Here is a 70,559-nt window from a genome sequence, read left to right as displayed (position 1 = left end):
TGACAAGTTTTTTGAATTTTTTTGCTGATAAAATAAAAATAAAAGAGAGAACGAAGAGAAAATAAAGGGGGGATTTTTAGTTTTTGGGCAGCACGGGGGCACCGCACCGGTACTGTGTAAGAAGTGGAGATTATATAGTGTGGGAAAGTTGGTGGGAACGACAACTGTCTAAACCATTTCCTTTTTTGACTGATGAGATTCTAGCCGTAGATTCTTTATCCTTTGTTGGTTCCCATTCTGATTTAGTTTCCTCGTAATTGCAAAAGGGATTTTTATGTTTTGCTCCGTATTGTTTTATCGGTTCTAACTTCTATCTGTATTTATGTCAATTTAGTAAATCCATAAAAAGAAAAACGCATTTTTTATCACTTAAATCATTTTTTTTTTTTGCGTAAATGCAAATAAAAAGGATTTTTTGGTGTATAAAAATTAAATGTATTTTTTATAAATATCATCCTAATTTGTGTCCAACATTTTCCTAAATTAATTATCAGTCTTTTTCAATAATAATATAAATAAAATCTCAACCATGCAAAATAAATATTTTCTTTTGGCTAGAAATAAAAATCAAATAGTTTTCATTTTTTTAATTGATAGATATTAATTTGCAAATTTTAATCAAATTAGGAAAATGAAGAGCATATCCTAAAAGTGTTACATATTAAATTGAATTCTTCGTATTGACACGTTGTATATTGATTCTTATAAATTTTCTACCCCAAAAAAGAGAATTGCTAAACTAAGTGTAGCATTTATTAAATTAACGTTAGCCTTCGCATCTAACTATTTTATTCTAAGGCAGATGCATGTATGATGTATTATTTTTGTTCAAGAATTAAACTTATTTTCTAAGAAACAAGATAAAGACAAAACAACTTTAGATAATTAATTTATAAAAAGATTTCAACTTAAAATAGATTATTTTTTTTTTGTTTTAAACTGTTAATTCTAATAAAATTACATAATATATAAAATTTCTGCATGTTAAATTTAAATATTAATAAAATGATTTTTTAATATATAAAAAAATAGGGTTTTAAAATCTGATGGGCCAAATCAGTCTTAGAACAAATATGTTAAGATAACGAAAGAGTTAATTCGATCTGATATGACTTATCTCACGTCTTTTTCTATCTCAATTAAAATTTATGAATTTATTAAACTTTTACGGATAAATTTTTTAAATTTATAAATTATTTATTAATAAAAAATTTAAATTTAAACGCTTATATATTCAACATTCGTCGCAAGCCACTTTTATTGTACCTCGTCAACAACTCATGTTACGTCTATTCTTAATAGGCAGCCACTTGAAAACTTTACATATTCGAACTAGAATCGCAGGTCTAAATCAGCGTTAAGTCGGTTTCCTTCGCTTATTACTAAGTGTCTATTTGGATTTTATGATTTTATAATTCTTTTTATGTGATATAATTAAATTTATTATATTATTAATTAAATTTTAATTTTAATTTTAATAAAATTTATTTAATATAAATTTTTCATTAATTTTTTTAAAATTATAATTATAATAATTTTTATTATTGGTTTCAATTTCCGCAAGGATTACCCACGAAACAAGTCTATCACTCCTTTTTTTTTTTTTTTTGCCCCTTTTCGAACCCCCCCAAAGTCCCCTTTTCTCTATCCCTTTCATTTCCTCACCAAAAATATCGGAACACTGAGCAAAGGCTGTCGCCGCATAACGAAAAAGAGCCGATAAAAAATGGACGCGGTTCTCCATACGGAATCCCTATCTCTCACACGCCTACGCGCCACTTCCACCTCGACTGCTTCCATTCTTCACATCCCTTGCCAGCTCATCTTTTGCCCCGTCCAACGCCTCCTCTTTCCCTTATCCACCGTCACCGCTGGCTCTGGTTCTCGCAGGTCATCCGCTTCCATTGTCGCCGCTAGTGGCACTCTCACCGCCAATTCTGTTTCGGTTTGTTGCCTTATCCAGTCGCTTTCAAATCTATCGCGTTTCCTTATTAGTATACTTTTTTTTTTCATGAGAAATCTGTAGTTAGTTTCACTTCTTAGAATTAGCAAGCAATTATTATTTTTATTTTTTGTATATTTCTTGTTAATGTTTGGATGCCTACGTTTGTCAACTTAGCTGAAATTAGTACTAATTTTAAAACTGCTTTGGACGCAAAACATCTTAAGGAAGAGTTCTTTTTTATATGAATGGAATTTTGCAGTTTAATTCATTTTTATCTGAAATTTTGGCTTATTTAGGTTTCGAAATCTCTACTTTCTTTGATTTACTGTAATAAGTTGTAAGTTTTTAGGTGGATTAAACGATGCAAAGACAGTAATTAAGCTCCACGAGTATTGCTTTCATTTGTTTTATTTTAATTCTTGATTGTAATATGCATACACACACACACATACAAACGTTTGTGTGTGTGTTTGTGTCATCTCAAATAATTTAGTGCTAAATCAAATGCTTCAGGTAAATACAATTAGATCAAACCTTTTTTATTCTGTCTGTATAATTATTACTAAACCGTTTTTAATCATAAAATACTTGATTCAGAAGGAAAAAGACTGTAGCTTTGGCAACTTGGGAAGATGGTTTATATGATTTTCGAACTTTACTATTATTCTCTGCATGAACATTTTTTCTTTATTTTGTGTGTATGCAGCCAAGAGGTGGAGTATATATAGTTGGGGATTTTATGACGAGAAAAGAGGATTTGCATGTGGTAAAGCCTACAACAACTGTTGATGAAGGTATTTGTTATTCATAGTCTATATCTTATAATATGTTGTATCTTTTAATATTTTTAAATTCTAATGTATTGATCTTTTGCCAACACCTACAGCACTAGAAACTCTTGTTGAACACAGAATTACTGGTTTTCCTGTGATTGATGATGATTGGAAATTGGTATGTTATCTTACCTTTAATTTTGGTCTGGAGATTTTAACTATTCATTAGCCTCCTAATTGCATTCTTTTGGTAGTTTTTAATATCAAATGTCTAAACTCTTGATACTATCATGATATCTTGACATTTCCAAATAAGTGGAATTTTAGCATTTGCATTCTCCCACTGGGCCCATGGCCTAAAAGTGAGTGTTGGATTGGATATTTGATCTTGTCAATGAAGGGTAGAATGCAATCCTTCAAGACTGTAATTATAGTCCTGATTCATTAGGTTTAAGCATATATCTTAGTCAAACAGTGGCCAATAGAGACTGTAAGCATACACATATATGCTCCTTCCTTTCTCATTCCTTAAGACTTTAAGGCTAGCATATGGTGAGTGAAGGACAAATGGTTCTGCCCATATGATGACTTTCTGGGCTTGTTCGCATCTTCTTTATCTATCAACTCATTGTTACTTCCACATTCCAATGTCATAATGTCTCTAGTGTCAACATTTATATGCCTTCTTTTTCCAAAGTTCGCCATCATGCTTTCATTTGCAGTCAATTTCGTTTTTTTTTTAGTTTGTAAATCTGCCTTATCTTTTTGACCTAGTAAGTTATTAACTGTTACTTTTGGAATAATTGGAACATGTTCTTTGCTGCTGCAGGTTGGAGTTGTTTCTGATTATGACTTGCTAGCATTGGACTCCATATCTGGTAAATTAAAGTTATCTAATAATTGTGGCCAAAAATTATCTAATGCATTTAACAGTGTCATTCATCTTTCTTTTAGTTGTTATCTAATAAAAATTTTTTTTATCTATTTTATCAACTATTTGTACACACAATATAATTATGTACAATTCTATTAGAAATAGACTAAAATTTTGTTTATCTGGTATGAGCAAAAACTGCAGTCTAAGTTGGGCATTTAATTTTTATTACTTCCCTTTTCTTGTGGTTTTTAGGATTTTTTTTGTTGTTAGTATAATGTGAACCAGTTTGTATTAAGCTGAGATGCAAGTTTTTCTATGGCAATTCCACACCAAGAATGCCGTCACTTCTTTATTCTTGCTAGGCTAATAGGAAGTAGTAGGCATTGATTGTTATCAAACCAATTTCTTTAATATGACAAAGTAGAACTCTGTGTTTTCGTGGAAATGCGGCATGAGCCTGGGATATGTTCATGTAATGATAGTCGTTTCTTACATCATTTGAATTGTTCTTTCAACCAGGGCGGCGGACTGAGAATGACATGTTTCCTGAAGTTGATAGCACTTGGAAAGTACGTGAAAACTCTCTCTTCTTATGATAGATGCATCTTTTTAGCAGAAATCAACTTTCTACATAGTTTTATATTATTCATTTTCAAAACTCTTTTCTTCCATTACATCATTATACATAGAGATAAATATTAGCATCTTGAATCTCGTTAAATGGAAATGAAGTTGTGAAATTGCTTTCATTAATTTAAAAAAAAAAATGGTAAATAACATCTTTTTTAAGGTTTGGAAAGTATATTGCCATAATAAGGTCTATTGTTATGGTCTAAATCACTGAGAGAGTTGATCTTTGTTGCAACTATTCCAGTAAAATGGGTGGTAAAACTATTTTGTCCTTGAAAATGGCTGTGGTTAGCCATTGCTTTAATCAAACAATTTACCTGCCCTGCATCAGTTGGTTTATATTGAGGAAATGCTAACCACCTTGGGAATTCGTTGGTTGGTTCATGTTTCTTTTTCCTTTTGTACCAATTGTTCTAGAAGAAGTTTTCTTTCTCCTCCTTTAGATCATCATTAAGTTTTCTCCTTTTAAAATTATTCAACTTAGCCAATTTTCCCCTATCTCTTTTCAATTTCAGAGATGTTATATTGCTGCACATGGGCATTTCTAAATCTGCTTGTTTTATGTATTAGTTTTCTAATGCTAGTGATGGTAATTTGAGAAATGAATACAATTTTTTTTTTTTTTGCAAAAGAAAATATTTTGACAGAATTTTATATAACAAGAAAAAGTGTGCCTTCATATTGAAAGATGAGTTGAAATTTAGTCAAATGCTTTTTGTGTTTTTACTGGTACATAGCCATGTGCTGGAGCAAAACAGATCCTTTCCATTTTGACAATATTTACGGATACAAACTAGATTGTAAACCTTTAAGGTTGCATGACTTGATTGTTTCTATTTCAGTTTAGTGCATCTGGCTCCAGGAAAACTCATTTGTATTTATCATTAATGTTTTTACATGTTCAACTGAATGGTTCTCAATTTTGCAGACTTTCAACGAGGTACAGAAGTTACTCAATAAAACCAATGGGCAGGTGATCGGTGATTTAATGACACCAGCTCCATTAGTTGTACGTGAAACAACCAACCTTGAGGATGTTGCTAGGTCTGTTGGACTTATTTTGCTTTTTGTTGTTATATTTTGTTTTGACACCATCCTCTGCTTCCCTAATATATGCTTCTGTTTTTTTCACTGCTTACATTCTCATCTTTTTCATTTTTTTGATACGGTAGGAAAGTATTTAGATTCAAAGCTAAGATTTTCATCCTAACACTTGAACCAAGCCCAACAAACTGGTCACTTATGTACATTGTAAGATAGGTTCAAGGAAATTATGTTGTAATTCGTTTTATCAAAATTTTCAGATTATTGCTAGAGACAAAATATCGTCGACTTCCGGTTGTTGATGCCGAGGGTAAGCTGGTAAGTGAAAAATACATAAAATTTTCCCTCTGAACCCTTTGTTTGTTATGTTTTATTCTGGTGTTTGCTAAGCTCTATTCCTTGTTGAAGGTCGGTATCATCACAAGAGGAAATGTTGTAAGAGCTGCCCTAAAAATAAAGCGTGATAGCCAAGGAAAAGCATAACTCAGAGAGTATGATTCAAAGAATTGGAGGCGTTTCAAAATGGCAATGCATGAATGAAATTTTTTTCTGCTAGCCTGTCTCCATTTATAAGAGAAAATTTTGGAGAAAGGCGATTTCATGCTCAATATGTTTAATTTTGTCCTGCGTTTGTATAATATATCTATCATTTACATTATTAACATTATTATTATACAACTATTTTACCAGGATTAACACATTGGGAGGACAGTAATTAAGCAGAAATTCTTGTTGATGCCTTTAATCTGTTATCACACCTGCACGATGAAATATCATGGTATCTGTTCATAGCTTGTAGATTTTGACATGAAATACTGTTGTTAGACTCGCAGCCTTTGGAACAGAGAATCCGCGGCTGATGCTGTCGTCTTTGTTACACGGGCTGGTCTTAACTTCATTCTTCTTCACGTGCTTCTTTTTTCTTTTTTTTGGTGGTTTTTAACTACCCATCCAACAACAGCTCTTATTTCTTATTTTGATTTTTCATGAATTTAAAAAGAAAAAAAAATAAAAAGAGAGAAAATTTAGAGGAGAATACGGGGAAGCAAAGGTGTGAATATGTATGAAAAAACCAACCGGTCTTTATTTGGATTTTTGTTGTACAACTTTTGTTGACGAAAATATCTCTCCCCTCTCCGAGTTTAATAGACGGCTAACAGGACAAATAGCTACATCAAAAGAGGCCAAAGGGGCATTAAATATTCTGAATTTGCTGTTAAACAAACAATTTTCTTCCGTTGATTGTGGGGACTCTCAAGAGTTGTGTCGTGTCCTCTATTAGACAAGAAATGTTGGGGCGTGCAAGTTGTTAACTAAATACCAAGAAGAAAACAAGTAACCAAAATAAAAAACAAAAAAAAAAACCCTTTCATCAAATTGGTGTTTTTGCATTGTTGAGGAGCGGCGATTTGACATGTTTCGAAAAAAACCTTCCCCCCACAATCAAGTTGGACCAGACATCATCATCCCAATTCTAGGAGGACGGCAATCCCAACTAGTTTTTTTTTTTTTTTTTTGTCATTGCTTCTTCTGTCCCACATCCAGAATGGAGAACCAGAAAATACCTAACTCAAAATCTTATCACTTTAGTAGTTATAGCTTTAGTGGTTAGCATGGCCAATTTGCACCAACTGCTGGGATGTGTAGGCCACTGCCTGTTCCCCTCTTCCCCCCACTTCCATCTCTTCTCTGTGGAGAGTGAACTTTAAAAGCAAAATCCCTCCAACTTGCGCTTCTGTTCCATCCACTCCATCCCCAGGCCCAACCCCAACAAAAATGCAAAGCCTTGTTAAAACTGCAAACCCCAATTTATCACACAAACAATTAAAAAAAAAATGCCAGAGAAAAGAGGAAAAAGGGTAGTAAGAAGATAGAAATTAGTACCAAATATACATTTACCCTTTTCTTTACACTGGCCAAAATTGTGTTACCATCGTCAATCCCAAATATTAAAAACAAAAAAGTAGCTAAATCGAAAAACCAAAGATTTTTCATTACAACTAGTACTTAATACAAAGGCTTCACCATTCTTCAGCCGTCACTTGGACTCACCTCCACTATGGCGCATGTTAGCTACTGCCCATGGTGCTTGTCAGCAACCAGCCCCCCTTCCCCTCTCTTTCTCTGCATCTCTTTCTCTGCATAGCCGCCAAAAGAGACAGGCCAAAAATAACGACTTTGTAATCATAATAATTGGAGGGTCATGATTAAATCAACGCCTTTTTCTTTTTCATGTTCCCTTTCTATTTCCTTTCCCATTCACCATCTGAATCCTCCGGGTCGGGCATCTTGTTCAAGTCAACCCGCTGTAAAAACCCGCCAGTCCTCGGCTTCAACTCATCGCCATAACTATGATTATAATTCTGATTAAGACTATAATTATGACCACGATGATGATGATGAGCTGCCTCTAGGGCATCTACTCTAGCACCAACTTCAATAGCTCTTTTCCTTATAGAAGCCGCCGATAAATCGCCACCGCCGCCAACTTTCTCTCCCGCCAAAAGTTCAGGAAAATTCAACCTAGCCGACGGTCCACGTAGGTAAAAAACCGCCGTGTCATAAGCTCGAGCCGCCGCAACAGGGGTTGAATAAGACCCTAACCAAATCCTCGATCGTTTATTCGGTTCCCTTATCTCAGCCACCCATTTCCCCCACTTTCTCATCCTTATCCCTTTGTAAGGCCTTTCCGCAGACTTCCTCGAACTCTCCCTTGAAGCAACAACTCCTGTTCCACTTTCCATAGCTTCCAATTTATTCGAGAAATTCTATGTTTCTCAGCTTTGGGTTTGTCTTGTTTTCTTTGGGGAGGGTTGTGTGGTTTTTACTAGGACAGGGGAAGAACTCGGGAACTAGGAAAGCAAAGGGTTGAGTTTTAGAGATGGCATGTCAGTTTGGTTGTGTCATGTGTTTAGGGTTATACGTTGAAATGTTTTTCCCAGACACCAACAAAGGTATATGTTCAGAACTGAGAAAGAAAGGAAGAAACATAAGGGAAAAAAATGAAAAAGAGAAAATCCAAATTCACCGACACAAATCTGTGTGAAGTAAGGGATTTGTTGTATTGTTAGTATTACATTTTTCCCCTTATATATGTTATAATTGGGAAAATTCTGGGCTTAGTCAAGCAGATGCTTCAATCTTGGCATCTTTGGGGCTGTTTGGGCTTCTTTGGTATATTTAAAAAATAAATAAATATTTTCATAAATGGGTTCTTTTAAGAGCATATATAAATTAATTGGCTTTTTTTTAATTGGAGAAGAACATGTAGTTATATAAATATTTAATTTGTTTTTATTTTTTTAAAAAATACAAAAATAATATAAAGAAATTTTGTCTTAATTATATAGAGGATAAATTAAATGTTTTTAAAGGAATAAGAATATGAAAAGTTGAGACACCAATTTATAATTTTCTTAGAAAGAATTATATTTATATATAAATATACTAAACTCTTAAAAATTGTTTCATTTGGTTATAATTATGAGGAATTTCATTACAATACTTAAAAGTGAAAATATATTTTAAATTAATGAGATTAAACGGGTGTCATTAATAATTCAAATTTTAATTAAAATTATTCATCTATGTTTTAAGAAATTAATTTTTGTAAAATTAATTTTTTATTTTTTTTATTTTCATAAAGATCTGATTTTTTTTGGAATAAAAAAAATATATGTCATTACAGTGGTTGCTTAACTAAATTCAAACTTTGAATAGTTTAATCATTGATTAAAGGAGAAAATAAAAGTAATTAGGCAAATAATTACGTATTTGGCAGACAGTGAGGGGGAGTTGTCGTTTTGTGGGCAAGTAAAGTGGAATTCAAAGGTTAAGAAAAAGACATGGCTTTTTGTTTTCCCAATCTTTTTTAATTAATTTAATTTTATGATGATGATTCTATCTTGGTTTGTTTTGTCATTGTATTTTTATTTTATATAATTATTATTATTTTTAATTTGTGAACAAAGCGGTAGGTCGGTGATCGGTGGTCGGTGGCTAGATACCGTTAGGAATTGACTTTCCCACCACGCAACAACGATATGAGCTGATGGTCATTTATGTCCTTGTCAAATTTTGTTTTCCAATGATAAATTTGAGGATAATATTGGAAAATTGTTATATAACTTTACGGCCCATCAACTAAAAAGAATAGGGCTAACCCCCCGCCCCCTCGTTTATAATAATATTAATAATGAACGGCCTAATTATTAATGCATTAACTCTTTTATTTTTGGGATTGTTTTTTTTTTTTATAAATAAGGCTATACTAAAAAACAAAAAAAATTAAGTGTTGAGATTTAAATTTATTTTTTATATTTTGAATATTAATTCATTAATGTATTGGTATACCATAGATTTCATAGAAAATATCAAATAATGTTGATAATTATATGAATTTTATTGTAACAAGTCTTGTGTGATATAAAACTTTTCTAGGCTTTATCCTTTAAAATATATATATTATATACTATAAATGAAACTTTGATTATTAATTAATTAATTTATGCTATTTCAGGAAGTAAAATTTGTGCATTTTAAAAATTGAACCTCTTATGCCAGCCATGATATAAATTTGATTATTACAAATTAATAGAAATTATTTTCTTTATATTGACTTCAAATTAGCATATATGATATATGATAAAGCTAAACCAATTGAATAGATGAATAATATTGAATGTTCTTACCATGGAACTTAATCCGTAAATACTATATTTTAATTTTAATTTAATTAATTTTAAAATTTTTAAAATTTTATATTTAATTTAAATTAATAGTTTATAATCAATTAATTTTAAATTAAAAGCTGAAACATTTTTGATTGGATGATTTAAGGCAAGAATTATTATGCTTATCAAGCAAGAGGCCAAACAAAAATTGTTGTGGTTGTCCTTGATGGGATTTAAGCCCACATGAAAGCCATCTCCTGGTTTTGCAATTGCCAAAGCAAATTGTTTGTATTTCCTATAGCATATTAATCTATTTTACATTGTTAGTGGTAATTAAAGATTGCAAATTTCATGGAAAGGAACGGCTCCAATTTCTTGTTTTCATTCTTTGATTACCAATGAGATAAGACAGACAGGCTGTACCAAGAGAATGGTTTAACAAAAACGTTAAACATTTTGGGACTGATTTTTTTTTTTTTTTTTGTACCTCCCCAAATCGCCATTTGTCCGATTGTAATATGGTGCTGTGCTACCCTATGCTTCTTTGCTTAGGGTTCAATTGAAATGGACAAAGGCTATTCCCATGTAGATTTCATTTCTTTAATGGGATTGTTCTCTGCTGGATATTAGCTGTTCAGTAGTTGGCACTTGGCACATTTATATTTTTTATTTACATTATCTTACCAAATTAATAATAATAATAATACTTACTTTGAATTTGTAAAAAAAAAAATTAACCAACTTACTATTAACTCAAATTACATATATGCTATTATTTAAATTTACTAGTGGCATAATGTTTTTTTGAACGAGTTAATTATAGATGATTGATGTTAAAAATATATTAATAATTTCAAAAAAAATGTGTAACAAATTATTTTGAATGCAGCTCTATTCCCAAGAATTCGTGTGAAAAAAATTCTAGACATATGTTAAACCATTTTCTTGAATTCAACTTCTAATTTTCACATGATTATTAATCATTTAAAATTACATATGGGTTAGAATAAGTTTATGAAGACCTATAAATTCGTGATTCTTTACATGTGATAATTAATTTCTTAAGTAGAAACCCAATTTTGTCAACTTTATCAAGCAAAGCCAGTGATTAACCTCTATTATTAGCATAATAAAAAACATGATATTGGCAGATTGCGACGTAAATTTTTGACAATCTGCTTGACCGACCAAAGGTCTTTTCTTTACCTTATTACTGATATGTAATTTTTAACTGTTACTTAATATGAACTTATTACGTGATTGATTGTTATCTTCTTTATTGCAAAGCGGTAGAAAAATATTCAACATTTTACTATTATTTAAAAAAAGAAATTTAATTTTTAATAATCAATCACGGTTCTAAAAAATATATAAAGATACAAGATTTAAAATTTTAATAATTATTATATATAAATTTAATAAAATAAAAAAATATTATATATTTTTGTATTAATATAAATTATAATATGTAATTTTTATATAAAATACGATATAAATATATAAATTTTAATATTTTATATGATATAAATATACGAATCATTTAATTTAAAAAAATATTTAACTTTTCACTATTAATTTAAAAAAGACATCTAATCTTCAATAGTCGTATAATTTGTTGATAAAATATTTAATTTTTAGTTTTAATAATTAAAAATCAAATTCAGATAATTTTAAATACAAAAAAAAATCTAATTCAAAAGTAATTAGATATTTATAAATTTAGCATGTACCCCAAAACAGTAAACTCTTAGTTTCAATTGCTCAAAATTAATGAAATTATTATCCATATAATTTTTTAAGAGGAGGATTCAAGTTACACAATGTAAAATTTTTTTTTTAAATTACATTTTTTTTAATTATTAATTTTAATAAATCTAAAAAATTAGATTAAATCATTATTTATTTATTTCTCTTATCTTTTTTATTTATTAAAATTAATGATTCACAAATATATAAATTTTTTTTAATTTTACACAATATAAATTAATCATTTCTCATCATTTTAATAATCAATTTGATATTTAATTGTTTAGCAAATAATTTGACTCTTACCCAAAAAAAAAAAAAAAAGTCCGTACAAATGTGTGAACTGAAATAATAAAGTTATGGTAACGCGTTCCAACTCCCAAACCCAAAGATATGACATGCAATAAATAACCTGACAAAATTTAGTGAAGCACAGAACCAAGGCCTATGACTTTTTGAGAGGCTAATTGACTTATGAATTTTCTCCTACGAAATCCTCCTAAGAATGGCCATGGCCATCAGACAACAGTGATGCAAGACATTGGAAAATTTTTCATCGGGTTAATGGTATCTGGTCATGTCACTGCAAAAACTAGTCAACAGAAACGAGTGCAAAATGAAATAGATATTTATTTTTATATTAAGTTTGAAAAAGAATTTACATAATAAACAATACATGGACCTCCAATTATTGAACTTTAAAAAAAAGTCTAAATTTAGGTGAAGGAACGTATTTGGAAAATTGCTTAGGTTTCCAGTTGTTGACAACAGAGGCTGTATTTGTTTCAAACCATCAGAAAGTTCGTACTTCGTTTCTTACCAATACTTTTCACATATATTACACTTGTCAGGCAAGGCCTTAAAGGAAAGAAAAATTATGGATGGGCACCTACTTTTTTTACACACAAAAGTTAATGGGTACTTATGGGAAAAGTATAGATTGAAAAAGAAGATTCATTCATCTAAATAATATTCAACCACCGATTTTGATTTTGTTTATCCTTTTGACAAATGTGAACAATGGATATGATTTTTGAGAAAGTAACGACAGCTACATTGAAAAATATCTGCAGTTCGCTGACAAAAGTTTATGCAAATAGTTAAAATTTAAAATCTAGATACAAAGTATCAAGTTTAAATTTGTACATTCTTTGTTAATAAATAATCTATAAATTTTAAAAAATTTTAAAAAATTCTTAAATTCCCTTATAGATAAATGATTTACCCTGATGTTGGAGATGAAATAACTTGTCTACTCTTAAATTTTTCTTAACAAAAAAAGTATTACAATTTTTTTTTTTTATATTTGAGAATAAAATCTTAAATTTTAATTATTAAAATTAAAAATTTTAATATTTTACTAAGTGATTATAAAGCTATCGAAAATTTTAATAACTAGTTTTTTTTTTTTTTAATGAAACTTTAGAAGGCACTTCAACAAAAAATATAGAGTTGTCCTTTTTATTTGGATAAATGAATTTTTATTAATCCAAAAGAATCAGAATGATCTGCTACAAGGATACAAAGTGCAGCTAAAAGGAGCACAACATTACAACCCAACAAAGTTCAACCGAAATATAGGGTTTCAATTAAAAAAGAAAGCAAAAGTTTCTTGAACTTTGGTAATTATGTAATATGAACAATAATAATCAAACTTAAAGTGTACAAGTAATTGAATTTCAGCTAAAACTCTTCTTAAACTTGCAATACTTACATTTTACTACTATTACCAAGAAGATTTTAGGGTTTCAGGGGGTGACAGTTCCCCCCACTGCCCCCATTTTGTAAAATCTGTCTCTGCTTCCATGTCCCTTACCTTCGTTTCCTTCGCATCCCCATCCGCGATTTTGCATATCTGGATTGCTCATTAAGCGAAATCTCAAAGGACAATAGAAAAAATGCAACGAAAAGTATAAAGATGATGATATCAAAGGATACTCCAACCGCATGCCGTCCCCCGCTGGTGATGAATATAGAATTGTCCCTTGCAGAGAGTTTATTGCACCAGTTGAACAGGCAGTATCCTGCACACATGGTTACATATATTAAGGTTGTAAGCGTTGAGAACAGGAGACCTAGCTTATTTTAGTTTTTCAACAATCAAAAGAATAAATATTTAAAAATCCACAGCTCTCATTTGCAATGCAAAGAGAAGTGAAGATAATTTGCCCAAGCAAGTTATGTAAATCCCCAAAAAATGAGTTTTAATGCATTCAAATGCTATAAAGAAAGAAAGAAAGATATGGTATAACAAATAGCAACAAAAACTGCAATATAAATCTGCCTCCAATCACCTAATTTATCAAGACTTTAAATTGAAAGATGTCTCACTTCTTTACAACAGAAAAAAAAAAAAAAAAAGTTTTTTCCCACATACTACATGGATTATTCCACTATTAAACTCTTACGTAAGACCATATCCTCAAGGATGTCTCTTTTTTAAACCATAAATTAGATTAAGTATTTCTTACTGTCGCTGCTGATATAACCGAGGTACCTGCCAAAGCATATCACCTTTGCTCAAGGAAGTTTGAGGTTATAGATTTGATTCTTAGCATGAAGGAGGAGAGAGTAAAGCCAGAAAGGTATAAAGAGAATCACCTCTCATTTCAGAATCAGCTAATGGATTAAGAAAAAAAATTGGAAACACCTAGGCGGATGACATTAAATGAATAAACTTGGATTCCAACTCTCACTCATTAATTTAACTCAGAGAGAAAATATTCTACTTGCATAAATGAATGAATTTGAATCCCTTTCTTTCCCTTCTCCCAACCTTTAGCGGTTTCTCTAATGAACCCGTATGACTACACACCAATATGGTTACCATTCACCAACATTTGAGCACCTCGCAGAGAGAGAGAGATGAAAAAGGGGGGAGAGGAGAAGAACAAAGAAACAGAATAGGAAACGGCATAGAAAAAAGAGAGAAGTTACATACCTGGAAATCAACAAATGCAACAGGAGCTCCATATGTACTCTGTATCTTCAACTTCAGAAAGCCAGGGCATCTGACAGAAGCAATGAAGTGACAGAAAGTTACACAGCAAGAGCAAATTCTACATGGAGAATAACCTCCTTTTTACCTTGAAAAAACTTGAATTAGTTCTTCCTCTGTACAGCTTGCCCCTAGATTAGCCACAAAAAGTGTTGGACATGGGGTAGCACTCTGCAAACATGAGAGACTGAAGAATTATTTTGCTATTGTATGTGAAAACCCATTCTAACAATAAAACTTGAAGGCCATCTAGTCAGTACTTAAAGAAAAATAAAGGTTATTGGTAAAGCTATAGTACTTTATTACAAATTTTGTTATGTTTCATTAATGAGATTCAGTACACGGAAAAAGGCAACGACACTTGGTTTCTTTCTCTTCAAGATTTAGTTACAGTATTAATAGACTCAACGATTTCTATTGCAGCTATGATATATTAGTCTGGGTTTATCCTTTTACCATAGGGATTCATTCAGGAGCCACTTGAGCTGCCAACAGAAAGAAAATGTGGCTATACCAAACTATTTAACGTTACCATGAATGTGTCAACTATATTTGCACCTAAATGAAGGATCTATATTATTTCCTTTGTGGGATGCTTAATGTCAAACAAAAAATTGACATTGCAACCACAAAAATCTATAGAACATGTTTCCTATGATATCAAAAAACAAAAAAAAAAAATAATAATAATAAAGGGAAAAGATACATGGCAACTCACTGATATACTATTATACACTAATTCCAGCAAAAAGACAGAAGCATTTGTACCGATTTCATAGCTGTCGACTCAGCATTGGCATCGGCATTTGCAGAACTGAACAATTGTGAAACAAAATATCAACAATTAGATGGGTTCCAAAGAATCACAGGAGTAGAAATCTCAAAAGGAAATACTATACTCCAATATTGGGAACAGGGCATGTTGTAACTATTTCAACAAAGCCCTTGACCTTTCATTTAAAGCAAACTATTACATACTAATTCATATAGAAGCAATCACTTCCAAGTAATAAAGATGTGCTCAAGTAGTGCAGATGACCTTTGTGCAGGTGGATAACCAATCATGTTGTAAGCAGAATTACCCATTCCAGACATGTGAATGCTTCCAAAACCTGCTAGTGTCCAAGCGTGTAAAACATGTGCAATGTGAGTTTTAGAAGAATGTGTCCTCCATGTGAGTAACTAATTTATTCTCCAAGTGTAACATCTTATGAGCACCAGACGAGTAACTTAACCATATCGGCAAGCAATGAACATGAAGCTAAAAGAATGATGGGCACAAAAAGAAGCCCATGTAATATTCTAGGTGAGTGTCTTACCGGGATCAGTCGTAGGCTTCGACAATGATCCCCTAGATTTCTTATTGGATCCAGTCCATTCATCATCTATTTGCCATAACCAAACCAAGTATACATTGTAAATGTTCAAATTACTTCAAAGTTCAAATATAGAAATGACCATACAGCTGAAAATTAAAAAAAAAAAAAAAAAAGAAACAAAACAATGACTAACCTGTTCTTGGGCGCTTTGATCGGGAATTGGATTTCGCAAAATCAATGAACAAAGTTGATCCTTTCTCAAGATCAAAAACCATTCCCTGTAAAACAAGGGGCTCTCAACTGATAATTTACAGTCCTTTTTTTTTTTTTTTGAAAAACAATTTCCAATGCCAATTTCACAGTCATAATTAAATTCAATTATTCTAAAACAAATTATTATAAGAATTCAGCTTAACAAAGTTACTAGTTTGGAATACAATTTCCAAATATAATAAAAGCATAAAAGCTCTTACATTAAGCGCCTGCATCGCCGCGATAGCAGACTGTTGGTCGGAGAAGACAGCGAAAGCAAACGGCTGTAACAACCCCAAACAAACAAATGTCAACAATCAAAAAATAAATAAAAAATTCTTATAATTTATTTAAGAAGAAATTACCTGAAAATTTTGGGAGGTGTTGGGGTTTCGGAGATGAGATGATTCATAACCGGGAAATTCTCGGAAAAGATTATAAATCTCGCGGGGCTTAATGTCTTCGGGAAGGCCGGCAACGAAGAGGGTCCGAACGGAGTCATGGGAAGAACAGGCAGCCAGGTAAGGAACGGAATAAGAGGGGAAAGGGGGTGGTGGTTGCGGTGGTTGTTGTTGGGAGATGTAGGAATGGTGGTAAGGCTGTGGCGCAGCAGCACCAGGTGGAGGAGGTGGAAGCGGGGCAAGTGCAGGAGGTGGAGGAGGAGGAGGGGTTTGGTAGTAGGGGTAGTGAGGGGGGAGAAGGCCTGAGGGTGGAGGGTAGTAGGCAGCCATATCGTCCATAGCCAGGAATTTTGAAGCTTTTCTTTTTTTTTTTGGTCGGAAGGCAGAGAGAGAAGTAGTCGGTCTGTCGGTGTAATTCTCTGGGTTTTGATGAAAATCTAGTCCTAATCCAATCTAAAGCTAACTTAGAATGCTACATTTTACATCAACGTCCGTTAAAATGAAAGAAGAAAAAATTGCCCAATTTTGTCATCATAAATAAATATGAATATCAATAATTTTCATTCATATTAAATCTTTTTTTTTCTATCATAGATTTCCTTTGTTTTTTGCTACACCAGTAAATTAATAAGAATTTTAAAGTGTTAAACACACACAATCATCTCTAACTACAAGGAAAATTTTATATGAATTTTTATAAGTAAAGTTCGTAAAATATTTTATTAAAAATGAGTAAACAAAAATTAAAATTGATAAATTAAAAAAATTTTATCATAGAAATTAAACATATAAAATTTTAATAAATTTTGATATATTTATTAAATAAATATTTTTAATAAAAATATTAACATAATTTTTATCGTTGAATAAATATCGATTAAATTTGAATTATAAATTATATTTTTAATTATTTTTTTACATAATTAATCTTTAAATGAATTCTATCAATATATCGATTCAAATTTTTTTATCAAAATTTTTATTTACTTATTTTTAATAAATTTTTTTATGTATTTTACCTACATAATTTCGTGTAAATTTTATCCCTAACTAATACCCCCCCCCCACTTATCTCTTTCTGACGAGGATTTGTCATGCAGCATAAATATTTTTGAAAAATTGTTTATTTATATTAAATATATGTACCAAAAAATATAAATTTTGTTTGATGAGAACTCAACTTCTCTATTTGTTTTATAATATGCTTATATAAAATTATTCAAAATAAATTTAAATAAAGTATCATATAAATTTTGATATTTATAAATAATAATGAAATCAATATTTTTGATAAAACTATAATTTTATTTCAAAACTGTGCTATTGTTGTCAAAAGTAATTGACAACTCGAAAAGAAAAACAATTTTTTAATATCATGAATATTAACATACATTAATACACATTTTATTGTATAAATTGTAATATTTATTATTAATAATTAATTCATATTTTATTATGTTTAATAAATTATTTTATTTTTAAAATTATATTTTAAATAATAATTGTATTTTACAACTTACATTGTTATCGTTAAAAGATTTTGACAACATAAAAATTTATATACATTTTTGCACAACAGGAATATTAATATATCAAATTATACAATAAAATAAAAATATTTTAAAAATAAAATATTAAAATGTATATCTATTACGCTTGAAAAAACATTTATATTATATAATTTACTAATTACTTTTAATATATTAAATTTTCATAGTTAACAAAATATGATTATATTTGTACAAAAAGATTTAAGTAAACCTAAACAGAAAATTCTAAAAGTCAATACTTTAGAATAATTATATTTATAAAAAGACTTAAATAATTATAAACAAATTTCAGAATAATTATATTTACAAAAAGACTAAATTAATTATAAACAAACTTCGGAATTAAACTGCTTTATTGACAAATGCAAAAGAAGATATACTAGCACTCATTCCCTTTGAGAGGTAATCCCATTCTGATTTCTGATGTCAACAACAGGGTTGTAAATTACAATCTCAATCATCAATTATTCTGAAGACTTTGTATCTTTCATTTTTCTTCTTTGAATCTTTTACATTGGCTTTTCTTTTCTTTTCTTGGCAAAATCCAATCAATTGACAAATTCTTATCCAAACCATAACACAACTAGTATATTATTGATATTTGTCTTTGGTCCATGGTGGAGACCTAAAACCAACACAAAATCTGTGTATGGAAGCAACTTTCACTTTCAAGCTACAAAGTCTACTAGCGTATATAATAAACAAACATATATCCAAATCTCATGAGTTCAAATGCTGTTTCATAATCATACACAGTTTACACAAAAAGGTAACTGATAATTACCAAATACCAAAGGCATTTTCTCCAGTAAAACCAAAGTCTAGCTAGCGTTATACACGAGGTAGCCAGCTGACATGTTTACCAGCAAAAATCTAGTATTTAATAACACTAGATCAGAGCTGGGTACTGCTTCGCTTGCTGGCGAACCCTTCTCTTATATTCATTAGCATCCTGCACAAAAAAACAAAGGTATATGTGACTAACTGATTATGATTACTTTAATCAATCACCTCATTAAGGTGGGATACAGAATACCATGCCTGAAAACTTTACTACCTTTAGCAACCATCTTAAACAGATCAAAATTTAATGAACTAAATACATTTAGAACCGATATCAGGAATGTTTTAATCATTCAGTTTGTAATCAACATAGCAGTTATTAGTGTATGTCAATTATCCAGTCTCGGCATAATCAACTTAAGAAACATACCTGTATGAAGAGGTGATACCCTTCAGTTTGTGCAGGATCAGCAGGATTTGGTTCATCCAGCAAATCCTGGATTCCCACGAGAATCTGCTTAACAGTTATGGCAGGTCTCCAACCCTATTAACAACATAAGAATGGCACGAAACCTCAAGGCTGGACAGATGGTACCACACTCATCCAAACAAGTAAACCACATCAAGAGGAGAAGAAGATACTTACACTATCCTCATTTAGGATTGAAAGGCAGACAGTACCAGATGGGTAAACATTTGGGTGGAAAAAACCTTGTGGAAATTTACACTTTGGAGGCTTGCTCGGATAATCTTCACTGAAGTGGAGTGTAAGTGGAAAGTAACCACCCTCCCAATCAGTCTGTAACATAGATGACACAAAGAGTTAAGCCCATCCAATTTTCAAAAGAAACACAGCTACGATTGTATCAAGCATGCACACATTCTTTCACTATTCCTTTCTCTGTATTCTATATTGACACAATACTCTTATGAGACTCTTTAATCAAATATTTGACTTCCTAAAAAAGTTTATAATTAAAAAAATAACGAAGCATTTTGACATCATTAATAAATGCTCCGGATGGATTGCAAACATCCAGACATCACACCTTCAAAAATTGTCCATGTATTTAAACAACAAAATGCCACTTGGAAATAGCAGTGCCCATAGACAGAATGAATTATGCAAAAATAATATCAAGGTGAATAACATAAAAGCTGCAAGGTCTATCAGACTAGAAAATTTAATATACCAAGGTGAATAAGCAAACCAACAACTGAAGCAATTTCAGAGACGCAAATATCATTGCAAGATCAAAATCAATACCACAAAGCTGTCACTCTTCAAGTAACATAACAACCACCAATGCTGCAAAGCAAACCTAAAACTTGCAACCCAAACTTGTTAGCTCTCAATCTGCAACATATAAATAGCCAGAAAACCTCAAGACTTGTATTTCTATAAGAGGCTGTTTGAAGTGCCATGCTAACTTATTGAAATTGCCGATGCCATAAGAAGCAGGCAGTCTGCTACTTGATCCCAAAATCTTTCTCCTAGTCATATCTAGAACCACATGCTTTAGATAGTGACTCATTTTCCAAGGTTAAAAGACAATAAAAACATTTTTAGCTGTAAACAGGAGATGAAGAATTTCATGAAAATGAACCATTATCATAAAAATCCTGGTCAACAATGAAATTATATCTACATTAACATGGAATAACATTGATGAATGAGACCTAATTTTAACGAACACCTCACACCAAGTTAATTACTGAACAATTAACAAAGGACAAGAGCTTTGAACAGGACAAGAGCTTTGAACAATATTGGTGAACTGCCAAATAAGAACAGCCAAAAAGTGAGACAAAATGGACTCTCATGACAGGTGATTCATGATGAAACAGGTTTTTGTGTGCTTGTATGCTAATGCAATTAACAGATAGAGGGAGAGCTAGAGCTTCAGCAACCACTAGAACTCCTGAAACAGAAAGGAAGCAGAATTGTAAGAACAGCAGACATGCTCATAACTGCTTTAGAGGAGGGGGAAGATACAGAGGAACTGAAAATGAACACAATTAATTTAATTTAACTCACAAAACAGGTCTTTTGGCTAGCAGCTATACAAAGCCAAATAAATAACCTATAACCCATTAAGATAAGGTAAGACACTAACTTGTGGTAATATGAATAACAACAATTAATCAATTGTCTCGGCTCCACAATTCACAGGTCTTTTTTTTCACAAAACTATTAAATCATTTAAAAGTCACCATTACAAAATATCTACAAGTATTAACCTAATAACCTGGCATACAAGATTGTTTAAATACAAAAAACTTGCTTTCATAAAAGCCTAAAATATATTTCTCTTTCCCTCATTATGTTTAAAAAAAAAAAAAACCATATCAGCTGGCACTGTCAGCATAGACACTCCAATATCCACCAGCTTTCCCATCAATTATCATTTTCCTAAAATTTTCTAGCAAATACAGCATAAGTAGTGTATACAAGATTAAATAGCGTATACCGCAGCCTCCATTATTTAAAAAGCTTATTTTATTTTATTTTTTTATTATTATATTTTGTTGCATTATGAATGCGAGATACACATATAAACTATACATAAACCATATGCTGCACAATAGAAAGCAATACTCTTCCATCACTCAAATTTTCAGAATCATCAATATCTTCGCAGTCCAAGTTTTAGCCAATTAAATCACATAAAATTTAGGTCTCAACTACATCTATTCAGCCCCATATCCAAAATTTTTTCAAATTACTGCATAATTTAACCAAAAGGAAATAACCCAAACCAAAATCTTAATCGTAAAACAACATAACAATATCCAATTGCCCAATAATTGAAACTGAAAATAATAGACAAACCCACTCAATAAACAGAATCCATGGAACTCAATCAACATCAATAAAAAATAGAGGAGTTAAATAGAATCTTTGACTTACCCCAGCTTTACCAGGGATGGTGCAATGCCACACCATCAAATTCACCGTTCCATCAGGTAACGTCTCTGGTTTCGCAACAAAACCCTAAAATTTCAACAAAAAAAAATCAAACAAATAATAGTAACAACATTAAAATTCGAAACCCAAAAAAGAACAGGGATACAACTGTACGGACATGAGGATGGTTTCTCCTCCATGCCTTCCGTTCCTCGGCTAGTCGACCACGCGCTATTCCTCCCGACATATCTCTTTCTCACACACTCCCTTGCTCTTTCTCTCTCTAATACTCTCACTGAAAAAAATCCTTTCTCTTTCTTAAATAATTGGTTTTTAAAGTTTTATAATAATAAGAAAGACGAAGATTGGAAAATCGGAAAGTGCAATGGTATTTGCCTGTTCGTTTTCGCTTTTTCTTCCTAGTCTAAAAATAATGCAATTTTATTTTCATATTCATTTCTTCTTCCGGTTATGCCCCTGAGGAGGAGAAGGTGGGGGAAAACGTACGGTCCAGATTTGATCAGAAGAATCCCCTTGCCCAAGGGTACCTTGTCCCCTTTTTGCTTCTTATATTTATATTAAATAAAATAAATATTAAAATTTGGCCCTTTCAAAGTCAAATCAATTTGCTGTTTTGCATCTCTAGCGTGAAATCGACGCCACTATTCTCCTCACGTGATCCACGTTCCCCACCTCCTTACCTGTCACGTGCTTCTTATTGGGTTCATATTAGTGTTTGGCCCATTTTTTGGGTCCATTAAAAGCCCTAGACTGTTTTCAATCTTGAGGCCAATTCCAATTTTACTGTTCTTAATTCTTGTGAAAAAAATAAAAAAAAAGATTTGTCCTTGTTCACATCCAAAATTCAAAACTCCACTGCTTTAAACAAGTAATTTTATTAATAAATGAATTGTTAATTCGTTAATATTGAGATTTTAAAATTAAAATTTTCAAATTCGAATTCAATAGTTATAAAAATAGGACAAAAAATATCATTATTGCTGCTGAGACCCACTAATCAAAAGATAATTGGCTCCTAAAACCTTTTGAATCAATGATACTCGACAGACAATGAGACAACCAATGTGCCTAAGACCCATGATTTTTAAGGATAATCTTTTTTACTGTAATGATGTGATGGCTAAATGGCCATCTGCAAGTACATTTTTTTAGTTTGTTTCTTGCTTTTCATTTTCAATGGGGTTAGTTGAGACAATTGAGAGTTATGATTTTGAAAATCTTTTGCTTAAAGTAAGAATGGGCCATGGCTACTTGCCCCTCCACCGATCATCTCCTTAACAACATAGCAAATGTTTAAGTCCACACCACATTTGATTAGATTGATGAGATTTTAACAGATAATCATTTTCAAACTTAAAAGACTGACCCCATGTTCTTCAATTTCCACTGTTTTTTTATCGACATTAGCTTTGCAGTGAATCTTATAATAATAAAGTTATATAAACCTAAGTCAAGTAATTTCGTATCCTTAGATAAGATTTGAATATTTTATTTGTAAAGTCTAAGTTTGAATTTTGTTACTAGTAATTTGTTTTAGTAAGTGATTTGTAAATTTAATATAAATTTTGTTATTAACAGTCTGTTTTGATAAACAACTTGTAGATGTAATATAAATCTTTTATATGACCTACGATATGCCATAATCTTAAAAAAAAAAAAAAAACTTCTAACGTTCTAAACTTTTTTTTATTAAAAAAAATGAAAAGATAAAAAAATACTCAAATAAAAATTTAATAACTATTTAAACTTAAAAAATTTTGTCATATTTAATCAAATTCTATATTTTTTTATTTCGAATCAAATGAATTATTAAATATTTATTTTTATTCAATTTAATCCTTAAATATTTATTTTTATCTTAATTGAACCCTCGATTAAAAAAAAATGAATGTTGAAAGTTAATCAATTTTTATCTAATAAAAATTCATGAAAATAAATGTACGAGAATTTAATTAATTGTAATAAGATAATAAAACTTTATTTTCAATAGACAATACTGCTCGATCTAAGCAAGCAAATCGGGATCTATGAACAGTGACATAACAAATAAAAAAATGCAAAGGGTAAAGTGTTTCGAGGCATGTACAATGATGGGGAATTTACTTGCAGTGCTGGTGCTGCACATGTTTCTATTGTCAAACATTCAAAGATCGATCGAGCTGGAAAGAAAAAAAGCTTTGAGCCTCGTAAAGTTTTAGATCCAATGCTGTTAATCAGTCCAAGACAAAACACATGTTGCATGGCAAAAGGAAGAGAATAGTTAGAATGGTGGCTTTGAGAGATGATGATAAGCATTAAGAGGAGAGGACCACCAGCCATGATTGTCCTCTGGTAAATGGGATTTATTTCATTCTTTTTGCTTTACATTACATCATATTCTTTTATGCTTCATTTGAATGGTTGGGAAAGATTTTCTCATTTTAAATTTTAATTTTTTTTTTGATACGATGTACTGAAAATCCTTGGATCATCCAAATATATCATTAATGGAAGAAGCAAGTCATGGTTTTAGGGATATGATGTAATGATTAATTTGTTCATTGGAATGGGAAGAGCTTGAGGTAGACTTTGCAAATGTCATTGGTACCAGATAAAGCCTGGTTTTTTTTTTTTTTTTTTTTTTTTTGAGAAGAAGACAATCAAACGAGAAGAGACAGAAGAAAAATGGTTGAACAATGATCAATTAAAAGGATGAGCATGTGAAGAAAAGGCCCACAAATGGCAGAAAGCAGAAATGAAATCTTTAAAGGAACCAATAAAATCAAAAGGTGAGAAAGATAGGGCCAACAACAAAGTTGTCTCCCCACAACAGAGTAAGAGTCTAAAACTCTTTAGTGGACCATGAAAGAAAAAAACATGAGGAAATTTTAATCAGAACTAACTTCAATAATGATAATTTTGAATAAAATTTCTATTTTAATTTTTCTTATGTCCAGAAAATAAACTTGTAGTGTAATTTCTAAAATGATCTTGCAGGACTATTCTAATTTCATCCGTTTGATCAATTTTTAGAAACTTAAATTTCTTTCTAGCTTCAAGTCTTCGGCTTTTTTTTTTAATTTAAGTGAGGGCATGGACCTTATAAAGAGAAAAAGGGAGGAGATTTTAGCTTGAAATCGTAAAGCTTCTTTACTCACTAAATCAATAGGTGAAGGAAAAGTTTTTGGTTACCTGAATCAATGATAAATTTTTTTATATAAAAAAGGGTTGTAATTTGAATTATAAAAAAATAGTAAGTGTTTTAGATTTAAATATTCGATTAATTCATATTATTTTTTAAAATTTATTACATGAAAATTAATTAGGTTAAAATTCAAATTTAATGATAGAAATCTTTACTCCTTGATAAGATTAGGCATTATTTTTTGGATTTATATTTAATACATAATAAATTTATATTTGATACACAAATTTATTCAAATTTAATGATACACAACGTCAATAAATTTGATTATGATAACTTATTAAGGAGATAAATCATATAATAATATTTTAATAATAAGTAAATTTTTTTAAAATATTTTAATTTATGTATATTTATTTTAAGTATTAATATTTATTTATTAATAAAATATCATCATCTGATTTACTAACAATATATAAAATTTATAAATTAATAATGTATTAATTATAAACTTTTTTTTTAAGTCAAAAGAAGTATAAGTTCAGCACCCAAAAACAAAAACCATTGATTTTATAAAATAGAGTCTTTTTCTTCATTTTCTTAGAAAATTAAAAAAAATAGTGAAAATATGTTTGGTAATTAAAAAGAAAAAAAAAATTTTAGAAAAAAAAATGAAAATGAGTTGAAATATGAAAAAAAAAAATATGTTTTCAATTGAGAAAATAAGAAATGTACACTACTTTTTTCTTTGTGTTTATACAAGTAAACATATTTGAACACTTTATAATGTCATTAATTAATAAATATATATTATATTTATAATTAGATGCCATTAATAATAATATCATTAAATATTTTATTTATTTCTTTATTTTTACATTTTAAAAAAATATTTTTTATGTTCATTTATCAAGTACATTTTTTAAAAAATAAAAAATAAAAATTATTTTCTAAAAAATAAAATAATAAAAACAAAAATATTTTCTCAAACCAAATACTTTAAAATGAAGAGATTTCCCCCCTTTGACAAACCTTATCTAAAAAGTCAGTCTTGGACGCCAGCGTAAGAGTCACGACTACATATTAATTCTACTGATTTTGTAACACTCGTTTTCGTTGTTAATTCAATTTTCTAGCAAAAGCCATTCGTGGGATGTTTGAGTTCCACCTAAATTAAAATTTCATGGCCAAATTAGTGCGGACCATTCAACGTTCGTCATTGGCTAATGACTTCTCAACTCTCATGAAAAACACAATCATCTGTTTTTGTGGGCTCTAATTATAGTTGTTGTCTTGGAAAATCTTAATCATGATTTTTGGACAACCACTTCGATAATGTTTAATGTTAACGTCGATCAAATCAGTAAAACTAACAAATGTGAATGGAAATTGCGTTTCTCAAAAGCTTGGATTAGATTAATGGATTTTATCATGAAGGGAGGGGCCATGTTTTTTGAGGTTACTTAGGTAGCATCCAAGCTAACGGTTGAAGTTGATGTTAGGGTAAATCCAATGAACAGACGGTTTGGTGTACAAGGGAAACTTTGTGGTTGAGATTGTTTTTCCTTTAACATCTTATTTCTTTACCTTTTTTTTCTCCGTTTCTTCCTGCCAAAGTTTAGATTGAAAGTTACTTGATATTAAATGTATGGATTTTTGTTAATACAATGATACTTAATTATTCCTAATATTGTTTTTTTGTTACAAATGAAGTTTTCATTGAAGATGGCAAAAGAAATTATAAATATATATTTTTTAAATGATTGTATGAAATAAATAAATTAAATTATAATTTTTTATTAATGTTATTATTTTATTTAAGTCTTTGAGTAATTTAATTAATTGAGTTGGTTTCCTTTAGTCATGCATTTTAATATTAAGAATAATATTTTCAATTATTGAAACTTTCCTTAAGAGAGATTTGTGTATACCATGCATTTTCAATGGAATGATTAAACAATATTTCAAGTAAAAAAAAAAAAAAAGTAGGAACTAGTAAAACTTATTATTGCATTGACAATTATTTCTAAAGAAAAAATGGGTCTAAATGTATTTCACTATTTCTTTTGAATCATTAACAAAAATAAATTGTAGTAGTAATATAATTTTCTTTTGGTGGTGCTTTGTTGTTGCCATTGAGAAGAAAGGAATAATAGTATAATAAGATTAAAATTAAAAAGGTTGTTTAACCTAATTTTTTAGTACAAAAAATCACAGTTTATAAAAATTAAAATTAAAATTTATTGAATAATATCTCTTAATAAATTAAATTAAATATCGAATTCATTTAATCAATCTCTTAAAAGATTATATAATGATATAATAATATTAGTCATTGATTTATTTTATTTTTTTGGTGTAAGGCATTGATTAATTTTTAAATATACATAAAAAGTAAGAAAAGATTGGCTATTTTACCAAATAAAAAATTGAGATGAAAGTAGAACTAGCAACTCATTTTTGGGGACCAGTCGAAAAAAAGAAACTGTAAAAATAAATAAAAAAATAGGCATGTGATTGAGGGCCCAAGCCCCAAGGGGCAAAAAGCTGCTCGTTGCTTAATGCTACTGCCATTTTTTTTTATTATGTTTTTTCAGCTACCGCTTGCGCTCCTTTCCTTTCTGCTACGGCTCGCCAACTTCTTCACCATCCATGCTGCTTCCGCCTTTCTTTCTTCCCTTTTTGTTTATGCTTTTGGTAATTTTTATTTACCCCTTTAGCCCTTCTCATACCTGGCATATGCGTAATTAAACAACTCAAAAATCCAACTAGGGGTGAAGGACAAAAGAAAACTCTTAATCCATTTTAAATATTAAAATAACAATTTTAACAAATTTGTAAAAAAAATGTTAACCATAATTAATGAAATTGTAATATTTATGAAAATAAATTTATAATTAATGTGTTATTTTTTATTCCCTCAGTCTCGTTTTATTTGTCTATTTTTCTTTTTAAGATGTTTTAAAATTATATTATATTTTTTTGAATATTTAAAATTTCTATTTTTATATTTTAAATTTATTTTTTGTGATTTTTTTTATTTTTTTAATATTAAAAATAATGAAAATATAATTTAAAAAAGTTAAAATTTAACATTAAATATATTAAAATTAAATTTTTTTTAATTTTATGAAAATTAATATATGACAAATATTTTGAGACGAATGAAGTATATTATAATGGCTATCCTTTTATCAGTGTCAGAAATATATATATATATATGTATATATATATTATGCAAATATTTTATAATAATAGCATTTAATAAAATAATGAAATGAGATAGAAGATTGCCAACATTGGATAATAAGAGAAAAAAAATTAATATTGGATTATGGGTTTATGATTTTTTAGTATAAATATGTAAATATGCATCTTAGATACAATAATGAAGTATTATATTTGCAACTAATTTTGGGATAGAAATAATTAGAAATCTGAATCATCTAACAATAATTGAACATATTCATTAAAGTTCCATAAAATACATCACATGACATCTTGTACTTGAGAAACCCAATTAAATGATGTATAGTGTATTTATTATCTTCAAACTAAAGCAACTAATTATTAATCTCATCCAACTTTTTTAATGGTTTTTTCTTTTTCATTTCACCTTTTCGAATCAACCGTTTTTGTATATAAATGAGAAATTATAAATGTTAAAGATCGAGAGTCAAATTGGTTAAACCTTTAGATTGATTCTAAAAAAATTAAAAATAATAATAAATATTAGTGTAATTTCAATTGAAAAAAAAATCATTATAATTGTGATTAAAAAATTTTATAAAAAAATTTATACTTAATATATCTCATTAAAATTGATATTTAAATTTAATTAATGATGCGATGAATTCAATCATATCATATAAAAAATACAGTAAAATGTAAATCCTATTAAATATCAATTTTACAATAATTTATTTTTTAAATAAATATAAATGGATCGTTTGAATTAAATTCAAAGTTTTCAAGTTAACTTTATCTTTAGTATTACATAAGTTTAAGTTTTGATACAAATAATTGAGCCTTGCTATTGTCATACACTAACAAATTTAAGCAATCTATTATTCATATGGCCATGGTTTAATCTTTCTCGAGACTAGTTAATGAAACCAAATTTCTTAAAATGGAAACCAAATTTGTGATAGGCAACGACACACACATCATTGTTATGAATTAAATATAGTTAGTTACTAAGGTTGCTCTTCAATTAAATAGAAATATGAGATAAAAAAATATTGAATGTGAGAGAAATTGGTTTATATTGTTACATATTTTAATTTAATAATATATAAACATATGTGAATTGATTGTTAACTTTGATAATATGAATGTTGATCAAACTTTTAAAAGTTTTATTTAAGGAGATTTGTGCTTCATTTAAATTTTTATCGATCATCCAAATAAAATATTAAACAAATATCTCGAGTTAAGTAAATAGATTAAAAAAAATTTAAAAGCTTAATGTTTCATCAAATGAGTTAAATAGATGAATTTGCATCTTCGAGTGAATTAATAGATAAATTAGATAAGATTTAAACGTATAATATATTTTCATATAAATTAAATAGATAAAAGTTGGTAAAACAATAATTGAGCATTATTTATTGATTTATATAAAGTTTCGAATAAATTAAACAGAAAATAAATCACATTATGTTAAGAAGCCAAACTAAGTGATCATCATTTGTTGTCACAAATTAAAACTACAACGACTTAATCTATGATTTCATCATATTCTCACTTTTTAATCAACCTTTAAGCTTTAGTATACTATAATCTTCGATTTCTGTCCAAATAATTCAGCGTCCGCTATTGTCACAAGCTCACAAATCCAAGCAATCCCACAATTGTGGTCGCAGCTTAATCCTTCTCGCCAACTATTAATCCAACCTCATTAAATTCCTCCAAAATTCGTGACCAAAAACGATTCACACGTAATTTTTATGCAATTAATTACAGTTAGTTACTAATACTACTAATCTTTTTGCTTTCCAATTTATTAAATTTAATTAAATTAAAAAAAATGTATTCCGGTATTTCGCTTTTTCCAGGTATAAAAGGAGCCAGATCGTGATGGGGTCGAAGGGCAAATTGGGTAACAAAGGACAAAAAAAAAGCGAGTTTTGTTTTAATTAAACCAAGCAAAACGCTCACCGGTGGAAGTTAGGAGCAGTGAAGAAGAAGAAAATATCGATAGCTTTTGTTGCTGTCTTTGTCTTTGTCTTCACATTCTCTTCCTTTCTGTTATACGTTCTTTTTTTTTTTTTTAAACCAAGTCGTTATATCCTCCGCCTCCACTCCAACAACCATCACTTCCACCACATCCACCACCGCCTCCGCCTTTTTTTTTATTTAAATCGTAATCCGAGCCCATTAAGCAATGAGATTGAGATTAATCTATTTTCAGATAAATTAAATTAAAACATCTGAGGCTCTGGTTTCATTTTCTGCATCCGCATTTTGTTTGGATTATTTTTTTTTTTTTTGGTTGTTGTTACTAATGGAAGCAGCAGAGAATTGCTCGGTGAAAGTCGCCGTTCATATTAGGCCGTTAATCGGCGACGAACGAACTCAAGGTTGTAAAGAATGTGTTACTGTTATTAGTGGAAAGCCTCAGGTACTCTGTTTTATGTTCAGAATTTTAAATTTTTTTATTGCATGCGTGAGTTTATTTTTACTTAAATTCAACCATTATTACATTTATTTTTAGCTTTCCACTTTACTAATTTTTTCTTTAATCATAACAAGTTTTTATTCGTTTATTCAACCATTTTTGTTAGCATACAATTTTCTTCATATTAACTATATATATTTTTTAAAACTGCTACGGAGTTTAATAATGCATGCAGAGCTGGAATAAATTATCTTTGGAAGTAAATCCTTTTTTTTTTTGCCATAAACAAAGTGAAGATTGAAAGATCAAAATTGTCAGAAAATCATGACTTCTAAATATATGTACGGAAAAAGTCTGAGACTAAATTTACTCAAATTTTATGCTGAAATTGTAGTTATTTGAATGGAAAAGGCTTTAAGGGAGTACGAGCTTGTTTTTAGTATTATATTGAGTACAGTGGCTCCTCTGTATTTAATAATATCGCAACAAGAAAATATGGCAAAAGTTAAAAGCGTTAATGGAGTTTTTATTTCTTTTAGTTTATAGTTATTACCTTGAAATGATTTTTTTATGTCATTATATTTGATGAAATATAATTGATTTGACTTTTGTAGCCTGGTTAAAGTTTACTTGAGTAATATACTTATTTGGCTCTGGGTGCAGGTGCAAATAGGGACACATTCCTTTACATTTGATCATGTTTATGGAAATGGTGGTTCTCCGTCAACTTCCATGTTCGAAGAATGTGTTGCTCCTCTGGTTGAAGGTTTGTTCCAAGGATACAATGCTACTGTACTTGCCTATGGTCAGGTAATATCGGTTTATATATGAGAGCTGCTCTAAGTTAAACGAGCTTTTTTTAATGTCCTGGTATTTATGTTCATGGTTGACATGTGCAATTGTCACAGACGGGATCTGGGAAGACATATACCATGGGGACAGCTATCAAAAATGGTTGTGAGACAGGATTGATTCCTCAAGTTATGAATGCATTGTTCAAGAAAATTGAAACATTGAAGCATCAAACAGAGTTCCAGCTACATGTTTCCTTCATAGAGGTATATTACTTGTTACATGCTTGAGGAATTGAAATGAAATTTCTCTGGAGTCATCGCAGAATGTCTTTAATGAATTGAAAATATAGAGTATTTGTTTCTTTTCAACGTATGCCATGTTATTTATGAGGACTAACCTAATTTGATGGCTTGAATTTGAAGATCCTGAAGGAAGAAGTGAGGGATTTACTGGATTCTGAACCTGTAAGCAAACCTGTTACTCCTAATGGAAATGCTGTGAAAGTTACAGTTCCAGGTAGGCCGCCGATACAAATTCGTGAATCATCCAATGGAGTTATAACACTAGCTGGATCAACTGAAGTTGCAGTCAATACACTGCAAGAAATGGCTACTTGCCTGGAGCAAGGATCAATAAGTAGGGCAACTGGAAGCACAAATATGAACAACCAGTCCAGGTAAACTCTCCACTTCTGATGTTTTTCTCATCCCTCTCAAAAGAAATATTTTATACTGCTCAAAGAGGTTATTATATATATGAAACTTGAATCATTTTGCTTTTTCTTCTGTTGAGCCATTATAGACCAGGCTAGAGAGAATGTTATCAACTAGTGTGAGATTTATTGTCACTGGCAAGTTCAACGAAAGCATTGATGACTGTGCCATTTTTTTTTGCAATTAGTACTTATACACTTCCACATTTCTAAAGCAGTCTTACTACAATAAAACGGGGTTGGAACTTGGCAGTGCAGGCATGATCAAATAGGCTAAACAATTTATGGTTAAAATACCTATGAACTTGTAAAAGGAAGTAGCGCTATCCTTATGATTCTGATGCTTACAGAGTGAGCTTGCGATTGGTATTTCTGATTCCTGCAGAGTTATATGGCTCTGTCTGTGTTTTCCTTTTGCTTTCTATATCAAATTTTTGTTACAAAAAGTTATTTTTCTTTTCCCAAATTTAAATGGTTTTGAGTCATATTCCTACTCACAGGGATTGAATTATTTAATTTTGTAACCTGTACATGAATGTTCATAATTTAGTGACATGTGGTTCCATTCTGCATGGTTTTAATAGTCGATCCCATGCCATCTTCACAATCACATTAGGACAAATGCGTAAAATCCAATCAGTTTCTGCCATTAATGAAACTCCTGATGAAGATATGGGTGAAGAGTATTTATGTGCGAAGCTCCATTTGGTGGATCTTGCTGGGTCTGAACGAGCAAAAAGAACAGGTTCTGATGGTCTTCGGTTGAAAGAAGGTTTGTCAATATGCTTATAAACTTAAATACATGCTTTCTGTGTGTATTGGCAATGTTAAATATCCATTCTATTTTCATGAACAGGTATTCATATTAATAGAGGGCTTCTTGCACTTGGCAATGTCATCAGTGCCCTTGGGGATGAGAAAAAGCGTAAAGAAGGCGTGCACGTTCCTTATCGAGACAGTAAACTGACTCGACTGTTGCAGGTTAGATTTATTTTTTGTTTGATTCATGTGGAAGTGATTTGAATCGATGACATTTAGATGACCAAAAAATGACTTGATTTCAAAATATGTATAATTTTATAGTAATCTCTAGCTTTCTCAATTACCTCGTATACACATTTGAAGACCTCTTAAACTAAGGAAATCAGAGCAGTTTCCCTCACAATTTAATGTGATCATTCAGCCTTATTGAATTTAATATATATCAGATGCTTTGATAAACTCTTACGATTCATTGCTCATTGGTGTATAGTGTACATCATATTTTAAAATTTTGCTATAAGGCTTAAGAACTATGCTGTCCAATCATTTTATTTTCTTTTTGCAACTATATTAATCAAATGAGTTAATTATACTTTTGGTAACTGAACTTTCAGAAAATGTACAAATTGGTACCTAAAGAAATGAAATGTACAATTTGCACATGAACTTTCAAATAATATATCATTTTAATCTAAATTCTAATATTGTTAAATTAACTCGCCTATATGGTATCTAACCAATATAATTTTGTTATATGCATGTTATTTTTTTAAATAAAAGTGTTAAATATTTTGTGAAAATTTTCATGTGGATGTTACGTGACAAAAAAATGATTGACCAGTCCTAGTCATTTTTTACGGTTCAGGTAAAAAAATATATTTTTAATTTGTATTGAAAAAAAGATGGTTGATGGTATGTGTGGTGAACATATAACTTGATAATATTTGTGAAACGTCGCATATATAAGCTGATATGGTTAGCGGGATTAGAGTTTGGGTTAATATGGCACATAATTTGGAAGTTCAGGGTGCAAATTGTACCTTTTATTTCTTTAGGTACCAATTTGTACATCTTCTCAAAGTTCAGAAGCCAAAAGAATAATTAACTCTCATCAAATTGAGGCTGAGCATTTTATTTTCCTTTTGTCCAACAGCAGTATCTAGGTTTTTGGTTCATGATCTTAAATCTTATGTTATTAGCTTCAATCTTACAAGATTTAACGATTAAATGACAGGTTATTAGTGTCTTTAGCAACATTCATAATTTAGGAATGTCAAAGTAACTACAAAAGTTATATTTCATGCTTAATTTCTTCCTTATTCTCTTATTCTTCTGATCTGGTTTGGTTTATTTGTTTTTTCAGGATTCACTTGGTGGAAACAGCAAAACAGTTATGATAGGTAAATCCCTAAATGGCTGATTTATAATGGTTATGTTGATTGGTTTTTGGTCAATCCTATAAAGACCTTTTTATTTTCTTCACCAGAAAAATGATATTGTTATGCACAAAATCTAGGCACCAATTAGTTACTTTTGTAACCAAGTTGTTCCTCAGTTTCAAGCCTCTCTGATGACAACTAAAGTTTTGCTCCACTTTATCTTATCATTCCCAAATCATGCTATGTAACCTATGCTTTTAGTAAGATATTCTGTATGTTTGATACCAAGGTTGCAACTAAAGAGAAACAAAAAGGTGGAGGCGGTATAGATTTACGTGCATGAAATCCTGCACTCATCTGGATCTTGCTATTTCTTACTTGAGCTTATGCCTTTTCTGCTTGTTTGTTTGGCCAATTATCATTGTTTGCTATTAGCAATCCAACTACTGTTCAAAAAATATAAAATGTGATAGTGGGATTCAGATCTTTTCTGGGGCTATGAATCATTTCCCAGGCTTCATGTGCCATTCTAGACACATATGTGGCTTGTGCATATACTCTCAAAAATCTGTTTTTATTTTTTATTTTTTATTTTTTTTCACTCTGCTTCCTAATTCTTTTATCATGTTTTTTTGTTCTTTCTCTCTCTAATTTGTATCTTGCTTTATGTAAAATGTTTAGGCATTGTTCCTCAAAATCTTGAGTTTGGTTGCTCAAATTCTTTTTTTCTCCAACTATGTACCATTGTAAAATGTCGATTTCTTTTCAGCTTGTATAAGTCCTGCAGACATCAATGCAGAGGAAAGTCTTAACACTCTGAAATATGCTAATCGTGCTCGCAATATCCAGAATAAGCCTGTTGTAAGTTTTTTACGCTATTTTCTTATGACTGGTTTTGTTGTAATTCTATCCTACAGTATTTAATATGTGATACTTCAAAAACTTGTTCAGGTTTAGAGTTGTTTTTCTGATGTGGAATGAATTATTGCTGCCTGCTCCCCTTTCCTTTTATTTAAAATTTTTGGATCCTTGCATAATTTTTGTTGGACCCTTAAATGACCAGCTTAGCTAACCACAAAGGTTTCGTTTATCCTACAGGTGAATAGAGATTTAATATCCAATGAGATGCAAAAAATGCGTCAGCAGCTACAGTACTTACAAGCAGAACTTTGTGCCCATGGAGGAGGGCCTACTTCAGATATGCAGGTATTTTCCTGTTATCTGAATCATTTGTCTATTGAGATATTACAAGAATGGTGCATAAAACATCTTAACAGGTTCTCAAAGAAAGGATTACTTGGCTGGAGGCTACTAATGAGAGTCTTCTTCGAGAACTTCATGAATACCGCAGCAGACGTGCTGTTGCAGAGCAGTGTGAAAGTGATGCTCAAGTATGTTGATGAATAATCTAGTTGATTTTTACCTTTTTTCCCTTGTTTTTCTTATTCTTTGCAAGTAGGTTATAGTATTCTTTGAACTGAATCATATTCTTTTATACTAATTGAATATGTTGATTCATATTTGTTTAATATTAAAATAACTTACTTAAATGAAAGTTGCCAGCTTGGTTGTTATATAACCCTTTTTTGTTCCATACCTCAGGAAGGCCATGCATGTTTTATGAAAAGCGATGGATGTAAGACGGGCTTTCAGAATATGGACTCATCTGATTATCAAATGGATGAAGTTGAGTCAGGTAGACCATTTATTTATTTGAATAGCATAATGTTGACATTGAGACTAAAATTACTTGTCCTTTAATATGAAAATTCATCTTCAATCCGATCTTGTGTTGGTGCTGGTGGAATAGATAACTTTTAGGTTAGTCTCTAACATGAAAAATTCCTTTTGATCCTGTGCTTCTTCTTAAAAAAAAAATAAATAAATACCCGTGAAACGTTTCTAATGTGATATTGCTGATTTTTGCAGATGAAAATCCTGGAGAAATTGCTGAAGTAGCAAAAGAGTTAGAGCATGCACTTCGGCGAAATACTATGGATAGAGAATTGAATGAGTTAATCAAGCAATTGGAGCAAAAAGAGGTCTCCCTTATACACTTTTTTTTTTTTTGTGCGCAGACATATACATTACCAATGAACTAATTATAGGCTTAAAAGACAATGTTTATTGCTCCAACCGAGATACATTTTTTATAAGAAAATAAATATTGATCTTTCCCTTGGGATAATCCTTTTTTATGATCCATAAGGGCTCTGAAGAGATGACATTGTAGGAACTTTGTAATCTGTTTTTCATCATATTCACTGCTTACAAGTGGTTTTTAAGAAGCCTTTGTCTTGATCAAAAGCTATTGAAAGGCATTAAGCTTGCATCTTGAGCAAAATCTTTCTATCTTCTAAAATAAATTTATATTTTCTGGTAGAGCTCTGGCAGGAACTAAATTGATATTCTCAAGGCTAATTCCTGACGTTACTTTCTGTGCAGTCTGAGATGAAACTTCTTGGAGGAGCTGACACTGAAGCACTAAAGCAGCACTTTCAAAAGAAAATCATGGAACTTGAGGAGGAAAAAAGAATTGTGCAGGTAATAGGACCTTCTTAAGTTTCTGTTGTTTAATATGCCTTTGCACCAACACTTAATTTTATATGACACAATCACAGCAAGAAAGAGATCATTTGTTAGCTGCCGTTGAGAACCGTGCTGCTAGTTCTGATGTACAAATGCAAAAAATGCAAGAGACCAATGTGCAGAAACTAAAAGCACTTGAGGCACAGGTGACATTCTGAATATCCAATCATTATACATGTATAAGCCAATATTCTTTTTTATTGTTGATGTCTCCTCCTTCATCTTTTATTTTTTTTTATCTTTTTGTTTATCTTTTTCTGTTTCCAATTTCAGATTTCTGATCTCAAGAAGAAACAGGAAAACCAGGTTGAGCTCTTAAAGCAAAAGCAAAGAAGTGATGAAGCAGCAAAACGATTGCAAGGAGAAATACAGTACATCAAGGCTCAAAAAGTTTGTTTTAATTGAGTGACATTTCCATGTTTGCATTCATGCATAATACATTGTGGCATAATGTGTCTCATTATTTTGGAAATGGGCCTTCCCTTCTTTGCAGGTTCAATTGCAGCACAAGATAAAACAAGAGGCAGAACAATTTCGACAATGGAAGGCCTCTCGCGAAAAGGAATTGCTGCAGGTGCTTCACTTTTCACGAACAACATAATCTAGTTCCAGCCTTCCTTTCTCTTTTCTTTTCACATATCTTAAATGAAGAAGGGTTTGTACCTCAAAAACAGATTTGCTTCAGTTATGAGCTATGATGAATCACAAATTGGAGTTAGAAAGTAACTGAGCAAGCATTAACTTGGCTATTATAGTCTAGATTTTGTTGAAGTTTTTGTGAGCAGCGTGCAGTAGCATATAATCTGTTTGTCAAATATAATTTCACAGCATTGTATCAAAGTTTCCACCCACCACTTCAAAAAGCATTATGTTTCTCAAGAAACTACTTTATTGTTTGGATCATATATTGGGACATTTTATTAGGGTTTTGCTTCCCCCCTGGTGTGTTTCCTGCTGACCTAATCTTGCCTTCTAATAGACACTTAGAACTATTTTTGCTGGTGAATTTTAACTTTAAATGCTCTAAAAGTTTGGAAAGTAACTTCTGCTGGTCAGGCTTGCCTTTTATATCCTATGTTTTATTTTATACTGTAATGCTATTAACTTTAACATCGATCTTTTACTTTTCTTGAGCAGCTTAGAAAAGAGGGTAGGAGGAATGAGTATGAAAGGCATAAACTTGAAGCCCTGAATCAACGCCAAAAAATGGTACAGGATCATGAGAGGCACTAGTCTTTGATGTTTTATGATTTCATCTATGTTTAAAGTGTTGGAATATGGGCCTACCTTTTGTACCTATTTTAGAGTGCTAAGTTGGTTCATTGCATATATTATTGATTTGTTCCTTGCCTGACTTGAATGGGGCATGACAGCATTGTTTATATTCTTGGTAGGCCTCTAGACATTTTCCTGATTCAGTAACCCATTTTATTTTGAAGGATTAGTGTAAGTGTAAATTTGTTAATTATAGAACACGCAGTGTGATTGACCTGATCTGGTTATGTAAGCAGTCCTTGAAAGGAACACTGAATTTGGAAGAATGAGGATTGATGCAGTCAAGTTTTTAAGGGATTTTCCCTGTACATGAATCTTTAGGACATGCCTTCTGGCATGCTTTTTTTTATACTACATATCATATAGTTGTCAAGGTTTTATCAGTGCTGTAACCAACAATCAATATTTTTCTTGCAGGTTCTTCAAAGGAAAACAGAAGAAGCAGCAATGGCTACCAAAAGGCTGAAAGAGTTGTTAGAAGCACGCAAGTCTTCTGTACGTGACAACTCAGGTAAAATTTTCTTTGTGAAATTAATCTGTTATTGATTCTTTCTGTGACATACTAATTGTTTGTTTACCTTTTCAGTTAATCACAATGGACATACACCAAATGGACAGGTAAATGATTTGTAATTAAGCATTCACTCCTAGGCAAATTTGTTACTCTGGGTCAGCAATGTCTGATGAAATCTACCAGTATGTCTATATATTGGTGCAACTCAGGCTAGGCTTTGAATCATGATCAAAGTGACAGGAGTGCAAACTATGGTCTGAAGAAAATATTTTGGTTGCGAACCATATATTTAATATACTCGGATGGAAAATACAGAGTAAATTAACTGTAATGATTGGTTGAGTTTGCAATTTCTTTTTCACCTGATCACAAAAGGAATGGGCAGCTCTAAGTCCAACCTTAAACTAGTTGTCAATTTTGTGTTACTTAAGTTTCATAGCTAATGTTGGCCATCTTTCATTTTGGTTTTTGCATCTTTAGAGCAACGAAAAATCTGTGCAAAAGTGGCTTGATCATGAGATAGAAGTAATGGTGAATGTCCGCGAAGTTCGTTTTGTATATGAGAAACAGATCCAAGTGTAAGTATCCATCAATTTGTTTCTCTTACACTTACTATCTGTTTTAAGCCTTTATGAAAGTCTGATATTAAATGATTGTGTAGGCTTACTGCTCTGACAGAGGAGTTAACCTTATTGAAACAAGTAGATCAGTTGTCTTCAAATGGTGACATTCCTCACAAAGTAAACAATGGACATTCTAGGTACATATGATAGTGATATGATTATGTTTCTACTTATTCTATATATTCTCTTCAAATATTATCTGCACAAATGGAACTGGCGGGATCTTATCTTAATTTGTACATCTTATAAAAACAATAGAAGTGCTTGAGGTAACTATGATGAATTAAATATGTTTTCCTTTTCACTTTGTTATTTCCAACCAATTAGATTGTTATCTATGTCACCAAATGCGAGAATGGAAAGAATAGCTTCCCTTGAGAACATGCTTAGCATGTCTTCAAATGCCCTCACGGCAATGGCTTCACAACTCTTGGAGGCAGAAGAAAGGGAGCGTGGTTTGGTTGGTCGTGGGCGGTGGAATCAAGTACGCTCAATAAATGAGGCAAAGAACGTGCTTCAATACTTATTTAATGCTACTGCAGAATCAAGGTGCTTATACAAACTAGAATATGACAAATTTCATTTCAACTTTCTCTTTCTTCTGTTGAATCTGGTTATCTGACACTTGAAGTGACATGGCCATCCTTAAAATTTATTGAGATTAGTTAAATGTAGATAGTTAAATGCAACTGAAGATGTGTACCTAGCTAAGATATTGGAAATACCTAGGCTCCCATTGTCATGCACACTTATGAGAAGCTAGTATATTTGTACATTATCTTATGCAAACTCAAACACATACAAGCAGAATATGGATGTCTGGGGTAAATGACTTGTTTTGCACATTCGAGCTATACAATGATTGCATGTGCATCTCTTTACCTATTTACCCCAATGACCTTACCACCTGATAATGCTTACTATTTTGGGTTTTCTGGTTGAGGTCACTGTGAGAACATAAAATTGAGGGTGTTTGTCAAGAAGATTTATTATGTAATGCTTGAATGTTGATTTCCATGGTACTTCTATGAGCAGGTGCGAGTTGCGGGAGAAAGATTTGGAGATTAAGGACCTCAAACAGCAATTGAAGGATCTCACTGCTCTATTATGGCAAAGTGAGGCACAGAAAAAGGAGCTTGTGAAGGAGCAAAAGATGAGGGAGCAAGCTGTTGCTATTGCCTTGGCTACATCAGCTTCGGTGAGATTGTCATCTATGCATCACTTTTTTCTTTTTTTTTTTTAATGTTTAATGTTTAACGCACTAATACATTCTCATTCAAACTTAGCCCAAATCACACTATGTCCTTATTAGCTGATGTTTTGGACTGAAATTATTTAATTTTGACTTTAAGGTGGAAGATTCAAGTAATTCATCAAGATTTCCGTAGGTGATGATGATTACTAAATAACCTTCTACATTTCTTTGTCCTTTAGTAATGACTAAGGTCTTAATTATGAGCCTTGGGTTATCTTATGAAACTTGAGGAAGGAAAAAAATAATCTCCTGACCAACTGAAAGTACTCATTAATAGCACTAGAAATAAATCAAATGTTAGGGATCCAACAACATTTAACTTTACAATGTACCCCTAATTTTGTATTCTCATATTTTATAAATGGAATTCCACAGGGGAACTCTCGCAGTTCATCAAAACACTTTTCGGATGATTTGAGTGGTCCCCTCTCATTGATGTCACTCCCAGCCCCCAAGCAACTGAAATTTACACCTGGGATTGTTAATTTGTCTGTTAGAGACTCAGTAGCTTTTCTAGATCAGACAAGAAAGGTAAATTATCTGCTCCATGTGGTTGTTTAGATTATTGTCTTTCTGCTTGATCTAGAAGTAGAGATATCATGTGTGCAGATGGTACCAGTTGGACATTTGTCAATGAAGAGGTTGACAACCATGGGACAGACTGGAAAACTCTGGAGGTGGAAGAGAAGTCATCACCAGTGGTTGCTTCAATTCAGATGGAAATGGCAGAAGCCATGGAAACTCTCAGAATTAATCAAACACAGTGATGAAACAATCATGAGATCAAGGCCTCGTTCACAGGCTCTAACTGAACTGATATGATAAGCTTATATCATCAGCTTTCTTTATCCTGTGTATAAATCTTGACGGGCATAATGGCATGGCTTACTGAGAAAATAAATGCAGGTAATTCCCATTTTTTTATTAGTTGCCTGTTGACACAATAAGAAACATTGAAGTTTACTATGACTGGTACGGTTGATACACTTATCATGCTTTTGTGACCTTGAACCTTGTGCCCTGATATGCAGTTCATTCGTTTTCGTTGCTTTCTGACCATGAAGTGTAGACAGCCAAGCCATGTCTGATAGACTATAAAGACAGCCCATTCTCCTGGATGATTACATGTTTTACTGCCTGAAATGATTACACATAATTAATTCATTTTTGTGGTTCTTGATCTAAACTTTTGACATTAAGACAATACTTGATGAAACTTTGCCGTCTTGACTCTTAGGTTCGGTTTTCATTGTTGCCCTTTAGTTGTTTCCTAATCAGCCAATCTGATTTAGTGACAAGAACAAGTCCATGCTCAATTGAAAATTCACGTCTTGTATAATTCTTTTTCTACCATTATTGCAGGCATGTTGTAAATAGGGAAGAGGAGATCGGTGCTTGCCATAGTTGTACCCGAGATGTCTAAACACAAAGTTTGCGTGATCTTAGCTAATGTTTGGATTTCAAATTTTTGCTGGTGTAAATAATCACATTGAAGCATGTTGGCAGAGTGGTAGGCCTCCAATGTGCTGGAAAGTGGCTGATAACTGACTAAGCATGGTTATATATGAGGTTGTTGCGGTTCATAAAGATGTTTCAGTATTTGTAGTGTGCTGTATTATTTTTCATTCTTTATCATGAAAATAAAATATCTTCTGCCAAAGTTGTGCATGATTGACCTTTCAAATTGCCATTTTTTGTGTATATGTTACGTTCATCAAGATTATTGTTGTTAAGTACCATATAGATTTAAGTGATTAATTTCTGGCTTTAATGGCCTAATAGTGTGACTTGTGAGACTTAACACTCAGTTCAAAGAAAGGCTGATATAAATCCCAAACTTAGATCCGTTGGTTTAGAGAAAGATGGCATTAGGTAAGTTTATGATTTAAATTCAAGTACTTGTAATTCTTTCATATGTTTGAATGTTGCTTCAAAGTCTAATTACTCTTAATCTCTTTTTTTTTAATCTTTATACTGCGACGCTGATATGAAAAATGGCTAATAAAGCCTTTGGTAACATCATATGATCTATCTCACGTGTAATAAATGAAATCAGATTGTCATATACAGGAGCTTGAATAAATTTCTCGGCTAAGCCTGAACACCACACAGCAAATTCCAATTTGCTTCATTCTTAGCATCAACAAATATTTGATTCATTCTATATTGTTATGAATACCCAAAAGATGCACTATCCTCTATCATTGCACTCTTCTTGATCTCCTGTATCATCTTTAACACTTGCCACATCGGCGGCCTCTGCTCCGGTGATTTCAAGCTACAAACGCTAGCAACTTCAGTTAGCATTCCAAGCCGCTGATATTCCCCACCATCATCTTCTCGCATTGTTCTAACCCATTCCATTACGTCATGGGGCACAAGCACAGGATGTTGTGATGGATGTTTACCCGTCAAAAGCTCCAGCAGGAAGACACCAAATGCATAAACATCAGACTTGGGAGTGAGTCTGCCGTTTGATTTTCGAATCTCAGGAGCTTTATAGGCAGCAGAATCAGGATCTTCAGTAGAAGAAGAGTCTGCAAGGACAGCAAGGCAGTAGTCGGTGAGACAGGCTTCGAAATCAGTCCCAAGGAGCACGTTGGAGGATTTCAAGTTGCCATGGACAAGCCTTGATGCTTGGTGGATGTAAGCAAGGCCCTGGGCAACATCTTCTGCTATCTTTAAACATGACGTCCAATGAAGAGGCTTTGCCCTTGTTGATCTTGAACCTGTTCATAATCTTGCATCAGTTGTAAGCAATGAATTTGATCTAAACTACAATGAAATTGTTCATAATATCCAAGAATTCCTTTGTATACATAACCTTATTCCTAAGCATTAAAATATGGACAAATTCGTGAGTTTTAAGTAAAATGACATCACCGTAATTGTCGGTTTCAGGACACTAATGTTCTAAAAGCTGCACCAGTTTTTCTTAGTACTTTTCACTACTTATTCGCCATGACTTTAGCTTAAATCATGCAGAATCCAATGGTTGATTGGTCTAGAATATTACCCTCACCAATAATCAAACATCAATTTAGAAGCAAAGGCCCCACTTTGGTTCTCTTTTGCCCATTTTAAACACTACAGTCTACAAGCCGTAACTGTAACTAAATACCGTAAACTCGGCCATAACTCACTGAGTAAACCCAGTCCCAAAACTCAAAAAAAAAAAAAAAAGAAACCAAAACAAAACAAAAATCATACCATGAACGAGGTTGTAAACGCTTCCATTGGGTTGATAATCATAGATCACGAGCCTTTCTCCTTTAGCTTGAAAATAAGCTCTAATTGGCACCAAATTGGGGTGTCTCAGCCCTCCAACGGCATCCATTTGTTGCTCAAAAACTTCACCGCTGGTCACCCCCGTTTTCCCAGCATCCAATCTCTTCACCGTCAAAATCAACTGCCCATCAACCACTGCCTTATACGTGGTCCCCATCGTACCCCTCCCTAATAACTCAGCTGAAGCTCTCATTAGCTGTTCTAAAGTGTAACCTTCAACTTCACCAGCAACAAACACTAAATTCCCACTCTTTTTCGGCTTTTGAACTTCGGATATTACTAATTTTCTCTCCGAAACTTCTTCAACTTGGGTTTTTGGGTTTCCTAGGTTTGAGTTCGTTGCTTCTGATGAAACTATTGTTGTTGGCTTTGTTTCTTTTGAGTCCAGTCTCTTTTTACCGCTTTGTTTTCTAACCAAAGCTAAAGCTAACAAAACTGAAAATATTATCAAAGCAATTCCGAAGGTAAACCCCAAGACCGCCGTAGTTTTCTGGTGCTTCTTCTTCGGTGAGGATGGCGGTGTAAGAACTAAAATCCCTCCACTGTTGGCGCCGCTGCCTTGAACCTCCGCGCTTTGCCCTAGCGGACCTGACGCTGAAGGAGAACCGAAAAATGGAGCACGTGAAGTGCAGGCTTTGTTGATAATCTCTCCACATAAATTAGGGTTCAATGAGAACGCCGTCGTATTGAACTTCGATAAAGTCCGGGTGACCGGTATTTTTCCAGTAAGATTGTTTCCTGAAACATTGAAAATGAGTAGAAATGATTGGTTTAAAGGCGGGACCGTTCCGTTAAACCGGTTCCACTCGAGCCGGAGGATTTTTAACCGGTCCAAAACGGTTAAGTTAGCCGGCATCGGACCGGTTAAACCATTGTAAGAAAGATCGAGAGAAGTTATTCTATGAAGAAGTAAGACAGAAGGAGGGAAAGTGCCGGAAAAATTGTTACGGTCCAAAAACAGGGATTTAAGGTTGTAAAGAGAGGATAAGTCGGGGATCGGACCCGACAACGAGTCGTTATGGAGACTGAGGACACGGAGCTGGTCGAGGCGCGTGAGAGAATCGGCGGGGAAAATGCCACGTAAGTCTGAATTCTGGAGGATATAGCGGACGACACGGCCTTGAGCACATTTGACGCCTTGCCATTGGCAGTAGTCGAAGCGCTCGTTGAGCTCGTAAAGGAGTTTGTTGTCGAGGTCGGCCTTGGATTTAAAGGAGAGGATGGAAACGGCGTCGGATGGGAAAAGTAAGCTGGCTTTTGGAGTGTAAGTTATAGGCTTAGAAAAGCATGTCAAGAAGAAGAAGAAGAGAGGAAGCAAAGCTTTGGACATTGTTTTTGTTTTTGATTTTAGCTTTGTTTTCTCATACTTGTGTCTGTGTTTCACAAGATTGAAGTTATGGTGCCTGTATTTGGGGAAATCACCGATAAAGTCACGTGAAAGTGGGGAATGGAGGAATTTTGACGTTTGGAGATTATTGTCGACGTTCTACTTCTACCCTTAGCTACACCACTCAACAGCGCGTGAACTGTACTACACTTTATTTTCTTTATTTTAGGTTTGGTGGTGGCGGTATATATTGTAGCAAATTGGTCGAAGTAAAAAAAAAAAAAAAAGAGGAGAGACATTTGATAGATTCTATTCTTTATTTCGTAGGGACTAAGGTTTATTTTTCTTAATTAATTGTTTCCTTTTGATGAAACATGCATAAGTAATTAAAAGAAAAAACTTGATTACTATGTACATATATTAGTCCTGGATTTTTTGTTTTTTATTTGAATATTTTAACATGTTAATGATGCGTGTTATGTTCTAATCATCAAATTAACAGGGTTGATCATAACGTTTATCAAGTTTGCATACACTTTACTTTCACTTCACTCTTTCGAGGTGGTCGACATTTAGGCTTTGATTGTTTCATTGTAAATAGCTTCCTAAATATAATTTTTGAAAAATGAACTTATTTTTTAGAAAAGTCTATACTTTTTATTTTTTGGATGGTCTTGTGCAAAATATTTTTTGGTGTTTGGATTTTTTTTGAAAAATTTGAATTTTCATCAAATTCGTATTTTTCACATAACTATTTAAATAATTTTTTTACACTTATTCAAAATAATAATAATAAATATCATAAATATAAAAATAACAATTAATAAATTAAAAAACACAATACAATAAAATAATTATAATAAGATCTTTAAATATAATAAAATAGTTTGTTTTTACACAAAAGATAATCTTACAAAAGTTTTTGGGTCAATAATGAATATTGTTTACACATAATAAACCTACCACAACCATAATTAGCCTATACATGCAAGTGATTTTCATTCTACCAACTACTTAAAAACAATCATCCAACATATGAGATTTCATTTTTAACACATACAAAACTTTTGAAGCCAAAATGTCCTAAGATTGTTACTTTTAACCATAAATGCTTTAGTTTATTTCTCATGCTTCACTAGATAATCAAAGGTAGCAGCAATGGATTTCTCATCAAATCCTTTCATCAACATCACTTGCTTATAAAGATATGGAATGCTAAGTTCATCCTTAGTGAATATTTTATGGCATTAACAATCTCACCAAGTTGCTTTGCCATGTTGCTAAGGTTTTTTAGCTTCGACACGTTCTTGAACTTTTTTCTTTTTATGATGGGATTTTGATTATGAAGTTCCAATTGACAAAGATGCTTTTGTTTTAACCTCATTAATTTCAATTTCAAAGTCTACAGGCATCGAATTAACCTCATTAGTATCTTCTAAATTAATATCAGTAAATGATTTAGTAAAAGTTTTAGTTGCCATATCTTTGCCAACAACCAAAGCCATCTCATCATACTTATCAAGTTTCTTATTCAAAAGTTGTTCATACTTTGGATGTGCTTGTTTTGAATCATAAACATAATAATAAGATCTAATTTATTGCAATAGAAAAATATTAAAAGAAGAAAATTAAAATGTTACCATCACTGCTTCATCATATGTTTTTTTTTTAATCACATATTATCATCTTCAAATTATCATCGCATCCAAAGCCATTATCCTCTTGAATTTTGCATATAATTTGTCATGTATTTTTCACTGTCCAGAGATGATTTTTCACATGATTAGGCTTAAATTCAACTTTGTATTTTTCAAAAATAGCTACAGACACTTGAGTAAGTGCAAGTCCTTTGAAAATGTTTGATGGCTTATTTCCTTTTTAAGCTTCCTCAACAAGTATTTCTAAAAACATTTCATCCATTGGTTTTATCCACATAAATTACTTTGATGAGCCTACTTCTTTGTTTGATTTACCCCTTTCTACAATTGTAATTACATTAAAAAATAAATTAAACAAAAACTAAAAGAAATAATAGCATCTAAGTGTATACAAGAAACATTAAAATGAAACATTAACACTTAACAAAGTATAGAAAAGAAATAATAATTTCAACAATATCAATATCAAACAACTTCAATTCTATCCAAATAGAAAATATAGGGAATTCTTAAAACACAACAACATTTAACATTGAAAATTTGATGTCTAAATCTAAACCAAATTAATTTGTTTTAGCCATATAATCATTTCACATACCTTGTGCGATTTTCTCTGTTTTGGTAGTCCATTCTCTAGTTTCTTTTCTTTCTTTTAGCTTTATAAGAGTTGGTTTTATTATTGAAAACTCATCTTCATTAAGTGATTCTTGATTAATTGAGTCATTAGGATCAAATCCCATTATATGATTATGAATGATACAACATGCTAACACTATATCCACTTGTGTCTAAAAATCCCAAAATAGTTCAACATCTAAACATGACAACATTTTTTCAAAATCCCAAAGACCTGTTCAACGATAGTTCGCAATTATGAATGATGAAGATTAAAGAGTTTCTTTGCATTTTTTGAATGATGATCACTAAACTCTTTCAAATGATATTAAACACCATGATATAGAGATATAATTCCATTTCGGATGCCATATCCAGCATCAGCAAGGTAATATTTGCCTACAAGTTTATAAATTTAATTATTGTCTAATACATTATAAGTATAAATAAAGTACTATTATTCATTAGTTTTAATTGTTACCTTCTGGAATTTTAAATCCTTTTGGACGTGCAAGTGCATCATTTAAAATACAAAAATCTTATGCATCGTCTTTCTAATTAGCAAGTACATAAGAAAATTTTAAATCAAAAGTAATGGTAGCCAACACAGTTTGTGTTATTCCCCCTTTACGATTGTGAAATCTTCCTTGAATCTCAATTGGTATAGATGCACGAACATGAGTTCTATCTAATGCTCCCACATAATTTTTAAATAAGGGTAAAACCTTGGGTTGTTTATTATTTCAAGAGGAGCTGAATCATTAGGTAATCTAATGAGAATCTTATATAATTTTAAAATAGCTCTCAATACAATCCTAAAGTAATGGTAAACTGCCTTAATTGATCTATAATATTTTGATCCAACCACTCGCAATCTTACATTGTGGCCAATTAAATGCAAAAAAAATTATTACTTGCTTCTTAATGTACACCTATCTAGTTGATTGTAACAATTTGTTTCTAATGAGAATGTTACACAAATTAAAAAACGTAATTAGTCACATTCTTTTTTGATCAATACATTTCTGATCACCTTCAAATAAAATGCTATTAATATAACTGTTTTTCATAATCTCGATTGATATGAGGTTCATGGGCTATTTGATTCTTAGATCTAAATCTTTCAACAACAATATCCCAAAAACTAGTACTGAAGCAACTGCACTTATAATTGATGCAAAGATGGAATTATTTATCCATTTACAAAAAAAGTATTCATCTTTAAAATATATTATTTGCATTAAAAGTGCCAAGTTAAAAAAAAAGGTAATATAGGCTAAAAAGTGCCAGCTAATACAATTTAATAATATACGGTAAAAAAACCATACCAAAAAAAAGTACCAGCTCATATAACCTAATCATGTATGCTAAAATTCATTAGAATTCTTTATATTAAAAGTGACATGTCATGCTAGTTCTTTATATCAAAAGTGCCAAATCCATACCAAACAAAAAGGTAAAACCAAATTCTGACATGGGTCATACGTTGAACAATGATATCTGAAGCATTTAAACAATGATACATGAAGCAATGATATCTGAAACAAATGACTAGTGTATCTAGGTACAAGAATAGCTATTGTTTATGAGAAACAAAAAGCACTATGTAGCCTAAATTAACTATTGCTTGCTTTTCCATATAAAATCTCATAAAGCATTTGAAAAAAACAAATTCATACTAAACCATTGAACAATTATATCTAAATTGGTGTGTCTTTAAGTACATTATGGTTGCAACTAAAGGAATAACATGCTATTAAATCCAGTTTTCAGGTAATTAGAAGAATTAACATGAACCATTAAACTCAAGATATTTTATTGACTTTAAGGAATTAGCTCAAATTAGTCATCAAAAACCTAAGCTATAATACATAGTTATACCATTGCAACTAGATTAGTTTAAAATAAGCAAAATTGAAAATATAACTCTTTAGATGATTTTCAACAAGATGCCACAAGAACAACAAACATAAACAATACAACAATTTTTTTTCCATATTCCTTTTTCTCAATGCTATTTCATATATAACTTAAGAAAGAATCCAATCATTTTGCTTAAATTGGGTAGCAACCCAGTTAATAAGGAAAGAATAATTGAACATACCTTGCTGGTTGAGAATGAAACAACTAAGATCTGAAAGAGATTGTTGCAGACTTCACTTGATTTCAAGATACAAGATTTTTTTCTTTTAGGTTTGGGAATTTTTTATGAATGGATGAAAGATATAAGATAATGATCGAAGAGGTGAAGATACCAACCGATCTAGTCACTTTGGTAAGATAAACGATGGTGTTGTCATGAGAGAAATGGTGGTACTGATGAAAGAAAGTACAACGGCACCTAGGTTTCAATGTGTCTATGGTTTGGGTGCGTATTTTGTTTTTTATTGAGTTTTCAAAAAAGGGAAGACAATTTTCTTAGAAATGGGTTAATTTTTTGTTGACTTAAAAGATAATTTTTATTGACTCATGTATTTTTAGTGAAATAAATATCGAAAAATGTGTAAAACATTTTTCATAAGTTATTTTTAGTGAAACAAATAGACCCTTAAACTACTTGCCTAACAATTTGAGTAAATGTCTCATCAATAGGTCACTTCACAAATCCTCAGATTATCGATTGTCAATGATCTAGTGGACTGACCACCAAGTGTTAAGTGCTTACATCACACCACCATTCATGGATCATATATAAGGTAAAAAGGAGATCATGTATATTAATTTAAACTTTTTCTCTCCAAGTTTTCTTTCTTTCTTTTCATATCTTTATCTTTTTCCTTCATCTAAACTTTTTTGACTTGATTGACTTAAGTGTTAAAGCGTGATCTTTACTGCAAGCTCTGATGCCCCTTGATCATACTTATTTTTGTTGCAGGTTCAACTCACTTTTATCTCACATTCTAGTTGAGTTCCATCTCATTATCACTAAAATTTATTCAATAATTTATACTATCAAATATATGTTAATTATTAATATTCATACGATCTATTAGTAAAATATTAAAATTTTAGTTTTAACATTTAATGATAATATAATATATAAATTTAATTAATTTATACAATCATTTTAAAAAGATAATATTTAACATATATAAAATTTAAATTTCAGCACTTGTAAATATTTCTCTTATTTGGCTGCATGTATTAAAATTCCATTTATTGGATGCGACATTTATTTAAAGCTTAACTTTAATGTATAATACATTTGGTCCACAAAATAAATTCATCCAAAGAAGAAATGGGTGAGCAAAATTAATTAGATTGAATACAACGGCTAACGCGCAGTCCGGGGAGCGTAGGCATATGCTGATTGCATGAAAACTCACTGTAATAAACCAACCAAAGACAAACGTGTGTTGATTGAGTCTAGGTGAAGTCAAACAAACCGCTTTCAAATTCGTTAGCCTTAAAATTAGCCCGTGAAGTCCAAAGACCTGAGTCCCCAAGGCCCTGACGTTTCAACGGCTAGCAATAATCAATGTGCCAGCTAAGCTTGGATTCATGATTCTGAGAAAGTGGCTGGATTATTATTTTTTATGGCTTAATTTTGCATCATTTTCGACTTTCAAATCAAATTAGTTACCCTGTGCAAATGCATTGTTTATTTTTAGCTTTAAGCAAAATTTAAGGCTAAGTTCTATTCATTCTGTCTTTTTTGGCATGCTGCTACCCATGACTTGGATAGGATTAACATTATAAATAGAAACCCTACAAATTTTGATTTATAATCTATAATAACATGTTTCTTAATATATATTCTAATTAAAATAGAAAAGGAATCACTTACACAATTTCATAATTTTTTACTATTTATATTTATTTACTTCTATCATTGTATTTTATACTTTATTCGAGTTAATTAAAATTATTTAACTATTTAATTGATATAAAAAATTTCAAACATTAAATATATATTAAAAAAAGTATTTTTGGTTGGTAAGAGATATTGGATTAATTTAAAATTTTACGGACAATATAAGTATTATTATATTATTAAATCTAATGATTAATTTATTAAAATATTAATCATACGTCAATGAAGAGTTTGATCTTAATACCAAATGTCATAAATCCACATTTCTATTTTAAAATATATGTTTATTAGTTGGAGGAAGACCCTTACAAACTCAAAAACCATCTCATATCTTTTCCAATAGTTGAATATGTGATAAAAAGCAAAAGTCGTGATTAGTTCTCAAAAATTTTAAAATTTTAGCTTATGCAGGAACTCATTTAAGGTTTTACATGAAATTATAAATCAAAATTTAAAAAATTATTTATGTTTAGTAACAAATATTTAATGAATTTTTTATATTCTCATCCTATCTTTCGGTAATTTGTTGCCTTGAATTGATTTTTATTTTAAAATAATAAAATATTAAACTAAATAAACTTGATCAAAATTTTAGAAAAGATTTATTTAGTACAAATTCTTAATTTTTATTATTTTGGTATTAAATAAATAATATGATTTTTAAAGTTTAAACAAAACTTTCTTTATATTTTTTTATTTCTCAAATTAAAAGTATTTTTAAATATTATTTATTTAAGTTTACATGGAAGTTCAATTATTATTTTTAAAGTGAACTTATTTATTTTGGACTCAATACAATCTTGATAATATTGGTTTTGAGAAATAGATTAAAAGTGAACTTATTTATTTTGGACTCAATACAATTTTGATAATATTGATTTTGAGAAATAAATTAACTTAAGAAAGTTGTTTTATAAAAATAAAATTTTTCAACATTGAACTTATTTTATTTTTCTGTATTAATTTACAATGTTTTAATATTTGAATTTTATATGGTTAGAAAGCTCTTTTAGTCTGCTTTCTAATGGATCAAACAAAATCAAAATTTAAATTAAAAAAAAAGATTTTAAATTTTTACTAGACACTTTGTAGTTGTCTAAAAAATTGCACAAATGGTAGTTTTAAAAATTTAATATAATTCGTATACAATGAATTAGGTGATGAATTTTTTATGGCTAAAAAGCCTTTTAAGTATAGTTTCTAAATCTTTAAAAGGTTTTTGATTTGGAATTTTATAACTCAAAATATAATCAAATTAGTGAGTGGAGTGCAAAATAAGAGACAACCACCTAATTTGACTAGATCTATCCCTTCCTTGTAGGATCGATTGGTTAGGGTTTCAAAGTGGTATCAGAGCTGACGGTTCGAGCCATGGGAAAAGGCAAGCTTAGAAGAGCTCGATTCAAGAGAAGAGTTCGAGTTCAAGTTTTGAGGATTGATGATCGGTTTGCCTAAAGCATGAAGGCACATAAGAAAAGATGATTTTGAGACTTTCATTGCAAGTAGAACTAATCATATCTAGCATGAAGACAGATGATTTGATGAAATTTGAGTCAAGGTAGAGATTGTTGGGACTAATGACTCAATTCTTATAAAAGATTTATTTAAAATTTGTTAGATATTACTTTATGGATAAGAAGAGTTGCAGAAAAAGAATTTTAAAAGAAAAGAGATTTTTAATAGGCAAGTTTGACTTATAGAAGAAGAATTCTAAGAGGAGAAGGATTCTTAATATGCAAGTTTGTATGGTTATAAATAGATAAAGTTTTCACAGGGTTAGGTATGAGAAAAAGATATAAGAGAGTTGTAGGATTTTATGGGATTGACATCTTATAGGACTACTGAAGATTTATATCTTATGGATATATATGTTTGAATGTTTATGAGTAGACTAGAGTAGACTTAGAGGGTTTACATAGGTATGGTGCATGGGAGTGGACTAAAAGAGATTGAAAAGATCCACATAAGTATAATGAATGAGTATATATGTGTATGTGCTTATTTGTGTTAAAAGGGTGCACATGAGTTTGCGTTTATTTGGGTTGAGTATATTCCATAGGATTAGAGAAAATTAAGAAGGCCTATGAATATTGATTATTGAGTGAGATTGATTTAACGTATGTTTATAATTCTTTAAAATTAGTGGATTTTATTTATCATCTTTGAACGTAGGTCAATTAGACTGAACCACATTAAATTATTATCTTTTGTGTGATTGATTGATTGTTTGATTATGCTTTTGTTGGTGTGATTGAGTTTAGGTTTTTTTTCTCAATAAGTTGTATCAGAGTTGTGGTGATCTCTAACAATATTTGGTTTAAGATTATCAATTTATTATTATTTGCATCATATTTTGATATTAATCTTAATTTTTCATTCAATTATATTAAAATTATTATTTTGAAAGAATTTGAAAAAAACCAATTCACTTCATTCTTAGATTACCATTTCACCTAAAAAACTAACATAATTGATAAAATTATGGGGAGATCATATTATGTCAAATACATTTTTTATTAGGACTAAATTTTCTATTAATTTTTATTTTCTTTATCTAAAAACCTGTGATTTATTTTAATAAAGTTAAATATTTTATTTTTTATCCAACAAAAATATGAAAAAAATACTGAAATAATTTTTAAAATTCTATAGCAGTTAAGCATAAAATTTATCAAATACTATTTTAACTTTTTTTTTTTGTAACGTTTTCAAAATAGCTTCACTTGAACAATACTTTCCACAGAAGCTTAAGTTGGATCAAATAAACTCAAAGTGCTATCATAAGAAATTAATTGCTTTAATTTAAAGAATATAATTTGCTGCATTTGGGTGTTATACCAAAAGGGCACTCCTCCATGCAGGCATGTAAAAATATTGCAATATAAGTTATACTATCTGTAACACAACTATATTTAAGAATTAAGAGGTTAGTGAATCCTTTGGAAGAGCATAGAAATTACAAAGTGGTAAGTTACTTTAGGAACTTTGCTTCTTTTTTTTTTAAATTTAGAGTGCTTTTAAGCTTTTACCTCCAAATCACTTACATGTACTTTGAAACTTTAACTAAATAAAGAAGCAAAAAACACTTTCAAATGGCTTTGTAGCAAGTAGCAACCCACTTCTTAAAGGGCGAAGACTAGCTTTACAAGGCTTAAAAAAGTATTCAACCATACACATGGTGCCCACTAATAGAAAGGAATTTCTTTTTTTTTTTTTTTAAACATCTTATCAAACTCTCGATAATAGAACATGAATCTCAACAAATATTAATTAAATTGATAAAATTCAAATATTTTATTTATAAAGTTTAGATTTAATATTGTTAGCAATATCTTTTAATCGATAATATGGAAATTCAATATAAATCTTTTATAAGACTTATGATCATCGTGTCCTTGAAATGAAAAAACCTTCCATCATCTTAATTTTTTTTTGACAAAAAATATATATATAAACTTGTGAAGTAAAGTAGTACTAATAGTTTGATTGCTGATGATACGATTATAAAGAAATGAAATCTCCTCGTTTTCCTCCAAACTCGCCTAACTCATTATTGACAAGAAACTTTTCTGAATTACTATAAAAACTAAATTATTGAAAGCATGAATCAAAATTCATGTTTCTGCAACCTTCATTTTGTCTCCACCGGTAAGTTGGGTGAATCACAAATCACGATGGATTTTTTTCTTTCTTTTTTTTTTTTTTTTTGCAATTATAAACTACCAAACTATATTTCAGTAATGTTCATCATTCATAGGATATCTTCTCCTTACCTTTTTGAAAATCCCATCCCATCTGCCCCATCTTTCTGAGCTAATGCAATTGAAGCATGTGCCTCTCTTATCCCGTATTCTTTTTTTTCCCTTCTTTTGCTTATCTTCTTTTTAATCTTTCACTCTTTATTTTTCTTTCTTTCCCTTTGCTCCATTTCAATGCGGAAAGATTGATGCTTTCTTGACCAAAGAGAACGTTACCCATCCACAAAGGTCATGTCAATGTTGTTCTTTTTTTCATGCGAATTATAGTGGCATTTGGGCCATAGCAACAATGCCTTTCCCCAACTTGACATTTCTTGTGCTTTAGCTAAAAAAAGCACAAGGGAATTTCTTTGTTGTGTTTAGAATCTGTTCATTTTCTTTCTTGAAAACGACGATCAAGCTTTTTGTTAATGATGCCACTGGCAAAAAAGTGAAAAAAAGAGCTAGATGTTGTAAGGTGCAATCCCAAGAAAAACACTTGGCAAAGAAACTGGGGGGGAGGGGGGGAGGGCTCGCACCTCATTCAAATGGACCATACCCAACAGGCTTTGTTTTGGGCCATTGAAAGGATTTGCACCACCTCCTTCCCTCGCAAAAAGTTTCAGTGGCGATATTGATCAGCTTGTATTCTAAGTTATTTGCTAGTCTGGTCCGAAATTTCCGTTGCCAATTAATGAAGTTGGTCCCCTGAGGGAAGCTGTTGAGCAAGTGAGATTAGCGTTGAAATGACAGATATAGCATAATTCCGATAGACCTCTGCAAATGCAATATTAAATGTTCAAGCTGACTGGGAATAAGAATTGGGAAGATACGTGGTCGTTTTGGGGGGTTTCTAGCTTGACAAATTGGGTGGGTATTAATTTCGGAAACAAGATCAAACTAAGAGCTAGTAGGTCTACTCCAAATCAGACTCACATGATTTTGATATTATCCCGTGAACTTTTCTGCAAATCTCTATTCACTCACCAGATCAGCTGACTTTTTTAAGAAAAATATGAACTATACGTTGTTCATATAACTATAAACCAGACAGCTGTTAATCTATGGGAAAGGAGCGTAGAAAACATGCAGCATGTGTTTGTTGAGGGCAGAATCAATAGAAAAAATCCACTTAATTTTGTTTATAATTATGCAAATTTGGAATAATCCCAACTCCCAAGACCATGCATCTGCATATGGGAATCTTTAGCAGGTGAATTGTCACCTTCAGTGGTAACTAATTAATTAAGAAATCGTATATAATTAAGAAGGTTACGTGCAAACTAAACCAGAAATTGATGAAGGAAAAGCGACTTTTGGCTTGTAAATTAGTTATCGGGTCGCTATAATTGTTCCCATCTACCAAACCCCACACCCCCCCCCCCCCCCCCCACCAGCCCCTGCTCCAACCACCCTGTTTTTCTCTGCTTCTCATATCAAGTTTTGGATCAGCCCTTTTCACCATTTGTCCATTTCTTCCAACAAAAATAATCATTACTACCCAATAAGATTAGCATGGAAACAAAACCAACCAACTTCAAAAAAAAAAAAAAAAAGAGGAAAAAAATACTTAAATTCTTTTGTAATTTGGTTTCTAGAATATTATTAGGTTGTCTGTAATGTCACTTCATGTCAAGTTGGCTAATCCTATATTGTTTCAACCTTCTGTAAATCCTTCTTTAAATCAAACCCCATTTTCTCTGCTTCTCTCAGAAGTGAAAACCTTCTCTATCATTGCAAGAGAAGAGGAAAAAAAGCCTCCTAAAAGTTTGGTTTTTCCAAGAGAAAACCCAAAGAAATGAAGAACAGTAACAGCAATCCCAAGCTGATTCTCCTCCATCCCTATATCCAAAAACAAGGAAGCTCTAACAGATTATGGCTCCTTGCTTTTATTTCCTTCTTCACCATTGCTTTCCTTCTCACTCTTATATACACCAGAGAGTCAATTATCAGTAAAACCACGGCCATAAGCACAACCGTGACAGGCCCTAGCTCTTCTGTCTCTACCCTTGGTGGTGCACCATTGCCAACCACTGTCATAAACACCCTTCTCCATTATGCTTCAAAATCCAATGAAAGTTATCACATGGCATACTCCGAGCTCAAGCCAATCTCTGATGTCCTACGGAAATGTTCCTCTCCTTGCAATTTCCTTGTTTTTGGTCTAACGCCAGAAACCCTTCTCTGGAAGGCATTGAACCACAATGGCCGCACAGTTTTCATCGATGAGAACAGGTATTACGCCTCTTATTTCGAAGAGTTACATCCTGAAATTGATGCCTTTGATGTTCAATACACGACCAAGATAAGTGAAACGAGAGAGCTTATAGCATCAGCCAAGGAACAGATTCGCAACGAATGTAGGCCAGTTCAAAACCTGTTGTTCTCAGAGTGCAAGCTTGGAATCAACGATTTGCCAAACCACGTTTATGAAGTGGACTGGGATGTGATATTGATTGATGGACCAAGAGGAAACGGACCCGAAGGTCCTGGAAGGATGCAGCCAATCTTCACTTCCGGGGTGCTAGCAAGAAGCAAGAAAGGGGGCAATCCCAAGACTCACATATTTATTCATGATTATTATAGAGATGTGGAGAAAATATCTGGGAATGAGTTTTTGTGCAAGGAAAACTTGGTGGAACACAATAATATGCTTGCCCATTTCGTGGTGGAAAGAATGGAAGAGAACAGTTTCCAGTACTGTCGCAACAAGAGCAATACATCATCGACAAAAGCTCCATCTCCCTAATTATTACGTATCAAGTTCATAAAAGATGATCATATACAGTCCCAAATCCCAAGTGTTCAAAAATGGTATAAATTAAAGAGAGGCGGATATCGATTATTTATCATCATTTGAAATTTGTCTAGATCGATCGACCTTTCTCCATGGGGTGGGGCGTCTGAAAAAAGAAATTATTATTATTATTTTTTGCAATGAAAAATGTAAGTTCATTGATTCAGGACTTCAAATTGTCATCATTTTAAATTCTTCTCTTTTTTTTTTTTTTTGGTTATTTAATGTCAGAGAGCAGATGAGCAGTCACAATTATAAAAAAGTCTTACTAGTCAATTAAGTGAAGATGTTTTTGTTTAATGTTTTCATATAATCACGTTGCTTGTTTTTGTAGAGTTCTAACTAAAAAGAAAGTGAATTAGGCTCTGGTGAGTGGTGTCCCATTTTAAAGGATGGTATTGGCGAGCACAAGAAAGAGGACCTAAAATATTTTACTAGCGAAATCGTTCGGCTTAAAGTAAAGGTATTTATGGATCAAATCGGTTTGGATCCAATTAGCGTCTCAAAAAGCATATATACTTAAGATTCAGTTTGGTCCATCTATCAAAACTAATTTAAATTTATTTAAATTAAATTTATTATTAAAATATTAAAAAATATTTATATATATTTTTAGTATAAATAAAATAAAAATTAGTTATTTTTTTTATAAAGTATGTTTACGGGTTGAATTGCACTCAAACGCGAAAATTCTTGTCCTAGCTTCAGTCGTGCTTGGTGGACAACCTGACTTTTGGATTGATCTAATATTATGTATCCTTTTATGTGATTCTTATTTCTTAGTCTCTTAGATTAAGTCTTCTATTTAGAGTTGTCAGTCTAATTCACTTTCGACAGGTTTTTGATCTAATCTCGTAGGATGAGTTTTTTTTTAAATCGAGTTTTAAGTTGTATCATATAATATTAGGTTAGGGTTGGGCTTTAGGCAAACTTGATCTAACCCGACTCAATATATATAAAAAATTATTTTTTAATTAATTAATTAATTATATATATTTAATTTTATATTTATATTAAAAATAATATTTTATATTAAAAAAATAATCTTTTATATTTTAAAAAATATTTTATTAATTTCGAATCGGACCGAGTCGCGTATGATTTATATAATATTGGATTGGATCGGATTTGGGTATGAAAAAAAATAAAAAATCTTTTTCGAGTTGGGTTGAGTTTGGATTTTATGAATATAAAGTTGGGTCAGATTTGCGGCGAGGCAAAACTCGCCCTGACCTTATCTGTTGTCATCTTTACTCACATTTTACAATTACCTTAAAAAAAATAGTGTATTATATATAAATTTTCAAAATAATCTTAGTAAATTACATATTTTTTTATACAATAATATTTATATATTTTATTAGTGAAAATTATATCAATATCAATATCAATATTAATATTAATATCATAATTTAAAGTTGTTTCAAGCAATCCTTCAATTGCTAGTTGGTGTTTTTGGTACTAACATATGTTGTTTGCTTCATTTGGATTAAGTTTTTGTTCTTGTTATGAGTTGGGTTTTTTTGAACTTTTGTTGTCTTAATTATAAATGATTGGGTTTTAATTTATTTTGGTTTTTATTGATTGTAACATTGTTCGGTTTTTATATTAAAGTTATATTCGATTTCAAATTCTAATTAAAAAAAAAAAGAAAAGATGATATAAAGTGAAGTTGAAGATTGTGATTGAAATTAACTATCTATAATTTATAAAATAATTAAAAGTTATTCTCTTATTTAATTTTTCTAACATCTTTTCAACGTCAATAAAAAAAATTTGAAGGTAGATTTGGGAAGATAAAAAATTACATGTTCTATAAAAGCTTCTATTTTTTCCTTTTTCCTTTTCTCCTCCCTTCTTTTTCTTTTTTTTTTCTTTTCTCTCTTTTTTCTCTCCTATTCAAATTCGGGCCTTCCTTAATCACTAATCACCACCTTTCTTTTTTTCCTCTTCTTCCTCCCATCTTCTTTCTCTTTTTTTCTCCCTTTGCGTCCTACAGCAACTGTTTTCTTTGAGAGTTGAGGCAACACCTTTAATGTTGAAGAGAAGAAGTTTGGCGAGGATAGAGATATTGATACTAGTGGAGTTAAACTGGGATTTGTAACAGGCATTCATGCACATGTAATGCACGTGTCATTAACTCTTCTTACTATTTGAACCCAATAGAATGTGGGGCAATCCTTCTAATGGAAAAAAATACTTGGTTCCTTTTAAAACCTTCAATTGAAAAACTTAAACCCAAATCAAGGTAATTTTTTCTTTTTTTTACTTTATTCTATTTCTTTGAATTGAATATTTGATGAAATTCTAAATGTTCTTTTGAATCTAAAGATGGCATCGATGGAAAAGAAGCAAGCTATAATTGAATGAAAAATTTGATCTTAAGCACCAACATAGCCTTATTGGCCTTCTCATGCATTCTTATTTAGAAGTCTTTCAAAATTTTTAAAAAATTTTTTTTTTTTATTGTTGGTTTTGTTTAATTATTGATCTTTGTTCAATTCTTTTCATCAAAAGCTACAAAAATATGATGGATGCTTCTCAAATCGAATTTTATGATAAAGTTGAAGAAAACATGGTGAATATAATAAGGGAAGAAAAACCTTATAGGGCTTGGATCAAACCTTTTACAATCTATTACAAGTCGATTTAGAACTAATAGCAACCTACTCCAAAGTTGGTTTTGACAATCAAGGTCCCACGTCTTTTTCTATATCAAAGTAACAAAGCAGTGCCATGAAAATACAATTATGAAGTGGCAGCTCAGAGATTGGATGATAATCAAACTACAACTAACTTTGCAAATATAACTAAAGTAAGGGGCATGCCTAGTGGATGATATTATTCACTTGAAATTATGGATAAGGCTAGAAAAGAGAAGCTAAAAAGGATAAAAAAAAATGACCAAAATAACCCTGTTGAAATTCTTGATAGGGGATACCAAAAATTAGCCATTGAGAAAGAGGCATGCAAATTTTTGAAATTAATCAAGCACAGTGAATATAGCGTAGTGTAATAATTGAACGAGATGCCTACAACGATCTCACTTCTTTCATTGTTTCTTTCCTCAAAATCTAATAAGAATGTTTTGTTAAGAGTACTAAACTAAGCTTATGTCTCTTATAACATATCTGCGGAAGAAATTGGTAACATTGTTGGAAATTTGGTGTTATCAAATTACATAAGCTTCAATGATGATGAAATACCCCTTGAAGGATGAGGAAACACAAAACGCTTTCCACATCACTACAAAGTGCAAGATTCATACCATTGCCAAGATCCTGATTGATAATGGCTCTTTAATAAATATAATGCCTACTAATACTTTAGCCAAGCTCCCAATCGATGCATTTATATTAAAGCTAGCCATATGGTAGTAAGAACTTTTGATGGTTCACAAGGGGAAGTGTTAGGAGACATTGAGATGTCATTATCGATTGGTCTTTATACCTTCAATATCAAATTCCAAGTGATGGTCATCTCTTTAGCCTATAGCTGCTTACTAGAAAGATCATGAATTTACATGGCAGGTGCTATTCTTTTTTTTTTTTTTTGCATCAAAAAGTCAAATTCATTGTTGATGGATATTTGGTTTGTATTTCTAAGAAAAAAGATTTGTTTGTAACACAATCCATATCCACTCCATATGTAGAAGCAATCGATGAAGTATTTGAGTGCTCATTTAGATCCTTTGAAATAATCAATGCAATATATGTGAAGGAAGGATCTAAACTTTTTACCTCTCAATTATCTGTAAGCACCAACATGATGATTAAACAAGAAATTGAAAATGGTTGACGTCTTGGGAAAAGATTGAGAAAAAATCTGCAATGGATAAGACAACCTCCACTAATACTTGATAACCAGGATAAAAGTGGTCTAAGATACAAGCCAACAAAGATAGACAAAAGAAAACTAGCAAATGCAAAAAAAGATAAAAGAATAATTGATCTTAAGGGATGTGAACCTGAAGATGAAAAGTTTATCGTTTCCTACCAGTATGATACCTTTCATTATGAAAGATGTATGTATCCTGAGCTTTCTCAAGCTGCCAATGGGGATATGGCATGAAATATGGGGAAGATAAGTTTTTTATTATAATGATGGATGATGAAGCTTCTGAATATCAAGAAAAGAAGCCATTTGTGTATCTTACCCTACTAGGCAATGATGTGAAAAATTGAAAGATGACAAAGTTACTTGCTATCCCTGAACCTATGAAAAAGTAATATAGTAAGTCATACCTTAATTGTTTAAGCTCGAGCATTAGGGGTCTCTTTTATGTATGAGCTAATTTACTCATTATTATTTCAATTAAATGATTTGCATAATGCCTTATCATTATATTTCCTCTTTCAAATTTTTTTACCATTTTGTACAAACACTTGCCCACATCTTTCCATTGCACCCATTTTTCAAGTTTTCAAATAATGAATGTGAAGACAGTTGTGACAATGATTCAAGATTTGACTTTAAAAATTCTATTCATATTGATAAACTTGATAAGAAAAAAACCTTAAATGACTATACTTTGCCTCCTAAATTAATGAGACTAATGGAACAAAAAAAGAGACCAATTGAACCACATCAAGAAGTTTTAGAAATGGTTAATTTAGGGGAAGAAAAAAATAAGAAAAAAATTAAAATTGGCACAACTCTGTCACCAAATGATAAGAAGAAGTTAATAGATCTACTTCATGAGTACGCTGATTTGCTCACATGATCTTATGAAGATATGCTAAGATGTAACATTGATATAGTAAACACAAGTTACCTTTGAAGTCTGAATGTAAGCCAGTAAAACAAATACTAAAATGCATTAAGCCGAAAATATTGTTAAAAATTAAGAAAGAGGTTAAAAAGTAAAATGATGCTAGTTTTTTTGAGGTAGCCAAATATTCTGAATGGGTGATTAACGTAATCTCAATCCCTAAAAAAGATGACAAAATCAAAATCTGTGTGAATTATTGAGATCTAAATAGAGCAAGCTTCAAAGATAATTTTTTCGTCATTGTATTGATACATTTGTGGATAACACTTGTCAACGGGGTCGGGTTTGACCTTTTTTTTTTCTTCATTCTCTTTCCTTCTTTCATCTCCGTTCCCCCTCTTTACGCAGAGCTTCTCACTCTAGGGTGATTTCTGGCTACTGCTCTAATGGCCGATGCCACCATTGGCCGCCGCCAGTCGACGTCCTTTTTAACCTAAATTTTTGTTGCAGGTTTTTTGTAACTCCCTCTCCTCATATCCCACCTTCGTTTTCTGCAAATCACTTCGAATTTCCCTAGATTTGAAGTCAAAGCCTGAAATTTCAAAACACTATAAGTTTTACCTCTACGGTCCAATCTCTCTAAAACTGAAATATATTGCTTTCTTCCTTCTTTTCTACCTTTTCACCATATCGGATTATGCAAAATATTGTCGCTACCACTGACCTTCCTACGTTCTCACTGGTCATGCCGCCAACGGTGGTTTTTATCATTCCTTGTTGATTTGCTCTCTTTTTTTTTTCAAATTTCAGGATCTAAACTCTCTCAAATTAACCAAACCGAAACCCCTACTGTTAGTGCATTTTTTTTTTATGATTGTATGGTTTTCCTTTGGGGAATGTGATTGAAATTTTTTGTTTTTGTTTTTGTTTTTATTTTTGGTTGAGATGGTGACTGTTCTTGGTCTTGGGCTGTTTGCGTTTATTGTGGCTTGACTGGTTTTTTTTTATGGTGGCTTTTTGATGGAGGGAAGGTAAGTGTTACTTAAAGGTGTTGGGATTTCGGTTGTGGCGGCAATGGGATTCACGGTGATTTGGATAGAAGGCTTTTTGGTGTCTTTTTTTTTTATGGTAGGTTGGTTTGAATGAAGCTTGTTGGTGATGGTACTGGGCTTAGGTAGAATGAGGATGGGTGAGATATGGTGGTGCGGGCCTGGTTGCTTACACTAGAAATTTTATTTTTCTTTCCCATCTGTGTTCGAGCATTAGGGGTATTTTTTATGTATAGGCTAATTTACTCATTATTATTTCAATTAAATGATTTGCATAATGCCTTATCATTATATTTCCTCTTTTAATTTTTTTTTATCCTTTTGTACAAACACTTGCCCACATCTTTCCATTGCACCCATTTTTCAAGTTTCCAAATAATGAATGTGAAGACAGTTGTGACAATGATTCAAGATTTGACTTTAAAAATTTTATTCATATTGATGAACTTGATAAGGAAAAAGCCTCAGATGACTATATTTTACCTCCTGAATTAATGAGACTAATGGAACAAAAGAAAAGACCAATTGAACCACATCAAGAAGTTTTAGAAATGGTTAATTTAGGGGAAGAAAAAATAAGAAAAAAATTAAAATTGACACAACTCTGTCACTAAATGATAAGAAGAAGTCAATAGATCTACTTCATGAGTACGTTGATGTGCTCATATGGTCTTATGAAGATATGCTAAGATTTAACATTGATATAGTAGAACACAAGTTACCTTTGAAGTCTGAACATAAGCTAGTAAAATAAATACTAAAACGCATAAAGCCGAAAATATTGTTAAAAATTAAGAAAGAGATTAAAAAGTAATATGATGCTAATTTTTTTGAGGTAGCTAAATATTTTGAATGGGTGATTAACGTAATCTCAATCCCTAAAAAAGATGACAAAATTAAAATCCGTGTGAATTATTGAGATTTAAATATAAAAAACTTTAAAGATAATTTTTCCTACCTCGTATTGATACACTTATGGATAACACTTGTCAACAAGGGTCGGGTTTGACCTTTTTTTTTCTTCTTTCTCTTTTTTTTGTGTCCTTTCCCCCTCTATACGCAGAGCTTTTCACTCTAGGGCGATTTCTAGTTGCTGTTCCGATGGTCGATGCCACCGCTGGCTGTTGCCAGTTGACGTCTTTTTCAACCTAAATTTTCGTTACAGCTTCCTTTCAACTCCCTCTTTTCAGATCCCGCCTTCATTTTTTGCAAATCGCCTCGAATTTTCCTAGATCTGAAGTCAAAGCCTAAAATTTCAAACCACCATAAGTCTTACCTTTGCGGTCCAATCTCTCCGAAACTGAAATATGTTGCTCTCTTCCTTTTCTTCTACCTTTTCACCATCTCGGATTACGCAAAATATCACCGCTGTCGTTGACCTCCCTATGCTGTCGCTGGTCGTGCCACCAACGGTGGTGCTTATCATTCCTTGTTGATTTGCTCTCCTCTTCCTCCGAATTTCAAGACCTAAGCTCTCCCAAATTAACCAAACCGAAACCCCTACTGTTAGTGCGTTCTTTTTTTTTTTTTTTATGATTGTATGGTTTCCCTTTGGGGAATGTGATTGAAATTTTTTGTTTTTGTTTTTGTTTTTGTTTTTGGTTGAGATGGTGACTGTTCTTGGTCTTGGGTTGTTTGCATTTATTGTGGCTTGACTGATTTTTTTTTTTTTTGTGGTGGCTTTTTGGTGGAAGGAAGGTGAGTGTTACTTGAAGGTGTTGGGATTTCGGTGCTTGTGGCGGCAATGTGATTCACTGTGATTTGGACAAAAAGCTCTTCAGTGTCTTTTTTTTTTTGGCAAGTTGGTTTGAATGGAGGTTGTTGGTGGTGGTAATGGGCTTTGGCAGAATGGGGATAGGTGAGATATGGTGGTGCGGGCGTGCTGGTAGCTTGCACTAGGAATTTTATTTTTCTTTCTCGTTTGTGTTCGAGCATTAGGGGTGTCTTTTATGTATGGGCTAATTTACTTATTATTAACTCAATTAAATGATTTGCATAATGCTTTATCATTATATTTCCTCTTTTAATTTTTTTATCCTTTTGTACAAACACTTGCCCACATCTTTTCATTGCAGCCATTTTTCAAGTTTTCAAATAATGAATGTGAAGACAGTTGTGACAATGATTCAAGATTTGACCTAAAAAATTTTGTTCATATTGATAAACTTGATAAGAAAAAAGCCTCATATGAGTATATTTTGCCTCATGAATTAATGAGACTAATGAAACAAAAGAAGAGACCAATTGAACTACATCAAGAAGTTTTAGAAATGATTAATTTAAGGGAAGAAAAAAATTTTAAAAAAAATTAAAATTGACACAACTCTGTCACCAAATGATAATAAAAAGTCAATAGATCTACTTCATGAATACGTTGATGTGCTCATATGATCTCATTAAGATATGCTAAGATTTAACATTGATATAATAAACACAAGTTACCTTTAAAATATGAATGTAAGCTAGTAAAATAAATACTAAAACGCATAAAATCGAAAATATTATTAAAAATTAAAAAAAGATTAAAAAGTAATACGATACTGATTTTTTTGAGGTAACCAAATATTCGAAACGGTGATTAACGTAATCTCAATCCGATGATAAAATCAAAATCCGTGTGAATTATTGAGATCTAAAATGAGCAAACTTCAAAAATAATTTTTCCTACCTCGTATTGTTACATTTGTGGATAACACTTGTCAACGGGGTCGGGGACCTTTTTTTTTTTTTCTTCTTTCTCTTTCTTTCTTTCTTTCGTCTCCCTTCCCCCTCTCTACGCAGAGCTTCTCACTCTAGGGCGATTTCTGGCTGCTGCTCCGATGGCGGATGCCACCGCTGGCCGCCGCCAGCCGGCGTCCTTTTCAGCCTAAATTTTCGTTGCAGCTTCCTTTCAACTCCTTCTCCTCAGATCCCGCCTTCGTTTTCTGCAAATCGCCTCGGATTTCCCTAGATCTGAAGTCAAAGCCCGAAATTTCAAACCACCATAAGTCTTACCTCTGCGGTCCAATCTCTCCGAAACTGAAATATGTTGCTCTCTTCCTTCTCTTCTATCTTTCCACCGTCTCGGATTACGCAAAATATCGCCGCTGCCGCTGACCTCCCTACGCTGTCGCTGGTGGTGCCGCCAACGGTGGTGCTTATTATTCCTTGTTGATTTGCTTTCCTCTTCCTCCGAATTTCAAGACCTAAGCTCTCCCAAATTAACCAAACCGAAACCCCTAATGTTAGTGCGTTCTTTCTTTTTTTTTTTTTTATGATTGTATGGTTTCCCTTTGGGGAATGTGATTGGAATTTTTTGTTTTTGTTTTTATTTTTGGTTGAGATGGTGAGTGTTCTTGGTCTTGGGCTGTCTGCGTTTGTTGTGGCTTGACTGATTTTTTTTTTTTTTTTGTGGTGGCTTTTGGTGGAGGGAAGGTGAGTGTTACTTGAAGGTGTTGGGATTTCGGTGCTTGTGGCGGCAATGGGATTCACGGTGATTTGGACAGAAGGCTCTTCGGTGTCTTTTTTTTTGTGGCAGGTTGGTTTGAATGGAGGTTGTTGGTGGTGGTAATGGGCTTACGCAGAATGGGGATGGGTGAGATACGGTGGTGTGGGCATGCTGGTTGCTTGCACTAGGAATTTTATTTTTCTTTCTCGTCTGTGTTCGAATACCCCCCCCCCCCCCCCTTTATGTTTCTCGGATCATTCCTTCCGTCCCCGTAGAAAGATAATGTGTTCGGTTTCACAAAGGGCTGCTTGGCTGCCGAAATTCAACCGTAGGGTGGCTTGTAGGGTGACCGTAGATGGTTGCTTGAATTCAACGGCCGATTTGGGTCGTACACACTCTGCAATTCTGCCTAATTTTTTTTTTTTATAACTTTACAGCTTTTGGCTTTTTTTTTTTCTTTAATTATTAAAATTTAATTAACAACTTGAGGCCTTAATCTGCAAATTAGGGTTTGGACTTTCAAACCCAACGATTAGGTTCGGTTTATAAATTTGGAAAACCCGAAACAAAGTTGAATTAAGCTTAATAGATTTAAAAGATTCGAATCTTTAATCTGTCCATCTCGACAATTCATAATTAAATTGATTTTCATAATTAAACCGATTATGTGAAAGTTTGAGTGTAATCTTGAAAGTAGAATTAATTTAGAATACGAAATCACTAATTCAGACAAAATGAGATGATTATAATATAGAAAAAAAAATGTGGATAATTGGGAAATTAGATTATTACAATATGGGAAAAAAAAAACGTGAATAATGGGGAATCTAGATTATTATTATCATATCTCTATCTTGGACAAGTTTGTTTGTTAACACTTGCAATATCTGAGCTCCAAGCTTTCAACTGATTTATAGGGAAAAAAAAAAGGAGAGCTGTAAAAGCTGAAAAAGTTCAACATAGGAGTTCGTAGAGGATCGACGATAATGGCAACCGATTTCAAATCCATCCCCATCATCGGTAATTAAATCCTTAATTTCATTTTCATTTTTTCGTCCACCATGATTCGAAGGCGCTTTCAATAAAAAGGGGGTGCAGTAGAAAACCTTTTTATCGCACTGAAACTCTAGTTAAAGCTAAATCTCCACTGACTTTGGAAAGCCGAAGGATGCAAGCTAATTACGTTTCAGCTATCTTAGCTTGTTTTGAAACATTTTCCTTGCTTTTAAAATCTATAATATTATATATGTCCTATTAAGGAAACAAGAAAGACATTGATATGTAGATAATGATAGGGAAACATATGTAGATAATGATAAGGAAACAAGGAAGTTGGATAGAGTAATGATAAATGGGTCCTGGCTTATATAGCTTACATGATAAAATTTTAAATTTTAAAATTTAAAATTTAATGATTAATATCTAAATTCTAACAATCTTTAAAGAAAAAAAAGAGATTAAAGAAATTAGAAAAAAAATGCATGTTAATTAGAAAAACGTGTTAAATTAATTTAGTTATGTGAATCGATAAAAAACGACGTCCAAAAACTTTATCACCTATTACGTATACTTAATTTTGGTTAATACGATAATTGACTAAGTGTATTAATTTTATTTTTAATTATGATCTATAAAGTAATAGGCAAACTAAATTTAAACTAATGAATGATTTAATCAATCAAACCCACGGGCCACCGGCCGACAATCTACAAATTTTAACCGCCACTTTAATTTTGATACCAAAAAAAAGGTCAACCGTATACATGTGCACATGCTTAATTTGTAACTTAGACTCTTATAAAAAAAAAAAAAAAAACTTATTGACCGTGGCCGTAAGAATTGGGTTCTTAGTTTGTTTTTATGGCTAATAATATTCATACATTTAGTAAAGAAGGGATGAAATTAATTTGAAGAAACAATTATACGGAAAGCAAAATTAAAAGAATGAAACACAATTAAAAAATTATTAAAGATTTTGATTTTTTACATTATAGACATTAAATTTGTTTGATTTTTAGTTGAGTCTTGATTTAAAATTTATTATGTGTATTGAGTTTTTAAATCCAAGCTTGATTTTGACTCAACTGAACTCCAAGCTTAATTTTGACTCAGTTGGGCTTCAAACGTAATTTAATTCAGTCAGATTCGAAACCCAATTTTATTCTTTAAACCAAAGCCTACTTATTTTTTATTTTATTTTATTTTACATTATATTAACTTATTAATTAAACACACATAAAAAAAAACAAACAAAAAAAATAAAATTAATTATTTAATTATTTTAAAAAAAGGAAAACAAAAAGTAAGAGGGATAATGTATGGCACTGTTATTGACCCTGTCCAACCCTCTACCCAATCTCATCAGATCAACCACCTTGTAGCTATCAAGAGTTTACCCTACGGGCCACCCTACTCCTACATCCAGCCACCATGCAACCACTCTTTACAGTTGCCATATATTCTGCCCTTCATCATCGCCCAGTTTCTTTCCCTTCTGGTCTTTCTCGGACACACTGAAACCCAGAGACTCCCATGCTCAGAAAAACCCTAACTCCCATATCCATAAACCCAAGCTTTCCTACACTCCCACTAAACCCTCCACCCATAAAAAAAACCAAAAACATCAAAAAAGTCTAAATACAAAAAAAAAAAAAAACACAGTCCTCCCCATAGGGAAGAACCTCAACGCCAAAGTCATTCTGTAACAAAAAAGAGAAATCATTAGTTTAAGTTTTTTTTTTTTTAAAAGAACCAAGAAACTTCAAAGCCCGATTTGCTACTATCGAGGTTGTTTTTTGGCAAAAAAGAGATTGGATTTGAAAAGAAGGTGTTGAGGAGAATTTTTGAAGGTTTTTTGACGTTTTTCGATCACCGGCAACCACCGGAGACGACCATCGACAACCACCAGCAACGACCTTAGGCGGTGGCAGCGCAAAAGCACGACGTCTATTTCTGGCAAAGTCAGAGAGGGATTTTTTTGAGGCTGGGACATTTTTTTAAAAGGAAGAGAAAAATGGGTTAAAAAAAATGGGGCTTTTATATAGAAGACTAAGGAACAAAACGACACCGTTTTGGTCAGAGAGGATCTGTGCATGCTCGTAACCTACCCGAGATTCGCACAATCGACCTACTGACCCACCTTTTTCAATAGCCTTAAACTAGTTTAATTAGATCGGACCAAATAGCTAGTGAACCGATTTGAACTGCCTCTACTCCGAATTGTCAAACTGGATCGAACCAACATTAACCGGACCGACAAGGTAAAAAATTTTTTAAAAATTTTTTGTATATATTATTTATATAATTTTCAACTTTATTATTATTGATATTCGTGCATGTTTTAAAATTTTTAGAATTTGTTAGAATAAATATTTGTTGTTTTACAATAATCAATAATAATAACAATAATAGTAATAATAATAATAATAATAATTCAAATGAATTTTAAAACTTTTAATTCCTTTTAATATTTTTAATAATCCAAGTATTGAATAAAAAATAATAAAAAATGTATAAAATGATAGAATAATAAAAAACTTTTTCCTACCTAGATGTTAGATGTGATGTA

At 31.5% G+C, this 70,559-nt stretch overlaps 8 protein-coding genes and 2 pseudogenes across 12 annotated transcripts in view; 4 read left to right on the top strand and 6 right to left on the bottom strand.

Annotated features, from left to right (window-relative positions):
* The window catches only part of LOC111292058 (polyadenylate-binding protein 2-like), a 4,729-nt gene extending 4,624 nt beyond the window's left edge, over positions 1 to 105 (bottom strand). The window contains exon 1 of the mRNA XM_022884245.2: positions 1 to 105. This exon is cut by the window's left edge and continues 320 nt beyond it. The gene's annotated coding sequence lies outside the window, so the exon portion shown is untranslated.
* Positions 106 to 1,607: 1,502 nt separating this feature from the next.
* On the top strand, positions 1,608 to 6,014 carry LOC111292150 (CBS domain-containing protein CBSX1, chloroplastic-like). Its single transcript, XM_022884391.2, has 8 exons — positions 1,608 to 1,945; positions 2,652 to 2,739; positions 2,832 to 2,896; positions 3,548 to 3,596; positions 4,115 to 4,164; positions 5,154 to 5,269; positions 5,530 to 5,587; positions 5,678 to 6,014. The coding sequence occupies exons 1-8, from the start codon at positions 1,727 to 1,729 to the stop codon at positions 5,750 to 5,752; spliced, it is 720 nt and encodes a 239-aa protein (XP_022740126.1). The 5' UTR covers positions 1,608 to 1,726; the 3' UTR covers positions 5,753 to 6,014.
* A 1,117-nt stretch (positions 6,015 to 7,131) lies between these two features.
* On the bottom strand, positions 7,132 to 8,326 carry DEAR2 (DREB and EAR motif protein 2). Its single transcript, XM_022884392.2, has one exon. It carries the CDS (start codon positions 8,011 to 8,013, stop codon positions 7,513 to 7,515), a length of 501 nt encoding a protein of 166 aa, XP_022740127.1. The 5' UTR covers positions 8,014 to 8,326; the 3' UTR covers positions 7,132 to 7,512.
* A 4,927-nt stretch (positions 8,327 to 13,253) lies between these two features.
* On the bottom strand, positions 13,254 to 17,127 carry LOC111292799 (RNA-binding (RRM/RBD/RNP motifs) family protein). 5 transcript variants are annotated; one of them, XM_022885384.2, is made up of 10 exons: positions 16,623 to 17,126; positions 16,479 to 16,541; positions 16,199 to 16,283; positions 16,006 to 16,071; positions 15,726 to 15,801; positions 15,455 to 15,500; positions 14,775 to 14,857; positions 14,630 to 14,699; positions 13,627 to 13,712; positions 13,254 to 13,543 (listed from the first exon to the last, which is right to left on the bottom strand). In XM_022885384.2, exons 1-10 carry the CDS (start codon positions 16,995 to 16,997, stop codon positions 13,501 to 13,503), a joined length of 993 nt encoding a protein of 330 aa, XP_022741119.2. In that variant the 5' UTR covers positions 16,998 to 17,126; the 3' UTR covers positions 13,254 to 13,500. The 5 variants fall into 5 exon arrangements, with proteins under 5 accessions (XP_022741119.2, XP_022741120.2, XP_089622676.1 ...); XM_022885385.2 differs by having other exon boundaries at positions 15,726 to 15,798; positions 16,623 to 17,125; XM_089766550.1 differs by having other exon boundaries at positions 13,254 to 13,712; positions 16,623 to 17,127.
* A 1,727-nt stretch (positions 17,128 to 18,854) lies between these two features.
* On the bottom strand, positions 18,855 to 22,301 carry LOC111291962 (SUMO-conjugating enzyme SCE1). Its single transcript, XM_022884113.2, has 5 exons — positions 22,078 to 22,301; positions 21,903 to 21,986; positions 19,638 to 19,790; positions 19,422 to 19,535; positions 18,855 to 19,160 (listed from the first exon to the last, which is right to left on the bottom strand). Exons 1-5 carry the CDS (start codon positions 22,144 to 22,146, stop codon positions 19,098 to 19,100), a joined length of 483 nt encoding a protein of 160 aa, XP_022739848.1. The 5' UTR covers positions 22,147 to 22,301; the 3' UTR covers positions 18,855 to 19,097.
* A 7,914-nt stretch (positions 22,302 to 30,215) lies between these two features.
* Positions 30,216 to 42,355, top strand: LOC111292228 (kinesin-like protein KIN-4A). Its single transcript, XM_089766549.1, has 26 exons — positions 30,216 to 30,667; positions 31,328 to 31,474; positions 31,573 to 31,722; positions 31,882 to 32,135; positions 32,756 to 32,943; positions 33,028 to 33,152; positions 34,297 to 34,333; positions 35,082 to 35,173; positions 35,411 to 35,518; positions 35,590 to 35,703; positions 35,915 to 36,008; positions 36,242 to 36,354; positions 36,758 to 36,856; positions 36,934 to 37,047; positions 37,175 to 37,291; positions 37,395 to 37,475; positions 38,039 to 38,110; positions 38,594 to 38,687; positions 38,763 to 38,794; positions 39,171 to 39,268; positions 39,352 to 39,450; positions 39,641 to 39,862; positions 40,349 to 40,511; positions 40,944 to 41,099; positions 41,178 to 41,474; positions 41,931 to 42,355. The coding sequence occupies exons 1-25, from the start codon at positions 30,551 to 30,553 to the stop codon at positions 41,388 to 41,390; spliced, it is 3,099 nt and encodes a 1,032-aa protein (XP_089622675.1). The 5' UTR covers positions 30,216 to 30,550; the 3' UTR covers positions 41,391 to 41,474; positions 41,931 to 42,355.
* Positions 42,356 to 42,577: 222 nt separating this feature from the next.
* Positions 42,578 to 45,535, bottom strand: LOC111292227 (putative inactive receptor kinase At5g67200). The gene is made up of 2 exons (XM_022884485.2): positions 43,779 to 45,535; positions 42,578 to 43,297 (listed from the first exon to the last, which is right to left on the bottom strand). The coding sequence occupies exons 1-2, from the start codon at positions 45,184 to 45,186 to the stop codon at positions 42,738 to 42,740; spliced, it is 1,968 nt and encodes a 655-aa protein (XP_022740220.2). The 5' UTR covers positions 45,187 to 45,535; the 3' UTR covers positions 42,578 to 42,737.
* Positions 45,536 to 47,404: 1,869 nt separating this feature from the next.
* On the bottom strand, positions 47,405 to 55,074 carry LOC149516376 (uncharacterized; annotated as a pseudogene).
* A 1,405-nt stretch (positions 55,075 to 56,479) lies between these two features.
* IRX15-L (IRREGULAR XYLEM protein (DUF579)) lies at positions 56,480 to 57,996 on the top strand. Its single transcript, XM_022884502.2, has one exon. It carries the CDS (start codon positions 56,806 to 56,808, stop codon positions 57,754 to 57,756), a length of 951 nt encoding a protein of 316 aa, XP_022740237.1. The 5' UTR covers positions 56,480 to 56,805; the 3' UTR covers positions 57,757 to 57,996.
* An 8,085-nt stretch (positions 57,997 to 66,081) lies between these two features.
* Positions 66,082 to 70,559, top strand: part of LOC111293249 (homoarginine-6-hydroxylase 2-ODD-C23-like) — a 9,499-nt pseudogene continuing 5,021 nt past the window's right edge.

Source organism: Durio zibethinus, chromosome 10 (genome assembly GCF_047325235.1).
Source record: "Durio zibethinus cultivar Kanyao isolate XHJ-2024 chromosome 10, ASM4732523v1, whole genome shotgun sequence".
Classification (NCBI taxonomy): Eukaryota; Viridiplantae; Streptophyta; class Magnoliopsida; order Malvales; family Malvaceae; genus Durio; species Durio zibethinus.
Note: the sequence above shows the minus strand (reverse complement) of the source record. Positions and strands in the feature narration are given on the sequence as shown.

Bases quoted from the DNA above. Each gene is read 5' to 3' on its own strand.
- LOC111292150 (XM_022884391.2), top strand. From the start codon at position 1,727: ATGGACGCGGTTCTCCATACGGAATCCCTATCTCTCACACGCCTACGC. The intron at 2,897-3,547 runs GTATGTTATCTT...TTGCTGCTGCAG, and splicing joins TTGATGATGATTGGAAATTG to GTTGGAGTTGTTTCTGATTA. The intron at 5,270-5,529 runs GTCTGTTGGACT...CAAAATTTTCAG, and splicing joins AACCTTGAGGATGTTGCTAG to ATTATTGCTAGAGACAAAAT.
- LOC111291962 (XM_022884113.2), bottom strand. From the start codon at position 22,146: ATGTCGGGAGGAATAGCGCGTGGTCGACTAGCCGAGGAACGGAAGGCA. The intron at 21,987-22,077 runs GTCCGTACAGTT...TTGAAATTTTAG, and splicing joins GGAGGAGAAACCATCCTCAT to GGTTTTGTTGCGAAACCAGA. The intron at 19,791-21,902 runs GTAAGTCAAAGA...TCTATGTTACAG, and splicing joins CCATCCCTGGTAAAGCTGGG to ACTGATTGGGAGGGTGGTTA.
- IRX15-L (XM_022884502.2), top strand. From the start codon at position 56,806: ATGAAGAACAGTAACAGCAATCCCAAGCTGATTCTCCTCCATCCCTAT.
- DEAR2 (XM_022884392.2), bottom strand. From the start codon at position 8,013: ATGGAAAGTGGAACAGGAGTTGTTGCTTCAAGGGAGAGTTCGAGGAAG.
- LOC111292227 (XM_022884485.2), bottom strand. From the start codon at position 45,186: ATGTCCAAAGCTTTGCTTCCTCTCTTCTTCTTCTTCTTGACATGCTTT. The intron at 43,298-43,778 runs GTATGATTTTTG...GATTATGAACAG, and splicing joins CGTTTACAACCTCGTTCATG to GTTCAAGATCAACAAGGGCA.
- LOC111292799 (XM_089766550.1), bottom strand. From the start codon at position 16,997: ATGGACGATATGGCTGCCTACTACCCTCCACCCTCAGGCCTTCTCCCC. The intron at 16,072-16,198 runs GTTAGTCATTGT...TATGGCAAATAG, and splicing joins ATCAAAGCGCCCAAGAACAG to ATGATGAATGGACTGGATCC. The intron at 13,713-14,629 runs GTATGTAACTTC...CCATGTGTGCAG, and splicing joins TTGCATTTGTTGATTTCCAG to GATACTGCCTGTTCAACTGG.
- LOC111292228 (XM_089766549.1), top strand. From the start codon at position 30,551: ATGGAAGCAGCAGAGAATTGCTCGGTGAAAGTCGCCGTTCATATTAGG. The intron at 32,944-33,027 runs GTTTGTCAATAT...TTTCATGAACAG, and splicing joins TGGTCTTCGGTTGAAAGAAG to GTATTCATATTAATAGAGGG. The intron at 40,512-40,943 runs GTGAGATTGTCA...GGAATTCCACAG, and splicing joins CCTTGGCTACATCAGCTTCG to GGGAACTCTCGCAGTTCATC.